The sequence below is a fragment of the Carassius auratus genome, chromosome 7 (assembly GCF_003368295.1).
Source record: "Carassius auratus strain Wakin chromosome 7, ASM336829v1, whole genome shotgun sequence".
In the NCBI taxonomy this organism is placed as follows: Eukaryota; Metazoa; Chordata; class Actinopteri; order Cypriniformes; family Cyprinidae; genus Carassius; species Carassius auratus.
In genome coordinates this window covers 8,832,244-8,904,332 of record NC_039249.1, presented here as the reverse complement: position 1 = coordinate 8,904,332, position 72,089 = coordinate 8,832,244, and the positions used below count along the sequence as shown (strand labels likewise).

The window sequence follows — 72,089 nt, the reverse complement described above, 5'->3', positions numbered from 1 at the left end:
TACTGGTGTTGCCTCAAAATAAAATGTACATGGATAAACCATCAATTCTTGTCTCTAATGTTCTTTCAACTTATTTTAAAGTCACAAAAACAGTGAGATTAGGAAAATCAGACATTTTAAGGCCAATAAAGAAAAGTTTTATTTCTCAAGGTAAAGAAAACAATATCGGATGCAAAAAGAAAAATATATATATACCATCTGCTTTGCTTTTCTCTTCACTTTCACATATGTACACTTTTCAAAATCTGTGATATTTACAGAGTGAAACATGAAGCAAGAGAGGTCTGGCTTTTGGGGATTTCCAGTCTCCCTTGCTTCACAAATAAACCAGAAAGAGGGGACAAAATTAAATCTAAACAATGGTCTCCAAACTAATTCAAAAGAAAGAGCTTGTAGCATAAATGAGTAGTCTTTACCAGTTCTCAGAGTTTAAAACTCTCAAACACGTCTTGAAAACAATAATTACAACCATTCTACTCAAGAAAAGCTTCAGCAAAGCTCCTAAATCTAGCCTTGTCATCTTATTAAACTGAAATCTTCTGAAAATTTTACATACTGAGAAAAAAAAAAACCACTATGCTGTGCATGTATTTAAAGATCAAACTGTTTTGATAGTTTCTTCGACAAAGTACATGGGTTAACATACTGTACATTATCAGTAGAATTAGAAGAAATTTTTTTATCAATAATTGCAGCAAAGGATTCCCTGCTTAAATGACTGGTATAGCGCTTTATTTTTGACAATCTAATACGTTAGCTGACTGGTCAAGTCCATTTAGGTGTGATTTCTGACATAAATTTTCAATTAAGAGGTTGTAATTCGAATGGTTTTATGATCACCTACAGGAAACGGCATTCAGACTAACACATTACATTGATTAGTCTTCAAACAAAGATCAACTGGACAGTTCACTAAGGAATAACATTTTTTGTAACAACTGTCAACACCATCTCTCACAGCAGCTCTTTGGCAAAATCAGGACAATATTTTTCTGTATTTTGAATAGTTATTTATATATGTATATTTTTTTTTTATACTTTTAAATAGACCAAAGTAACTAATATTGTATACATCTGTGAAAATGTAGTGTGGCTGTGTTCTCTAACTTTTCCAACAAAGAAATATGGTGGCACTTACTAAGTATGCAAGCTGCTAAATAAAAAAAATAAATAACAATTTGATGTGACAAGATAGCTTATGTATCTCTGGAACGGTTACAAATGAGCCAAGATCAATTACCAACTCTGGAGGTAAGAGATCAGTTCAAACGTTATTTCTCAGTGAACTCTGAAATGGAGACTACTGACTGTAAAATATGTAAAGAGTCTAGAAAAAGAGGAAAAAATGCATTTTGGATAGAAAATCTGGAGAACTGGGAACACTCAGAGCTTTGAGGGAATGATCACCCTCATCTAACTGTCTTTTTTATGACTTGACCGTCGAGAGTCTCTACATTTGTGGCAGTTAAATATGTCAGGCACGTTAGACTTCTTAATTTTGGCACAAGAGAGGTGCACCCACACGCTGCACTGACTACATTCAATCATGGGCCGTCCTGCAAACGGTTTACCGCAGTAACAGGTGATCAAATCCCACGAATCATCCCCTGCAAGGAAAAGATGCAACAAATTATATATATTTTTTAAATTAAATTGTAAAATCATTAATTAAATGTAAAAAAATAAATAAGTTGAATTTTTTTTTTTATGATAATCTCCTGTAAGGAAAAGATGCAACAAAGAAAAAAGAAGAAGAAGAAAAAAAAATTGTATTTAAATTGTAAAGTCATTAATAAAATTACTTTGTGACTAATTAAAAAAATAATAATAATAAAAAAAATAAATAAAAAAATATTATATATATATATATATATATACACACATATACATATACATATATATATATATATATATATAGGTTTTTTTATTGCTTAATATTTATTTTCTTAAGATACAATTTTTCAGAATTTTATTTTTTAGAAAGTAAAAAAAAAAACCATTTATTTGAACTAAAAATATTTTCTAACACTTTGTAAATGTCTTTTACTGTAACTTCTGGCCAATTTAATGTATCCTTGCTGAACAAAAATATTATTATTATTATTTTTTTCTTATTTACTCATGTATAATTGCTTCCAAGCAGCAAAAACTGTTTTCACTGATAAAAATAAGAAATGTTTCTTGAGCACCAAAATCAACATATTAAAATAATAACTGAAGGATCATGGGACACTAAAGACTAATGGTTGCTAAAGGTAATGGTTGCTGAAAATACAAAGATGTTGTATTTCACCACACTGATATAAAATTCAGTAAAAAAAAAATACAATGTTAAAATCCTTCAATTAATATTTACGAGCATTTCCAAACCATCTAAATCTTCCTCAGTCCCTAATAAACTCACCTGACTCAACCATTATGTCTTCATCAGCTATCCAGGTCTCTCCCTCACTGGAACTCATATCGGCCTCTCTGGTGGCTTCCTCCTTTTCTTCTTTCACTTGGGCCTGTAGTCTGCGCTCTGCCGCTGCTCCCTGGTCCAAATGCTCTTCTCCATGCCCGAGACCGTTCTCGGAGTCTGTCTCGCTTTGGGCCGAGCTCTTAAGCTTCTTAAGGGCTTTGGACTGTTTGGGGTTCTTACTGCGCTTGATCCTTGCACGCTTCTCGCCACCGCTGCTGCTGCTGTCACCAGCGCCTGAACCCAGAGAAAGGCGCTTCAGCTTCTTGTCCTTTTTGCGCTCAGCTTTGCTGGCGACCTGGCCCTCATAGAAAGGGTCTTTTAAACACATTTTGTCCATCAGGGCGCTGTCAGACGACAGCCGCCGCATGCTCTTGTTGCTCTTATTGGCACGAGCCTTGCGAACGAACGTGTGGATGGTGTTCAAGTCCGACGTGCCGTGACTCCAGTTGGGAGCCATGTTAGAACTCACTCCACCTAAAACGCTGCCTTCACCTGAAGCACCAGAGCTGTTTGGAGAACTGGAGGATGCTGGCGACCATGGCCTTTCCTGTGGACAGAGACACAAACAGAATGGTTCAAATGTTATTTTGTCATAAAACATCTTACATCTACAAATACAGGTTGAAAAAAGACCTGTACAGGACTAAAGATGTTCAATGGAGATGACTGGACACACAGAAACCACAGGCGACTGAGGTCCAAAATCCTAAAGATTTCAGCATTAACATGTCCCAAAACAGGAGTTTAATTGTGATTGGAGCTACATTCTGCCAGTCAGTGGCCTTCAAGAAGCAGGACTGGTCAGACCTGGAGTAAACCATGTAAAGCTGCGGTTCTCAATGCCGATCCTGGAATTCCCCAAACACTGCATGTTTTGGATATCTCCATAAACTGACAAACCTGATTTCACTCATTGGCACCAACAGCTAAATCTAGGAACTATCTATTATTCAGAAAAATCAGCACCAATAATTGGATTTTCTTTTAATGTTTACATTTTCACTCTCTCCATTTCTTGTTTATCATTTGTATGATAAAAATTGTGCGATGAAGCACAGGTTTAAAAAATTGTATTAACTTTAAAATGGTAAAACTTTCACAATTAAAGCATACTATTATTACATTTCAACATTTGTAAAAAAACAAAAAAACAAAAAAGATTTTACAAACTAAAGCACAATTAAACAGTTCCCAGCAAGATTTTAACTTAGTTATTATCTACAAAATCCAGTATCTGTCAGATTCTGCTCATTAGCGCATTAGTAAATGCTTGAAATGGGTGTCAAAAAGGTGCAGCACTAAGTCTTCTCTGGGAACAAGATTTGTAAGAGGGCTTTAATGCATGGAACCACACCTAAATGTGAAACAATGCTCCATTCTTACCTCCTTTGGAGAAGGGATGTAACCAGCATATGCAAGAACAAAACTGCAAAACTTGTTGAAGTCCTCCACTGTCCTCTTTCTTCTCTCTGATGGCTGGACATGAACATCATTTATTAGTAATTTGGACAAGCACTGCCATCTGTAGGATGAAAATCTTATTTTCCTTGTTTGACTTACCAGAGTCTCTGCTTTGCACTTCAGTAATGAATCTATGTAGCAAAAAGAAAGGAGAGAGAACAACGTCAATTCGTTGCTAAATAACAGATTTAACCGAGGAAACTTTGCATTTGGAATAGATTGGGGATTTTTTATTTTTAACAAACCTGGTAAAAGTGCGTTTTCGACGGTAAGCTAACGCGCTACATGTGCTATTCCTGGCGACACCCTCCTGTTGATTGAGGCGTAAAATTTAACTGCGCAAGGCACCATTTTACATCCAAACATCCACACGATTTAAGAGACTTTAATTGTGAAGAAAACTAAACTAATATAGTGACAAACACTATAAACTAAAGCGGTGAAAAATGCGAGAGGACGAAGCAGCTTGTGACGTAAACCTGGCTCTCGTCTCTCGACGTCGAAACACGCCAAGACAACTTTTCTGGTTTGGAAACTCCTATGAAAACATATATGGTTGATCTTAATACAGTTACAATGGCAAAATCTATAAGTGTTTAGAGAGAACAGACACCAACGGCAATGCATTTCGTGTTACCCCGGCACAACAAAGAGTTACAGTCAGGCGGCGAAATGCTACCACGCTAAGCAGCGACCAGCCTTAAAAAGGCAACATTTTTGTCGTAATGTCGTAAAAGTAACTTATAAGAAAAACAGCCTAACCGTGTACTAATAATAATATAAAAAAAAAATCGACTGGCACCTGGATCATCAGCGGCAACTAATTTAAGACAGATCTTGTTTTATTTGGCGAAGACAAAATGCGCAACGCTGCGTAACTGCGGTTTTGTTAAACCGGACCCTTAAATCATTTGAACAGAAAGCAGTGGTTGGATATCAGGCATGTTTTAAATCATTTATGAGTTACTGCTTAAACAAATGGCTACAATCAACTGGAGTAATTTCACTTCTTGCACAAGATAGCAGCTCGGCTAATCCCTGTATGAACCAGCTCGTCTGCGAAGTGAAATGTCCTCTGCTTCATTAACGCAATCAAACATTAGAAAGTGGCTGGCACTGAATCAGGTTAACGTTACTTGTGAAATCAGTCTGCTAAACTAAAGGGTATGCAAAGTTACTGCAGTATTAAAGGTGCTAACAGGCTAACGTAACTGACTTTGCTGAAACTGAACGATGATGGGTGTTGCCGATCACAACAGGGTTAAAGTTTGAATATTTGAAATTCAAGTTTTATGTTTTCCTTACCTTGGTGTTCGGACATTATTTCAAGCATTGTCGCCTAAGAAGCTCGATCCTCTTGAGTTGGGTGACACCGTGCAGCGTCGATCTTCGCCCGGCTTCGGGCGCAGCAAGCCCCGGAGGACTAGCTAGAGTCCAGCGAGCTGGGCATGTGAACGATTCAAACGACGATTTTACTTTATTTTACAAAATGGTCCAATGAAATATCGCTGGATCTTAAATCCCTGGAAATATCAATTAACTTTGTTTTGGCCAGCAAGCAGCATTGCAAAAATGATCCAGCTGGCGATTCGACTACCTAACGGACTATCGCGTAAGAAAAGAACCAGTGATAAAACCAGGGATCCAGCATGTTCTTGCAACGAATGTTAGTAACATAAACTCTGCGTTCGCGTTATTATGCTTTTTCGACGAAAGTTCCCCCAAAATACGTCTGCGTGTCGCCTCCAGCGCGCCTCACTAGAGTCGACGACGTCAACTGACTCCAGACCCCTTGCGGTCAAATTGCTGTTGCGGTGTAAAATTTTCTCTCCAAGGGTTCATGGGACATGTAGTTCAACATGTCAGATTTTCTGGCAGACGGCACGGAATCCAATGGCGAATAAACACCAATACCCATAATTCATTGCGCTAGTCTTTTTTCTGCAACGCTCATGGGAAATTGAGTTTATCTGTTCCAAATCCTATGGCTTGTACTTGCATAGTACACTATTTTAAAAGAATAACGGTACATTTATTTACTTTAATATTTCTATGCAGATAGTTGGATATTTCAATCAACATGTAAGATCATTCGTTTAACAGGCGGCTTTCCTGGTCATTTCGGTTGCCTGTGACGTATTTTAACCATTAAACCCAAGCCTGTGGAAAAGCCAAGCAGCTGTTTTTCACGAAATGAACATTTACTTGCGAAAGGGGGCGCTTGGCGGCTCAGGAAGAGTTGGTTCACAGGCGACACTGGTTATTATTTAAAATAATGAAAATCGAGAAAATATGTAGGCAGGCTAGTATAGTATGGGATAGGTGTTCGTGGGCCTGAAAGCTATAATTTATTGAGGATGGAGAAAAATGGGAAGTCGTGGCCTAATGGTTAGAGGGTTGGACTCCCAATCGAAGGGTTGTGGGTTCTAGTCTCGGGCCGGATGGAATTGTGGGTGGGGGGAGTGCATGAACAGCTCTCTCTCCACCTTCAATACCTCGACTTAGGTGCCCTTGAGCAAGGCATCTAACCCCCAACTGCTCCCCGGGCGCCGCAGCATAAATGGCTGCCCACTGCTCCCCGTGTGTGTGTGTGTGTTCACTGCTCTGTGTGTGTGCATTTCGGATGGGTTAAATGCAGAGCACAAATTCTGAGTATGGGTCACCATACTTGGCTGAATGTCACTTCACTAAAAAAATAGAGATCCTTCTAATAATCATAAATACATTTTCTTCTTAATTCATTGAAAAGCTAAGGAAAAGTCTTGGTTAATTTAATAATAATTTTAATGTATTTTAGTTGAATATAAAAAAATCGAATTTATTCTAGAAATCTAATATAAAATATTATGAAAATGCAAAAACAAAACAAAAAACGTGATTTTGTTTTATTTTTTACCTATATTGTCAGCCTTTATGTGGCATTTAAAATCTCACCCTCTTTTATCACTTAATCTTTCATTAATGACATGTAATTCTTTTTAATCTGTATATTTCTTAAAATGTTTTTATTTATTTATTTATTTTACTTAATTAAATATACTGAATAATACAGTTGTAAATGACAGCTAGACATGCAGTGATTCTTAATCTCTACTGTTTTTATACAGTTTATGACTGGTACTCGCCTGTCTGAGCCACCGAGCGCCCCCTTCAGGACATAAAAATAATCACATCTAAAAGTGCAAAAGCCGATTTGTTGATTTCAGTTCACTGACCAAACCTCTTAACAACGAAATCAGCTACCGCTTCAGGGGCAGTTTCCACCTTGAATACATCACACAGTACTGTACAGCCTCGACAGGGCTCTTGATCACACAAGCATAAAGAACACGGGAAGGCACGAAGAGGCTTTTGAAGAAGATATGTCTGAGAAGGACCCTAAAACATCACAGGACCTGACTATTGTGGTGAGTGCTTGATTTTTTCCGAGATACAATACTGGGTCATGCACTTACAGTCGCCTAGTATTCGGTCACGCTCACTAGCCAAAGTGAATTAATGTATAATGAGAAGTGCTGTAAGTGATTTGCCTGTTGTAAGTCTCCATTCATTAACAGCTTTGTCGTGAAGTAGTATTGAAAGATCACTCTCGTGAGTTCAATGCATTTTCAAATGGTTTCTTTGTTTATCAGTCATTAAAATGTAGATGCAATTTATTTTCAGAAGGGTTATACAACGAAAATTTCTTTATATCACTGTTAGGTATCTTGAGTGATTATACGATGTTGAGAGGTTTCCCTTGTTACTATGGTTTCGCTTCCACGCGTGGGCGGGGAGCATGCCCTTAAACTGCTGTTTTTACTCCTGTGTGGGAGGCCCACGCAAAACCCACACGATTCTAGACGGATAACATTTGTGCTCGTTGGACATAGTGTTCATTCACAATTTTTTATCAGAGTTTTAAATCTGATTGTTTGTTTTATATTGTTCTTCTTCGTTTTAGGTACAGACCTTGCTGCAGCAGATGCAGGACAAGTTCCAGACCATGTCAGACCAGATTATTGGGCGAAATATCCTTCCACATTATGCACGTGTTTATCACTGTAATTAATTTAGCACCTAATTGTAGCTTAATTGAGTGGAATCGAAACCTTAATTTATTAGAAGAGAAGTCATGCTTCCTAGATGCTTCCCTTTGTGATGGTAGCTTATTCAAAATGCGTTTTCTCTTAATTCAAATACTTGATGAGATGAGTACGCGAATCGATGACTTGGAGAAGAACATCTCTGATCTCATGAGTCAGGCAGGTGTGGAGGAGTCAGAGGAGGAGATAAAAGTCACTGAGACCTCTGGAACAGCTTGAAGGCAAAGACCAACACCATCCTAGTAAGCGTAGGTGGTGCTTATGCACCTTTGACGATGCCATTCTTTCAACGTTGTTACTATTTAGAGAGCATTTATATTCTATAAACTGCAGCAGAATATGATATGTATCTGCTTGTGACTCAGGTTCATGTTACTTCATGCCATATCTTTGTGTTTTGTTTAATTTTAGTATCTTTTCTCTTTCAGACTGCCAAGGAACACAGTGAGGACCTTCTACTGCAGTATCAGAATTTTTAAATGAAATGTGAATTAATCCTTTTTTAAGTAATTCATTAAAAATGGTGCTTGCCTATGTGTATTACATAATATATTACATAATATATTACATGCTGTTAGGTTAAAACTATATTACTGGACAGGAGATAAACAAATGAAAACTTGTTTTTGTATTTATTCATTGCATTCACAGGGGAAATCATGTGATTCCTGCATGTTTTGCTGATGATTAAAAACTCCATGAAATGGCTTTGAAGTCGCTGTTTTCTTTCCTGCGCTAACATTATTCTTTTTAAAACGTGTGTTAAAAGTGTTAAACTCCACATTTTATTTTTGTCAAGATCTGCATTTAAAGTATTTAACTGGAATACATGGCGACTTTTAAAAGGTCTTCATTAGAAAGTGTCTGCAGCCAGTGTAGTTATGACATCTACCAGCAGGGGTTAACTGGGTCATGTTAATCATGCATAACCTTGACCCATTGGATGCACCACAAGAATGTGCACAGTTCCAAAGCCTTCATTAACGACTAATGTCAAAGGAGAACCATATCAGCCAGACTGCTTGGAGATATGTGGTATTAGAAGAAGGGACATTTTAAAGCCTTATTAACGCCTTGCTGTTTTAATTGGTGCCAACAGATGATCAGACCAAGTTAGAAAACAAATCAGTGATCCACCATCATGACTTTTATGGTATTTGACAGTGTTTATATATGTATGTATTTACTCACATATATTTTATATTATTCCACACCAGACTCAAGTAAATTGTACTTAAAATTGTTGAAGTGGCATTCATATCTAATGTCATAATGTGTGTGTATGATATTATGTTAATAACACAATGTATGCGTTGTCAAGAACCAAGCTTGGCAATTTTCTGCCAAGCTAACATGGGATGTGTTTGTGAGTGAAGTAAACATAGTTTATCTCATTTTGACATTTCCGAATATTTCTGTACACCTTACACTGAGTGTTTGTGTCATTGATGAATTTAGCGGTGAATGAGTTGTTGATATTTATTTATTTTTATTTTTTAGTGCTTCCACAGCTTTCTATAGAGAGATCTCTGGTAATATAACAAAGTGCATACATACAGTATCTTAATACATTTTCTAATTATTATTCTAATATTATACTTATTCTATTATTTTACTATTATTATACTTCGAATTTCTTAATAATCCTTCAAAATATCTTAATACAAATACAAATATCTTTTTTTTAACTGTTTATTTCATATTTTCTTACCATATACAGAAAAAATGAACAAGAGTAAAAAAACATATAGTAAAAAAAAATTAAATAAAAAAAATTAAATAAAATAAATATCTTAACACATTACACAAATACCTAACTCAAATTATAAATAAATAATGCCACTTTAAGCCGCCAGGTGCTACCAGGACACAACACACCAAGGCCTAAATGAAGACAGAAAATGAAAGAGTGGCCGTGACGGAGTCGTTTTTTGTTCCTCTCCATGTCTTACTCCACGACCTGAAACAAATACACAAATCAGTGTTACTTATCTTAATACATGAAATTTAAAGCAAATTTGACTCATATGAAAAGAAAAATAAACTAGCAAACATTAGAGATTCTAATCTCAGTACCGGAAACCAGTCATGGAGCTGCATCTCCTCCAGAACAAGTCTCTGCTGGGGGTCCGGCTGCAGACAATCGCAAATCATCTGGCAGCATTCTATTCAAAAAGATGGGAGAGATTATGCACTTATTACTTGCACCTTTTTATAATTAGATTTCAAATTGTATACTTTCATATGTATAAGTTAAATTGTCCATCTTTGTTCTTTTATGAAGCTCTCACTTTGTGACAAGTCGGATTTGGACCATTCATTCTTGCTGATCATTTGCAGGTCTTTGTCGTCCGGATAATACCCGCACACCATCACGAACAGCAGGATCCCTAATGACCAAACTGTCGCTGGCTTTGCATAGTACCCACCGTCGACATAGAACTCCGGTGGACAGTACATTTCTGTACCTAGAAGGAAGAGATTTTGATATTTAATGCATTTCTGCAGCATGTACAGATATGTTTCAGTGAGCTAAATGACCTGCTAGCAAATCATAAAACCTACCACTGAAGGTCACGTAGGTAGAGTCCTTCATGAGCATGCCGCAGCCGAAGTCGATCAACTTAACCTCCAACGTGTCCGGGTTCACCAGGATGTTTTCCAGTTTTATATCTCTATGGAAGACGCCACGCTCGCAGCAAATGTTAGCGGCATGAATGACCTGCCACATTAAATGTCGTGCTATCCCCTCTTCAAGCCTTTGTCGGAGCTTCACGAAACTAAACAGGCTCATGCTTAGCATGGGCCGCTCCAAGACCATGACATAGTAGTCGGGGTCGTCCTGCCAGTCCAGGAGTTTGATTATGTGTGGAACACTGGGGCCCATATTGGCCATGAGTGTCAGGCCAATCTCCATTGGAAGGCGACTGGGATGGCCAGGCTAAAAGAAAGAACATTTGATGCTTAGATTGAAGGTGGTTTCTCAGATTAACATGAATATAAGATGTTAGAAATGGATATAACAGTGACTGAGATGCAATAATACACGTAAGTAATAAATGTAAGTAGCGCACAGACTACTTACAACTCTGATATATGGCAAATCTGGAGTCTTTTCTGCAATTTTCACAGCCACCTGTTCAATCAGACAAAGAATTGACAATTATCAGGTGCATAGAGATCATTACGGTCATGAATACCGAACAAGTATGGAAAGTTTTATAAGTAAAAAAAAAAAAAGAAACCTTGAGGCCATCCTTGCAGCGAGTCCCTGCATGCACATGGCCATAGCCTCCTCTACCCAGCTTGGGCCCAAATTCGTATCGCCAGAAAATGTGTCCTATTTAAAAGATAAACAAATGCAGTAAGCATGAAATACATTTTTATGCATTCTATAATTGAAACTAAAATTTTCTAATTGTCATATATTTATTATTCGTACTGCTGTCTGGCTCCTCCGCTTCATCATCAGTGGAACTATCTAGACTTTGGAGGTCCTCAGCAGCGGGAAGGACTTCAGAGCCTAAACCTTCTCCAAAATCATTAATCTCTGCAATTTCCTGCAGAGAAGTCTTATCTGAAGAGGGAAATAATATTAATCAAATCAGTTTAATATCATGAATTAAATATTGCATCCTCAAATTTGTGTGGCATTTTAAATAACTGAGAATGTGAGAATCTGCATGTATTATATTTTGAATTCTGGCTGTAAACTTACCCTTGTCCAGCTCTTCCCAATCATCGTATAACCCAATGAAGAAGCCCAATAATATGAATAAAATATTGCACACTCAAATTACAGTAGTTTTTCATTTAAGGGCACTTTTGTAAAAATATTAAACATTTCCAAACAATGTAAATAAATTGGTTTCTGGATTAAGATCTGACAGGTTTGGCAGTGAGACCTAATAAATCCATTCACTTGGAAATTGAGAATTGGATTATGGCAGTGAATTTACCCTTGTCCAGCTCTCCCACTTTGTCCTCTTCAGTCAGACAAGCTGGAGTGTTGACATCCTGTTGTGGTGGGACGTCCTGCTCCAGCAGTTCCTCTATAGCAGGGAGGACTTCAGAGACTGGAGGTTCTTGGTGATCATGGATATCTACAACAGGTATATGTTGTAGAGAAGTCTGACCTACAGAGGGAATATTAATAACTTAAGTAAAACAAAAAATGCTAATGAAAAATGATTGAAAAATTAATTTTTTTTTAGACAATTTAAAGCCATCTGTAAAATAACTATTCTTTTTTTATCATTGAGGTACTCAATGTTAATAAAACACATATTTCATAGAAATTTGTTATCTCGGCAAAGGAGAAGTGCCCACCAACATAGATCTAGACAGATTTATGAAGAATATTTGAGACAAATAGGCCTTTTGTGTATATAGAAAACGTCTTAGATCTTTGAGTTCAGTTCATTAAAAATGGGGTAAAAACAAAAGTGTGGCGTTTTTCATTTTGTTCAGTGTATTATACTTTTTTTTAGTGTGATAGTGATTTTTTGTTATACATAAAAAAGGCCAGTTGTACACGAGAACAACATAAGTTTCCCTAATTAAAGAATCTCCCATTAAAACTTCCATCATCGTATGTGATTTTACCATCATTAAGTCTCCGATACGATCCCGCCTCATTCTGGGACACTTCTTCAGCCTTAGCCAGGTTGTATTTTCCTGCTTTTCGGCGGAAAAAGCGAAGAAGGCGATATCTCCAAAACCTTTTGTAGTTTTCCTCTCGTCTCTCTGACTCTTTTCTCTCTATCTCATCAGCACCACCAGGCGTCTCATCAGGAGGATGAGGATGGTTTTCCGCCCTGATGGGGGAGTATTTGAGCAGCACACAGGGTTGGGGTTCATGTGTATGCCCCACTTTAAACGCTTTCTTGTGTTTTGAAAACAATCCCATTATAATAGGGGGTTTTTCACTCTGAAAACAGACTACTCCGAAACTTCAACCAACAAAATGAGCTACTTAGCTCTATAGGCTAGTGACAATGCCCCTGAATTTTCGAGATACCCCTACCGGAGGTAGAACTAAACCCAACAATGTTTTTCCTCATCTCTAAGGTCTCCCATATATGAAATGGATTCTTGGCTAAAAATATTTTACTGCTAAGATTGTTAAATTAACAGATATTGTTATACACCACAAAACCAATAAAGGACTAAAATATAGCCTGTCCGTATGGGAGTTAAGGCATATAAACTAATGCAGATCAATCACACAAGCTCTGAGAGCTTTGAAACTTGACATGTTTGTAGTCAGGAAGTTGATTTAACTACTAGAAAAGACTGGATGTGAATATCTTGATGTATGGAATAAATAGACACATGTAAACACATATCTAAAATAAGCGGACATGCACAAATTCAATATCTATGCAGAATGTTTTCATTTACTTTGTGCTTGCTTTGCCTGGCATTATCATAGAAACACATATGATGGCTTGTTGGAAAGGTGGGGTTGTGCTGAATCCAGCAATACCAAATATGTAAATATATAATAAAAGAGAAGTGTTCTGTCACTCAATGTATGAGGTGTCCAAAATGAATGAAAATTGAACACTGACATAATTGAATCCAAACCCATTCATTATCAGTGGTGAGAAGAATGTTGAGAAATTCAAATATAAGAGACATCAAAAAATATTTAATATGGCACCTTGTACTATATGGAAACAAAGATTGAAATCGAAAGATAACACCTTACCATAGCACAAACAGGAGACCAGGAGTTTTAACTTAATGAACTTTTTAATAAAACTATAACTTAACTTCACACAATACAACTTAAATTACTGTCTTAAATAAAACAAATGGCAATCTAACTAAAGAAACAAACACTCTTTGGGGAAATGAGCCCTGTCTTCTCAGGCTGTTTAGTTTATTTTCTAGCAGCAACCATTTGGAACATCAACTGCTTTTGGGAACCGTTGGAGAAGGGTCTGGCTGCAGACTTGCACTTGCACTCTCAGACACTGCTTCTGCTAGCAACGTCACTTGGAGTCTTTATTTTTTATTTTGTTCTATTTATTGATAACTTTTTGTTTGAATTTCCCAACATTTTATAACAGTTGCCATGTGGCAAAGACAAGAAAAAATAAACTAAATTACAATGTCAATTGCAATCGCTACTTGCACTCTGGTACCTGTGACTTCACTTGCAATCAACACAAATCGTGCGTGTTGCCAATGGAGACGAGACGCTGTGGTTGTGATTAAACGATTAAAACTAATTTAGTACTATAACGTACAGGGTCCTGCAAGAAAAAGACAAGCACAGACCTTGGCCACAGAACAGCAGAATATGAACGCAATGCACAAAGTCTTTCGTTAAGCGTTTTCCTCCTGTAGAAAAAAACTAACACTTAATATGGCATAATGTATTCAGACACATTAAGTTCAATTAAAAGATCAAATTCGATATATAGTTATTATTCAATGTACTGCAAGTCAAGCAGATGGCTATGAACACAATGTGCAAACTTTTTCCTCCCATACAATAACGCTTAATGTGGCCTAATAACAGACTAAGATGATAAAGACAATTTAGTAGGCCTAGCCTAGCCTATATGTCTTGTTGTTGACTCTAAGTATATACAGACCAGCAAATATGAACGGGCATTATGCATTAAGTGATTTTAAAGGATCAACTCCGTACAGGCAAGCAGACGAGTACAGAACGCAGTGCGTTAAATTGTACATTAAACGTTTTCCTCCTATAGAAAATCATTATAAATAAAACACATAATGTAGGTTAATGGACAAAGACAGTGATATAAACAAGTTGTAGACAGTTTATTCTATATGGAAAAATGCTTAATGTGAAACTTTACGTGTTTTGTTTATTCTGGGCTCACATGCTTGCCTGTACATATTAGTTATGTATTTTAATAAAGTAGAGAAGCATGAGTTTGGCCTTTCTCATCTATGTCCATTATGCCACATTTTGCGGTATGTGAGAAAAATACTATATACATATTCCTTATATTAATGAACTGTACATTTAATTTGATATTTTAATAGCATCTTAATATATTAAGCCATGTTAAGTGTTTTTTTTTCTATGCTTAGCTAGAGACTTTATGCAAATGTTCATATTCTGGTGTTCTGGCCATGGATTTGCCGATCTTGTCTTTTTCTTGCAGGACCCTGTACGTTATAGTACTAAATTAGTTTTAATAATTTAATCACCACCACAGCGTCTTGTCTCTATTGGCAACATGTACGATTTGTGTTGATTGCAAGTGATGTCACAGGTAGCGGAGAGTTCAAGTAGCAATTGCAAGTGACATTGTAATTTAGTTTCTTTTTTCTTGTCTTCACAACCTGGCTTTATAAAATGTTGGGAAATTCAAACGAAAAGTAATAAAAAAAATAAACAAAATAAAAAATAAAGACTGCAAGTGATGTCACTAGCGGAAGTGCAAATGTCTGAGTGTGCAAGTCTGAGAGTGCAAGTGAAAGCCTGCAGCCAGACCCTCTTGAAACATTTTGGGGTCAACCCCCCATGATGTTACAACTGCAACACACCACTCATCCAAATTGTCATCAGTGACAAAGTGGGTCATATTTGGACAGTCAGGGCAAGAGCAAAACCCTGTGCAGGTCAAGCCCACAGAAAGACACTGGCATTTGGTGGCATTGGTGCAGTTTCCATCTTTACAGTAGAGGTGGGTGAGGTCTCTAACTCCTTTAGGTGCTGGTGCCTTCTGGAACATCACAGATTAAATGCAGCCACCTTCTCTGAGCCTCCATCCTCTACCAACTGGGTTCCAGAGAAGAGGTTTGGCCAGGTGGCTGTGACGCCACACTACTGTTTGGTACACGGCTCTCAGCACATGTTGCTGGAAGCCATCTTCTGTTGGGGGTAGATTTGCTGCTGACACCTCAGCTCATCCAGGTTGGTGCTAGGATGCCCATCTTGGTGCCTCTTCTTTGTCTTTCAAGATCTTTGATTGAGTGTTGGTGGTAATATCTATCAAAAACTATAACCACACAGCTGTGACCTTCCTTTCCCATTAAAATTGCGATCTTTTTCCAGACACACTCACCCAGGTTATTGAACGTTTGAAAGGCTGAATCATTGAGCATTTGAAGAATATCCATGCCATCAATGATATATGCTGATGGTTCTTTTACACTTGGCAGCTGCTGTTGTCTTCTTTATGCTTCCATCATCAAAAAACAAAGAGGGTGGGACAAAATCATGTTTAATCTGAGATACGAGATTTTTATAATATAATACAATATTTGAAAAATGCTGAAAAGTGGGCAGAGCACAGCGGAGATAGAGGGGACAAACCAAGGGCAGGGCTGAGCCGGTGGGGTGTGAACCTGAGACCCTCAGTGACAGATTAATTGACAGCTGCTGTTAGAGTCGCTAAAATGGAGAGTGACTCTAGTGACGCAAGTAGTTTTGCTACAGAGCGTTCATTTGAAGTAGAGGACTTTTCTCCCCCACCTTCACCTGAAGTGGAGGATGTCGAGGTGTCTGAGGACACAGGGCCAGGGCCTGAGCCATATCAATTCAAGCCACTGGCTCAAACTGCGGTCTTAACTCCCGGATTCTGATAGGCATCCGATGATGCTAGCGAAGCAGCCGTGCAAGAGAGAATGGGGCCAGTCTCCGAGTAAGGCACTGCGTCGCTTTTCAGCGTGAGCTGTGTGGAGCATTACAGCTGTGTGGACCATTACCGAAGCATTACAGCTATGGATTTTTAACAAAACAAGCCTACTCAAATGTATCTAACCTAACGATTTTCATTCGTTATTGTAAGAAATGAAAAAGAGTTATGCAAAGATAGGCTTACTTGGCGCCAGTAGACAGACCTTTTTTCTCCCATAAATAAAACCTGTTAGCCTACTTGGGGCATTTTACATGCACAGTGCCAACTTTGAGTCAGTAAAATAATAATAAAAACAATAATTTAATGCTGGTATCCAAAACATTTAATTCAATACAAGTAGAATTAGAAATTAGATACATTTTAAAACTTCAATGCACATGTATAATAAGCCTAGTAATAATAACCCTAGTACTATCGATCATAACATACTTCTACAGAGACTGGAAAACTGGGTTGGGCTTTCTGGGATGGTACTCAAATGGTTCAGGTCATACTTAGAAGGGAGAGGCTATTATGTGAGTCTATTAGAGCATAAGTCTAAGTGGACGTCCATGACATGTGGAGTGCCACAAGGGTCAATTCTTGCACCGCTCTTGTTTAGCCTGTGTATGCTTCCACTAAGTCAAATAATGAGAAAGAACCAAATTGCCTATCACAGATATGCTGATGATACCCAGATTTACCTAGCCATATCTCCAAATGACTACAGCCCAATAGGAGGATCTTTGATGACATCTTTGTACGCATACGCGAGTGGTTGTGTGGCAACAAAACAAACAGTATGGCAGGCTGTAAAGACGCAACGAGCACTTTCAAGTGAGTTAAGGCCCGTTCACACCAAGCACGATAACTATAAAGATAACTATAAAGATAACGATATTAGCGTCCACACCAGCGAACGATATTGTCTGTGTATTTGAAGCGGACGCGGCACGTCTGCTGCTTTAAATTCTCGAGCTCATTACAGCAGGATTGATTCTGATTGGTTGGCAATGTTTTATCGTTCATCAGGTGGAAAAATCGTTCTGAAAGTGATTCCAACGATATCGTTTCTTTATCGTTATAGTTATGGTGTGGACTCTGCTATTCTTTAATATTGAGAACGATTTTTAGAACTATATCTTTATCGTTATCTTTATAGTTATCGTGCTTGGTGTGAACGGGCCTTTAGCGGGCAAAATCCTCAATATATAAGCACTTTAACATCTGAAGACCGGAGGAGGTTTGGAGAGAAGCTCAAAATTTGTATTGGTGACAAAATCGAAGCTATTCAAAGCCCATATGAGATCTGGGATGACAAAAAACGTTGGTCCGACTCGCCCGTGTCTTGGCCACGAATCTGCTGGGGAGACATTTATTCTTATTTAATAGAAACCCCTGGACCCTTTACTCATGAGAGATTAAAAGCTTTCAAAAGTCTGAAGGCCTATGATTATTTTGTTTCTTGAACAGTTGGGCCAGTCTTTTCTGCCAAACAGAAAGCAGTGATCGTGCTAAAAGCAGAGGTTAGACCTGGCCAAGCAGAGTAACAGCATGATTCGCATCTCCCGTGGGTGTTCAACAAAGAGAACGGCGAAATAATCACTGCTCACTGCGACTGCAAATCCGGGTAAGTCTTCATTGATCAGTGTTCTTATTTACTTATTTATTTACTGAAAATGTAGTGACTGTTGTACCAATTCAATTGTTTTCAGTGTGAGACTTTCAATGGCGTCTGTACTAATGGTGAAAAATTGTATATCACAGCTTACACATTTCTCCTTCTTTCAAATCCAGTCTTGGAGAAACATGCAGTCGTGTAGCAGCTTTAATGTTTAAAGTAGAAGCAGCTGTCAGGATAGGACTTACAAATGCTGCATGTACTAGTGAGGCTTGCAGCAAAGCACAGCTACAGAATGATGTGAGGAACATAGTCTGGGTGCTGTGGATTGCGGTTTGGGACACCTGAATCAGAAAGCGAAAACATATGACTCGGTTGATTTGACTCAGTTTTATTTATTTTTATTCAATCTTCTATAAAAACATAGTCACTAAGACTTACCATGAACAAAATGTGCCTCACAAACTCGTTCAGAAGCTGCAGGCTTTCTTCGGGACGTCCAGGTTCAATCGCCTAATTGCACGCAACCATTTCTTTCATTTTTCGCTATCCTTTTCGGAGGGAATTCGAAAAAACTTTTTATCAGGCCCCCAACTAACCGTACAATCGACCACACAGCAAGAGTGAACCATCCTCTTCTCTAAATCCTCCTCCAAACGTGCAAAACAATCAAATTACAGGTATCTAGCGGTGTTTCCTGCCACATGATTCCCATGATGCAACGCGACAAACATAAACAATGACGTCACAAAAGATCCGCCTATTGACTCCCTCTGCCAATGCATTGATAAAATTAATAGTTGGATGTGCCAGAGCTTTCTTCAGCTAAACAAGGAAAAAACTGAAGTCATTGCATTTGGAAACAAACATGAAGTGTTCAAGGTGAATGCATACCTTGACTCTAGGGGTCAAACAACTAAAAATCATGTCAGGAATCTTGGTGTGATTCTGGAGACCGGTCTGAGTTTCAGTTTTCATGTCAAAGCAGTAGCTAAATCAGCATACTATCATCTCAAAAACATTGCAAGAATTAGAGGTTTTGTTTCCAGCCAAGACATGGAGAAACTTGTTCATGCCTTTATCACCAGCAGGGTGGACTATTGTAATGGGCTCCTCACCGGCCTTCCCAAAAAGACCATTAGAGAGCTGCAGCTCATCGAGAACACTGCTGCCAGGATTCTGACTAGAACCAGAAAATCTGAGCATATCACACCAGTCCTCAGGTCCTTACACTGGCTTCCAGTTAAATATAGGATTGATTTTAAAGTACTTTTACTCGTATATAAGTCACTAAATGGCCTAGGACTGAAATATATTGCAGATATGTTCACTGAATATAAACCTAACAGAGCACTCAGATCACTAGGATCGAGTCAGTTAGAAATACCAAGGGTTCACACAAAACAAGGGGAGTCCGCCTTTAGTTACTATGCTGCCTGCAGTTGGAATCAGCTTCCAGAAGAGATCAGATGTGCTAAAACACTAGTCACATTTAAATCCAGACTCAAAACTCATCTGTTTAGCTGTGCATTTACTGAATGAACACTGTGCAATGTCCGAACTGATTGCACTATATTTTAACTTTTTTTTTATGTAAAATCATTTTCTAACTGTTTTTAAATTCATTTTAGTTAAGTAGTTTTTTTCATAATTTTAAAAGTTTTAAAATTGCTTGTCTTTATTTTTATTATTTTTCTTCATGATTATTTTACTTTATTTTATGTAAAGCACTTTGAATTACCATTGTGTATGAAATGTGCTATATAAATAAACTTGCCTTGCCTAGTAATAAGTAGACATTTAAAATACATCAATAACTGATATCATAGTTTAAAATAGATAAAATCTGAGTTAAGGCTTGCTTTATGTGTTGCTCGATGAGGATTTCTCAATCGTTGCGACTTTAAATCCTGAGGACACAAAATGCCGTGGAACCTCCTGCCGCGGAGTGAAGAAGAGGTGGCGTTACGAGGATTCTCAGACAGTTGAAGTGTCCAATGGAGTTAAGAGATTTGCTCTCAATCTATTTTCAACACTTTAGATTGTTTACCACGTGGGGTTTGACCAATAGCATTGAATTGTGAAAAAATATGAAATAGACAAAATTTGGACATGCGAGGATTCTGCCCGTCAGTGACGATATTTTAATAAAGGTGTTCCATTCCAATGTTAACCTGATTCAATTGGATCTGTGGTTCATATGAATTGTATAGTATACTGTGCCTTATGAAATGTATTATTAGTAAATGTATCATAAATATAGATCAGCACTTACCTAATGTAAGTTACTTTGCAGTAACCATGAATTTGTCAACATTCTTCTCACCACTGATAATGTGATTTGGACTTGAGGCTATTTTGTCCAGTGTTCTTTCATTTTGGCCACCTCATACATTGAGTGACAGAACACTTCTCTATTATTATATATTTACATATTAATAATTTAAGTTGTGTTGTGTGAAGTTAAGTTATAGTTTTATTAAAAAGTTCAAACTCCTGGTCTCCTGTTTGTGCTATGGTAAGGTGTTATCTTTCGATTTCCATATAGTACAAGGTGCCATATTAAATATTTTTTGATGTCTCTTATATTTGAATTTCTCAACATTCTTCTCACCACTGATAATGAATGGGTTTGGACTCAATTATGTCAGTGTTCCATTTTCATTCATTTTGGACACATCATACATTGAGTGACAGAACACTTCTCTTTTATCATATATTTACATATTTGGTATTGCTGGATTCCAGTCTTTTCTAGTAGTTAAATCAACTTCCTGACTACAAACATGTCAAGTTTCAAAGCTCTCAGAGCTTGTGTGATTGATCTGCATTAGTTTATATGCCTTAACTCCCATACGGACAGGCTATATTTTAGTCCTTTATTGGTTTTGTGGTGTATAACAATATCTGTTAATTTAACAATCTTAGCAGTAAAATATTTTTAGCCAAGAATCCATTTCATATATGGGAGACCTTAGAGATGAAGAAAAACATTGTTGGGTTTAGTTCTACCTCCGGTAGGGGTATCTCGAAAACTAAAGCACTTTTTGACCATTTGTCACTAGCCTACTAAGCCTTTATATAGTCGAAACGTTCCAATTGTTCCGTGACGTCACAGAAGGCTCATACAGATGTGTCCAGCTGGAATGACAGAAGTGCGTGCCCTGTTCCTTTTGAATAATAACATGTATGTGCACGTGCACAGATAGACCCGAAGTGATGCTCAAGCACCTGATCTTTTGGCTAGATAATTGACCTTTTGCAAGTGCAAAGGACGAAAATGACTCGCGATTTTAATTTGCGTGCGTGTGTGTGTGTGCGCGCGCTCATAATATATTTCATAGGCCTATTCAAGCTTTTGCTCTATTTTTCAGATTGAAATAGTTCCAAACAAAACAGTTGCATGTTTCCTGTTTGAACGATTCCTCGTTTCTGAACGAATTGAATGATGTAGTCATTTAATAAAAATTTCATAACATTCGTAACATAAAAAAACATTAACGAACTAAACATTAAATAACATTCAAGAACGAAATATTTTCAACAGTATGGAGCTTTTTTTTTTTATATATAAGTAATTATGAGAGGGGTGCCCTCATTGGCCAACCCCCCCCCCCCCCCCCCCCCCTAAAAATAATTAAAAATAAATAAATTTTGCATGGCCAAGGTTAAATGGGAGTTTTGTGATTGTTTTACTTGCTTACAGTACTGTAACTGTACAAGAAGACCAGTCAAAGACTGTTGTAAGAACAGCAAAACATCCTTATGTCCAGATTTTTCTTGACAAGAATACATCTGGGTGATTTCAGAAGTCTTTGAATCAGAAAAAATATTCAGGTCTATTGCTTTGTTTTACTGTTACAGCAAAACTCTTGGTATATTATAAGTTAATTCAACATGTGACATTTTTTATTTGTTCATAATGAAAGGTGCTGAGTTGACAAGTAACAACACATAATTTTTTGTTTTATTTATTTTTCTTATAGTTTTTATATACTCCTCTTGGTATATAATTGACCTTTGGCATTTGCTGATGTAAACTCTAATAAGTTAAGAACAACAATAAACTTTGGTCCCCTTCCCTGAAATGTAATTAGGTTCTATCCATTTAAAGGAATTAAGGCAAGAAGAACTGTGATAGAGTGTTTAAAGAAGCACAAGAGGAAATTGTGGCCTAGTGGTTAGTGAATATGACTCCTAACCCTAGGGTACTGGGTTCAAGTCCTGGGCTGGCAATACTACGACTTAGGTGCACTTGAGCAAGGCACCAAATCCCCACCTGCTTCTGGGGGCCACAGCATAAATAACTACACACTACTGTGTTTGTGTGTGTTTTCTGTACTTTGGATGGGTTAAATGCAGAGCACGAGTTGTGAGTATGGGTCTATATAGAGTATATTCAATATTTGCATAAAGTGTACTCAAAGCACCATTTAATGAAGGTTTTCATGGTCAGCAGGTATTTGCTTATTGACGGACGTTCACTTCTGAAAGTGGGTTTGAGATATTACCAAACTCATCAGAACAAAAATGGTTGCTTCAAAAGAATTGTAAGAACTAACAAAATACCTGCATCTTCTTGGAAATATCAAATCAATTTTCTTAGGTAATTGTTGCTACTGCCTTTTGTATAGGAAATGAAATGACAGAATTGAATGCCTGGTTGATGTATTGCTGAACTTTCAGTGGGTTAGGAGGACGTGTTGTTAAAGCATGGGGAAAAAGACTTCGGATGTACTCAATCTGAAAAAAACTGTGCTCAGTTATGGCCGGGACATGCTGCTTTTGTTAATCATGCATCTTACAACTATAGTAGCACTAGCTACATGAAGTTTCGGTGTAATGTAACCCAATCATTACATTTTAATTTCATTTAGTGCTTTTAAAATTCCCCAATTAATTTTTGATGCCGCTTCTTCCTTTCAGATTGTAGTCTTATTTTTGATTTATTGTACAGATTAAATATTTCCTGAAATAAAGCGTAAGAAATATAAAGCACAGTAAAATGCTTCGTGTCTGCTGTTCGACATTCGGCCTGTGTGAAAGTGCTCAGAGACACTGAGACAATTTCTTGTTAGTACAATGGTTTCTTTGGGGTATAAGCTATTAATTTTGTGAATGCTACACTTGTGAAAGGTACAGCTTTCTGTGTTTCTATTTTACCAATATCATTTTTATTATACCTGCATCATTTAATCATGTTTGGCTCCTATTCCAAAGACGTGGCACTGGTGCTTTCAAATCTAAAGCAGCAATTTAATAAGATGAAGAATGTCAGAGAGCTGAGCCAAACTCAGCTGGCCCCAATACAGAAGGAAAAACTCTAGAATCACCTTTAACTGAATTACCAATATATAGAAAAACTTATTGAATATTGGCGTCACAGAGGAGTATATCAATTTTATGTTTAATAAGTGGTAATAATATTTCTAAAAACAGGTAAACCACGCAAATATGCATTTACCTCACCTTCAAGCAGTGTCCAGCAAATAATACAACTGTACCAAAAAGACTTTGGTACAGTCTAAATCCTCAGTCAGAAGTCACAGGCTCTACAGGTCCCGGGATTCATTGCATGGACTTTTCACTGCTAATAAAAGATTCACTGCAAGCATTTCCATCATAGAACATCCTGCAAAGGAAAGCAATCACCTAGAATGTTCCTTAGCATTTGATGCTAATAAAACTCTAATTCTCTTATGTTTTTTCAGCATTTTTGTGTGTGTGTTACTTGGCCAGTACACACAGCAACATATAATTGCACCGGCCTGTTATTATGAACCAAGGTCAGTTTTAATGAAGTCTGCATATTACAAAAACATGGTATAAATTATGGGATTAAAGGCTTGAGAGAGAAGATAAGTGTCATCCAGAGTAAAAAAACAAAAACAGAATGCTTAAACTGTTCATTTGAGCATCTTAACAAATCATAATAAATGTGTCATTGATATTTGCATTACACCGAAATGTTATTTTACACCAAATCATGGAAAATAAAAGATAAATACACAAAAACAATATTGACCGTTTTAATGATAACATTATTCTTCATTCAAATAGCATATGGTGCTAATCATTTGCAGTGTATTTTTTTCTGAATAGTGGGGCAGAAATTATACATTTCATTATTAGTCTAATAAGAAGTTGAGGGCTTTATGCATGGGTACCACAGAAATCTCAAATTAGAAAATTACAAATAGAAATTTTAAATGTTCATTTATACGATCCACCGTTGTCCAAACACATGCCCTGGTCTTATTTAAAAGTTCTGACTTTTAAAATGACTTAATTTTAGGAGACTGTTTATTGTAAGTTTTTTTTTAAATCATATTTATGGCTATACTGACAGTTCAATACAAGAACATCACACAGTTAAGACTGAGATGATATGAAAAAGTCCTAAATAAAAATAATTATCAATACTGTCCACGTGGTGGAGCTATTTCATTAGTGAACATTTAGATTACAATCCTATTCAAAATCATACAATAATCATACAGTCATTTCGCTTTGAAAGCTTGTTCAAGATGCCTCATTATTTTTAGGACTGACCAATTAGTTGTCAAGATATGGTCACATCAAAGTCAAAATTGCAAGATTTTGTCAGATGCTTTTGGAAAGTAGTATACAATGTATTAATTTTTCTTACAGAATTTGTTTTAGAAAGAAAATGGGGGGGGGGGGGGTCAATCCTTCTGATGTCTTGTGTCTTGCAGATAGAGACATCTGAGACAAACTGTCAAGGTGTTAATATGTTTATGTGAATCTTTGTGGTACTACATTTGTGTTTGCTCAACCTCAGGGCAAGGGTAATAGGTGTATATTTGTTTTTTCAAGGGTTGGAAATTAGATTCCCTTCTTTGTTGCAAGCTCAAAGTCTCAGAACACTGCAAGGTGGTAATTTTATATCGCAGCTGGGGGTACACTTTCCCTCTGGACTGTAACATGAAGTGGACCGTTTTCTCTCACATTCTTTCTGAGCAAGATTTCGGCTTTCCTTGTGTACATTTATCACAACCCATAAGGCAAACATCTTTAGCCTTTCATAGTTTTTACACAGTATTCCTTAGATTTGAAGACAATCTCTTTTTATTATTATTATTATTATTTTTTACATTTGCCATTTAATGTCTATCTGCTTGAGTGTTGCTGTAATGGTTTAAATGTTGCTATGGAAAAGAGCACCATGCATTATGACCACACATTGGGTTAAATAAGATCTTTTAAAAACCTGGAAGGGGACATTGATAATTGTGAGGTACATTAGGTACAGTGAGCAAAGCTAAGAGATGACTTCTTTGGCTTAATCATGTGTTAAATATGTTTTGGTCATACATTGTAAAATACTACTATTTTCGATGCCAAAATCAACAGCACAAAATCAGCTAGTGATCTATTTATGGGCTGTTCTGAGATCTTCATTAGAGATGGACAATATGACTAGCAGGAAATGTAGTGTTTTGATGAGGTTTATAATGACAGTAAATGAAACAATCACATTAAATTCTGCATTTATTGGTTTGTTGTTGGTTCATATGATGGTAGTTCCAGACCCTCTGCCATCCCATCTCCTCACAACTGTATAGCAAGAGTTTCTGTTGCCATGGTGAGGCCTTTACTTTTATATGACCGCTACACTTAAATACATTAAAATGAACCCATTAAATTGTCCACAAGTACAGGAAAGTCACAATATATATGCACTTTTGATCAGTACTTTTAATACTGCTTGATCGGTAAATTCTAAAAATGTGAAAATGTTAATGCAATACGATGGGTTATACTGTAGTCTTTATAAAACCGCTGGATCTAAACCCTGTTTTGCTTGGATTGCAATAATCCTGTTTCACAGTGTCTTGTTTTTCACAGAATTTTAATCTAATTTAATTTAATCTAGACGAATCTGTAAAATGAATAATAGATATCATAACATATTCTTATCATGTGTTTTTGTAAATTTTCCAGTACTGAAAAAATAAAAACAAATATTTTCTTAATTATTATTTTATTAATCATGTTTAATGGATTTCTTTTTATTTTTTATACGAAATAAAGAAACCAAACCAAAGCTCAGAACCTCATAAATATCCTGTCTTCACATCTGTATGAGTCAAGACTCCATTTAAAAGTATTTATTTGTTTATTCTGGCCATTTCTTCTTTGCTCTCTTTACATCTTATCTATTCATGCTTTGCACTTTAACTAACTGCTGTTACTTATAAACTGCGGTTTTCTTTCCTCTTCTGTGGCAGGATGTTTCTTTTCTGCTGTTCACTTTCACATCTTAAGTCATCATCATGATCCATTAGAAGTGTCATGGGAAGCATAGAATAACAGGGGAGTGGCTCAGTATTTTCCTCTTTGGGAATCCATTCTATTACATGGTTAGAATTTAACTGATGTCATATGCAATGCAAACAGTCATATTACTTTTCAAGGTATTTGAGATTTTCTATAATAGATTAACCATTAACCCGATTCAGGCATATCATATCACTCATCATTCGGGAGTTATCATTAAAATAATTCCTGTTTTCGTTAGAGCAAGTAGGCCAGGCACGTTCTAATGCACAAAGACTGATTGCATAGAGCCCGCATTGATGAGGGTCAGATGTAATCTGGAGCGTGTCCAAAATATTTCTGTTTGAGTGCATGTGAAGGGCCTTTCAGGGACCCTTCAGAGGTTCAGTATTGGAGAAGATTTGATTCAAGCTGTGGACTGCATGACAAGACACACCTAGCCTCAGTATTAAATAGCTGTTGTGGTCAGCTATTTAATACTGAGTTTTCACTATTGAGAGCATGGCATAGTGAGGTTTACTTTGGATATTCCACAGTATTTAAGGAATAGATGGAGGATCAAGCATTAAGCGATATGATAAGCTTCTGGATATACAAATATATTACATATAGGACAGGAATTGACTGAGGAAGCAAGTAATCCATAAGTGAGAATATGATTGTCTCTAGTTCAACACCATGGGAGAGATTTTTGGCGTATATTTTTATTGACCTTTCTGTGAAATCAAAGCATGTTATTTCAGTTTTTACTTCATTTTCCTATCTGCATACAGCATTCATGCATATGAATGAGTTTAAAATACTCTATGTTTAGGCTTTTGTCCTCTTTTTGGCTTATAATGTAATCAATATAGCCTGCCATCGATGATATCAGGTCATCCAGCCTGTCTGTGCTTATACATTTCTCCATCCTGTTTTTCTCATTTGTGGAATGACAGCTTTTTGGAAAAATCCAAAAAATTTAAACACCCTCCCTTACAAGATGTAGATGAGTTTGTTTCTTTATGGATGCCGTCAGAATGAGAGTCCAAAAAGCAGATTAGAAAACATCCAATAATCCAGTAATTCACACAACTCAAAACAGTTCTAAACAAATATGTATGTTTGTTGTGAGAGGACAACAGAGGGCTGACTTTTTTTTCCCTGAAGGAAGCGTTATTATGAATTATTTATTTGTATTTTAGTCGGAAAAAATTGTATAGTCATAAATACCTTAATGATGGATTTGATGGATGGACTGGAGTTGTGTGGGTTGCTTGTGGATTATTGTGATGTTTTTATCAACTGCTTAATCACTCATTCTGTTGGCACCCATTCACTGCAGAGGATCCACTGGTAAGCAAGTAATGTAATGCTCAATATCTCCAAATCTGTTTCTGATAGGGAATTTATCACCTTCATTTCTGGGTGTTCCAACTGTTCCTTTAATTTATGCATACTATATGTTCTGGACCTGCCTTGCACTACATCTTCACTTCAAAAACAAATTTTGTACTGTTTTGAAACTGAAAATGTATATACATAAAAAGTGTAAGAACAAATAACCACAACAGTTAAAGCATACACCCTGCCTAGTCTGCATCTATATTAACTTTGTTTTAATTAAATCATAAATAAAAATGTCTTTAACCTGAGGGAATTTTTTTTCTTTTTTATTACTTAATAAATGGATTTGTAAATAAATGTCTGTCTTGGGGATGAATGCTTACGGGGCAGAAAAAAATAATTAGGCACTGAGAAATTTCCAAGTTCTGATCAATCCGCAATTTAATTTAGCACAGTCTGCATTGATGAATGGCTTCTACTGAGGCACTCAGGCAAAAAAGTCTTAGATTTGATTTCATGAGAGAGATTAAAGCACCTTTCATCATATTACATGAATTCATTGAGTGATTCAGTTTATACATTCACAATAAAATAGATGCTCACAACAAACTACAGATACCCAACAGTGGTTTCTGATTCATGCTGAAGACAGCATGATCACCAGTTCACACTAAATTGTCTGCCTTCTTGTCTTTAATAATAAAGAACATTCTGTCGGGTCAAATGGGCTATATCTCATTAACTCAGACATTTTGAGTCCACTGTCCAATTACACAAGTTAAAATTCCAATATCATCATATTTTTGTAATAGCTTTCGGGTAAAACAGATCATAAGCTAACATGAATCATATATACTGGCAGAGCACTTTAGACCAGAAACTCATGTTCTAAAAAATAGCAGGGAAAATACACACACAAAATAAAAAATAAAAAACTCATTACTCATTACATTTGCTTGTTTCATTCTCAGTGTTCTGTTTGGAATATGATCAAAGAATTTTCTTTTTTTGAGGAAACTCTCCCTTTATTATTATTTATTTATTTATTTCTTGTTTTTATTTTCTTCCTCAGCAAGGACATAGACTACTAAACAACATTTGAACGTTTGTTATTTTTCATATAAGAAATATTGCACTAAATACTGTATGTTTTCTCTATTCGAACTACAGCAAATATATTTGCTGTGAGCCCTAATATCTCTGCCCTAAATTCTTGCTTATGATCCCAGCTAAAAAAAAGTGTGCAATGCAGTGCCTAAATGTGTCTATGAATATCACACAGACATATATATATATTTTTTTACTTTCATGTACATGGTGTCATCAATCTCAAAGGCATACTCTGACACATATTGACTGCTTTATTGGCAAAAAAAAGTCTATATGGCACCTTCAGCTTCATATGAGGACGAAAACCCTTTCGAAACATGCATGATGTCTGAGACACAAACCTATAATTTACAGTGAAGCTGACGAGACTGTTTAGTCAGCTACATTCCTTACGGTAGTTTCCCGCCGCAGCGCGCGAATTCTCTTCTATTCCTTACGGTAAGTGCGTGCTGCTTGTGTTGGTTTTGCGATTGTTACAACTGTAGCACGCGAGCGGCGCACTACATCAAGGTAGCAAACAACAGCCTGTCTGCGAGAAAAGGTAAAAATGGATTTAAGGTATCTCTTTCTAATGAAGTGCTGCTGCGATTTAAAGTCAAACGTTATTGCTGTTGGTTTTGTTCAAAGAGAGCAAAAGTGTTACCAGGACAATTTTCTTTTTGAAGGAAGGGAGTGTACACAGTCACCTTCTCTCTGTTCGGTCCGATTAATAAAACCCTGTAAACAACATCTACGGTAATAACATACTTACCATTTACAGTATTATTCTGTTTTAGCTTTAGAATAAAGAGAACAACTGGCTGGTCACTCGACGTGTTGTCTGTCATTTGGTTTCTTCTTCTTCTTTTTTTCTTTTTCTTTTTTTTTTACAAAAAAAGGTCCTCTAACTCTATTCTCTATTCTTCAAGTCTTCAAGTAGGCTGCTGCGTTTGGCGAACCGAGACTTGTCATAGCGCTTGAATATTGTTGCTCTTTTGTTTTGGCTCTTTGCTTTGGATAACAGCAACTTCTAAATGACTAAATGTAATGTTACAGTTATTATGAAACTCTGTTCGCTACTCTTGTAATTGGCTGTTGATGTAGAAGTTTTCATTATGCAGTGGATGAAAATCGAAAACCAGTTTTGTATACTGTTACACTTTCTTTTATGATACAGAAACCAGTGTTAACAGCCTTCTCTATTTTTCAGAAGCAAGAATCGTTTCTAAAGCACTTAATGCATTAGTGGTGTTAGGGACAGGGTTTAAGAGGGTAAGCAAAACAACTGGCCACAAGATCTTAGTTTGCTTGCTTTTAAAGTGGTTTAAAAATGTGAAGTTATGATTATTTGGACTTTACTTGATCCAGATTCACTCTACACTGCACAGATATAATTTTGTCTAATGACAATCATCTAGACATGTCTTGGTTTGTAACTTAAGTTTGATAGTGACCCGAGTCACTTTTCAAGAAAACAACAAGTGTAAACCATCCACGCTGCATGATGATGCATCTAATGACACATCAATCAGTTTTACGCAGAGGATAATGGGCCGGCCACAAGCTGAGCAAATAACAACGTATTTTAATTAATAGCTGTTTAACAGTATTGTAAGTGGGATTTTAAATGATAAATAGAAAAGGTTCCTGTTCTCATTTGGAAAGGATATTTATTAAATTAATTAATTAAAATATAATCCATTTTGCACCACAGTGCCGTCTAATGGGTTTCATAGTCTCAGCCTCAGACGTCACGCCCACTGATTGTTGGCTAAACATCTGATGCATATGGCATACAAAAGTGGAAACATTTCAGGAGTTTGAAAGTCGTCACCAGATTGGTTGAATTATACAGGATTTCGGGGAGACATGTGTAACAAAGATGCTGTGGCGCCAAACCCCCTCACGAAAGAAGAAAGTCGTCGTGTTTACAACTGTGACGACGTGCTCTTATCAGGATCAACTAAACACTGGATTCTTAAATGTTTGAGAAAAAATTTACGTTTTCTGCATAGAATCTTTAAAATACATCAGAGAGTTTAACACTGTTAATCTGTTATTGTGGCGACATTTCCACACCCTGAAACGTGATGATGAATGAAACTAACTGTGATTGGTTGTTTGACATGTCAGTCAATGGCCTCATGGGTGAGCTTTGGGCAATGAAAGCTGCCATGGATTCCAGAGAAGACTACGCGAGACTATGGGTTTCGGCACCTAGATACTGTAGTTTTTCTTATTTTTCATGTCAAGAAAGCAAAGTCATTGAGAAGAACAAAGAACAAATTTTGCTATATATAGATGAAATATTTGAAAACTATACCGTATATATGTTTCTGATAAAACAAACATTGATTGATAAAGTCATACCCTAGAACCCGAAGGCTTAATGTGTTGCAGTAAAGACTTAAAGGGATGGTTCCCCCGAAAATGAAAATTCTGTTATTAAATAATCACCTTCAAGTCGTTCCAAACCCGTAGACCTTCGTTCATCTTCGGAAAAAAAATTGAGATATTTCTGATGCATTCTGAGAGCTCTTTGACCCTTCCATAGACAGCAAGGGTACTACCACGATCAAGGTCCAGAAACATAGAAAGGGCATCAGTGAAATAGTCTATGTGACATCAGTAGTTCATTATAATTTTACAAAGCTACAAGAATAGCCTGGATGAGGAGAAGAATTGTTGAACAAAAAGCATTCTTGTAGCTTCGTATAATTATGATCGAACTACTGGGTTTGGAATGGGTTTGGGTTTGGAATGACTCGAGGGTGAGTAATTAATGATAGAATTATACATTTTGGTTGAACTATCCCTTTTATTGAAATTAGGGGTGGGCGATATAGACTCAAAATCATATCATGATATTTCAAGAATATTTGCGATAATGATGGCAGGCAGCAGCAATTATTAGTGCAAAACAGAATGAACGGTGTTTTCCATCCTTTTCCAATGATCTACTGTCATCGATGACAGTCTACCTAATTTGATCATAAGGTGGCAGCAGCAGCTGTGTGTTCAACTTTAAGCAGACCGATCAGTGTATGATGTCAAAATACAGCGAGAGTGGCTTACCTCTTATTTACCCCTAATTTATACTGCACGCGTCTGCAGTGTGTTCCGGCTCCGTCCCGAAAAATGTCTTTCCGCACTGCTTTGCTAAAAATATGCACCCTTGTATATTTTTCACAGTAAGAGTGTGCACTTGAATATGCTATAGAACCACTTTCGCGATACTTTGATGTCATACAAAATATAAGTCTGTGCTGCTTCAAGTCGAACACACATATTGGGTTTATGCTAGGGAACATATATCTGCCATACGTCATTGGATCGCTATTGATATTGGCGATATGATGCTTTTATCATGTAAAAATGTATACCAGTGTTATCGTGAACAGTATCATATGGCACACCCCTAGTAGAAATAGCAAGTTGGTTTTCAGTGCCTTTAACAGATTTACTGTAGCTTCTAAATGAAATGGGCACCAAATGTGATGCTTCTCACCATAAGGATGTACAGGAAAACACTCTTAATTGGGTCAGTCCCCTCCCCTGTGCTCTGTCTGACTTCTGTAACCTGCTTTACATTAATTAATAATTTTCTCTGTTCCTCAGCTCTCTGTAGATGCGTGGTGGAATGTGTATCTGAGATTTTACTAGAAGACGCTGGACCATATGTTCAGAGAGCCTTCATCTTAATCAACTAAAAGTAAGTAGTTTACATCTTTACATAATGTTAAATGTTTACATAATGTTTTTAAAACAATGGCATGTTTATAATCTGTAATATTATTAGATTTTTTTTCAGAGAATCTCGGTTGTATACTTTTACCACTTAGTATTCTTCTAAATCTAAGAAAAATATTCAAAACAAGGTGAAGAAAGCAAAATATGGTGTAAGGTGGTACTCCAGGCTTCAAATGTTCTGATGGAAAATACCTTTTTTTTTGAATGATCACACTGGGGCCAGATTAATTGTTCTAACTGTTTTATTGCATTAATTTCATTATAATTAATTGAGTCACATGAGTCAATACAATCAGGACACTTAAGATTAATGAAATTCTTCCTAAAGCCTATTTAGATGTTGTGTCCTTTTGTGTAGAAAAGCGGTTTTGTGAGGCCTTGGACTGAATCATTGAGTAAGATGGATTCTGTGCTTCATGAAGTGAAACATTAACAGTTCAGATTGAGGTAATGTCTCGGAGCTTAGTCAAATCACCGGGTCATCAGTTACCCCAGGCCAGAAGGAAACGTTGTTCTTATTCAGTGGTAAATTTGCAGGTATAAGGTTAGGAGTGTGAAGGCTGTCTAAGGAATTATTTTACAGTAGAGGAGGCACATTTTTTGGTTTCACCTGTAGTATGTCAAGACTGGTGAAGTGTGTATGTATATGTATGTATGTATATATGTGTGTGTGTGTTTTTTTTTTTTTGGGTGTATTAAACAATATGCATCCAAAGTTGCAAATAACAAGTGTCTGTTTTTGTTCCTGTTACTGCTAGAATTAGATTTTGAAAAAGTTTAAAGCCAATAATTTTAGTCTTATCATCTTAACCACCAAACACCCCACCCATCCTAGCCATGGCATTTAGCAGACAAACACTCCCATCTTTCCACATAAAAGCCCTCATCTGTCTTAATCTATAATTTTTTTTTAGTCCTTGCACTTGACGTCATCATCATATTACATGACCTTTTTAAAAGATCATTTGGCATAAAAACGGAAAATTGGAAAAAATAGTGAAAAGCATCCAAGCTTGTCCAGATAATATGCATCTTGTGTATTGAACATGTTTTAAGAATAATCCTTACATCATCTGTTTAAATTTGGTTTTTGACCAATATTGTAAAGGAATAGATAAACAGAAGTAAGGTTGATTAGGTTAATGATGAGTGATGGTTTTATGTGAAGCTTGGTTTCTAATGTTTTCATTTATTTGGCCAATGTTTACTCTGTTTTTTAAAGGATTTTAGAGTCTTCAAAGAAAAGCTTTAGAGGTTTTGGAGGTTAACTTCCTGTTTTTGCAGATCATTTTGACTTTGATGTGGCAGATGCCATGTTTTCAATTCAAAGAGCACAGTGAAGTTCTTCTCACAATATCGGCTGATTGCCTGTTACATATTAGATTAACATTATTTGATTAACTTAATTCCCCTTCTGATCAATAATGTATTTATCTTTTTGTATTGACCCGATGCATACTCTGTTGTCTAAGATATGAAGATTCCCATGGCATGAGAGGCTTCATTCCACTTAACCATGTGAAATGAGATGCAAAGGGTCTTTTGCGAAGCAAAGTGCAGAATGGCTGTAGCTTTTAAATATAAAGCAAATTGATTTTTCCCCACACATGGCCATGGAAAGAACATCCTCAATCCTTTAACTGTCCGACATGGATGACTGCACAGCAGCAAAAAGGGCTTTTCATCCTCCAACCTAATTAGCTTTGAGGGTCTTTGTCATTAACCTCTTTGGCAAGAGCATTTAAATATTTAGCTATACTAATTATTATTTTTTTTAACCATAGACTGTCTACATTTTTGCAGATTTGGCTAAATGCTCAGCATTTTTGTACAGCTGCAAGTGCATTGAAATATTATGTCTTTTCCCCACAACAGTGTTAGTCAATTAGAAATGACTGCAGATGTTATTCTTTATTTTACTAAACTTTATAACAATAAACACTTTTAGAGAAAAAGTGGAATCAGGCTGAACTGTTTACCCAGAACCAATTTTAAGATTATAAATACATTATGGTATTGTTTTCTTGTCACCACTGAATAATTGTTAAATAGGCTATAATTTGATACTGATTTGATGCTGTCAAAGTTTGATAGAGAGGCAGGCTTCTAATTTAATGGTTGAACAGTTTCTTTTGTTAACTTGGTGTTCATGTTCAGAGATTGCTTATTGCAGCTAAAGTTATCCAGCTAGTGTAAGCAAATGGCTTAGTTTATTATTGCTCTGAGCCATCGGCGAGGAAGAGTGTGGGAGACAAATTCACTGAGTGAATCAAGTTATTGCTGTGATAACTGAAAAAAACTAAACTGATAACTGAAAATTCAGCATTTTTACAAATATCATGAGATGTTATTCAATGTTCTTAGATTTTAATGGCATGGGTCATTAATCTCAAATTATAGCTGTTGTATTCCTATATTTTGTGATGTTTCATGAATGTTGTTAGCTTGGACCAGAATAATATCTTACGCTTTCTTGTCTTGTAGGCAACTTTGCTGATTAGATTTAGTTGGTCATGCTACTTTGTGCAGCCTGCTTAGGGTGCAGATACAGTTTTTACTACGTTTTTTGCATTTGAAGTTTATTAAAATCTATATAAATATTACATTACAAGATTTTTCAGCATGTTATATTCGTATCATTGATATGCTATCCTAATTTTTGTTACTATATTGAATTATATGATTTCGTATCTTTTTCATTTTAAGCTTTATTAATTCTGTTTTTGTAATATTTATGCGTTTTTTATGTCCATATAGATTTTAGATAATTTAGTGTATTTTATATTTTAATATTTAAATTTTATAATTGTATATTTTCTGTTAACATTTTATTATATATTTTGTAATTTTAGTATTATGAAAAAACTTTTTATGGTTTTAGTTAATGATAATCTCCTTGATCAATACTAGGGATGCACGATAAATATTGGCTGATATTTAATGTGCATCTCGTTTTAAATTGAAATTTTTAAACAAACAACAGAGATAAAATAAATCCCTTCATATAAACAACATAAGGCTTTGTCTGTGCTATTTCCATTTAAAATGAGACGCAACAATTGCATTTTAATCAAAATCCAAACAAAGATGCTGCATACATGCAACATGAACAGTTTTTAATTTAAATTAGACATAATAATTTCAAAATTTGAAGCAAAAACAGAATGGTTTGACTTCAGTATTGTGAAACTATACATAAAAATATAAGCATGAAACAAAAACAGCGGACAAGCTGAACAGGATTCAGATTCACTCTCTGCCAGCAGGTGGCACTTAAAGCGTTTCCTTGGTTTCTGCTGTAAACAAAGCAGTGCTGCTTTTATGAACTTTAATATGCATTATACAGAGGCAAGATGAGCGATATGTGCAATATGATGATTTTTGATCGTGGTTGTTAAAATGTCTCCACAATCTGTTTTTGAAGAAGTATCATGCTCATGGACCAGCAACTGTTTGGTTTTCCACGTTCCTCAAAATAACATTTATGTTCAGAAGAAGAAAAGAAACTTATTCAGGTTTAAAACCACTTTTGAGTGAGTACAATAAAAAATTAAAGACTGTGACCGAATTGACAGACAGCTGACAGATTATTTTTATTTTTGGGTGAACTGTTCCTTTAACATTAATAAAACATTAAAATGATAAAAATCACTCACTGCTCTTGACTGAAGAAATTTAATACAGTTGCCTTAGGAATCAGCTTATATAGCATAGTGTTTTATTTTTATATTTGTTAATTCAATTTCTTGAATGCTCCTGCTAAATACACCTATAAGAAAACTTTGATTTATATTTTTTCCATATCACCTATCCCTACTCCTACCCCTAATTGAACCCTTAGAAATACTTATATATTTGTTAGAGCTTTGTACATGGACATTTCAAACAAATTTTGCATTTGTTCTTGTTTAAACTAACTTGTACAATGTGGAACATAACACATTATTTTTCTAGTGTAGTAGTATGAAATACAACCTTATGACTACTGATTGAGTTTTGTGCAACAGTGTTTCTTCCTGTTGCCCTTTTCTTTTTTTTTCTGGTGGAAAAATAGAAGGGTTTGTTGTTTCTGCTGATGAATCACCTCATAGGTTTGAATATGAGCATTATGCCAACTCCGTTTTACTTCACCGGGACAGTGCTGCTTGTTCAAATTATTTCCACTGAGGTGACTGAGAGCAGCTCCTGGACTTAAACACAGCAGGCAGAGCTTTCCTTCACATGCCAGCTGCCAGAAAACACAATTCACAGAAATTATGATTTTTTTTTTTTCTGAAATTACAGAAAGGTAGCAATGGATGTTTTAATACACATTAGGCGATAAATTATAAATGGCAGTGCCAACTTAATTTTGAGCACTGATTGTGGGAACTGTTTGTGCTCCACTAATATGGAATAATGAAAATGCTGTCAGCTTAAAACAGCCCGTTTCAGTGTTCAGAGTTAAACTTTATACTGGAGGTGTTTCTTGTAGATATCATGTAGCTGCTTGCAGAGGCAGTTCTAAATATCATATGACAATTTGATCAGCCTGACAGCTTAAAGCATCAGACTAGACCTGTGCCGATATTCGGTAATGCGATATATCTCGGTAATGAATATGAACAATATTGTTATCGTGGGCACTCCCAAATACCGTGAATAATTATATATTACAAATTATTCAGAATTTGGGATGCATTTTAAGAATAATTTTCCCATCAACTGGTCAGAATGCACAACACAACTGTACACTGCTTGAAAGACGCATGTGCTCTGATGTAAACAAGCTCGCATGGGAAGCAAATTGGGGAACACGTGAGCGACCTGCTGAATGAAAGCACATTCACTTTCTGACAGCAGATGGCGCTAAACTGCAGAAAATGCAGCCTTTACCCTGGAAACCCCATAAATAAAGCAGCTGCACTACTTTCTAAAAAACATATTTAAATAATTTTAAATAGCCATTCAGATTTTGTGGATTTGCTATGGTGTTCATCACGGCGCCAGATACTTAAATATTTAAACTTAAATATATAGGCTATTTATTTTCAAACTTTTTTCTCCATTTTAATCTGGACTACAGCATGCCCTAGATATTGTTTGAGAGTGTTTTGATTTATTTATTGTTCATTCACACTTTACATTAGGGCTTCATTAGTTAACATTAGTTAATTCATTAGTTAACATAAATTACCATTGAAAAATTCTGCTGAACATTTATTAATCTTAGTTATTTCTAATGTTTAATAACACGTTGTTAAAATCGAAAGTTGGAACTGTGTTAATGAGCTAACATGAACTAAGACTTGTATTTTTTAACAAAGATTAATAACTTCTGTAACAAATATAGCTGTTGCTCTTTATTATTAATGCATTAACTAAGTTTAACTAATGAGGTCTTATTGTAAAGTGATACCTTTGGGTCTTTATAGTTCTTTTGCACTTTAATCTGTGTAAAACTTATATATTTTTCTGTATTGCTTTATTGTATTTAAATGTTCAGTTATTTTTGTTATAAGAAAAAAGAGATTTAACCTGTTATACTGTGTTATGGCCATTTTAATACCGTGATAATACTGTATACCGTGATAAAAGCATTAGCAATTAACCGCAACAGGAAAATTTGATAGCAGCATATCTCTAGATCACACTTAGAGGTGCTCTCAGATTCTCTCAGAGGTGTTGGTCCTGCTTGCAGCTAATGACTCTTAGCTGAAGGCATTGTATTGTAATAATGTTTAAAATTTGCTTTCCCTGACAACCGAAATGGAACCTACTTAACATAGCACAGTTAAGTAACACATTGATTAGATATTCAACACAGCATCACCTCCATCTCATTGTTTAGTTTCTGTGAGCAATGGATGCCTTGTTTTAAGGAACCTTTGCACTCCATATTTGTGCTAGGGGTGAAATGTTTAATCTGTTAGATCCCAATTCATGTAATATGCATGACTGTAAATCCCACCCTGATCTGCATTGACCTTTCTTCTATGCGGAGTATGAGAGTGTTGTCATGGCGAAAGCTTGACTGATGTGTACATAAGATCAGGAAGTTCATCTCTGCTGTTCAGACTTTGAAATGTCTGTGTTGTGAAGGGTTCTCCACATTCAAAGCCTGCTATTTTCGCAAACCTCTTTTACCTCACACAGATGCAATGTTTTCTTAAGCAGCAGGAAGCACTTAATGATTAGATTACTGCCAAACAGTTTGTTTAGGGTCAAGAGGGCTCAGTCACAAAAAGGTTACCGAGCAACAGGCCAAAAAACGTTTTGTCATCTCTGGGTGCATGCATGTAAAATCTACTTAAATGAATCGAGTTATTGAGAAATGAGGTATTGTTGTAGGTATTGTAGGTATTGAGGTTAATTATAGCCAAAGGTACAGTGTAAATAAGTACACCATAAGTGAAATGCCTCTGGACCTTTACTCTATGTATAATGTTAAATTACACAATTGTCCAGACTTTTTGTACTTTATATATATATAATGTACTTAATGGTATTATGTCTATGAACACATTTATTTTCTGTTCCTTTAGGTTTGTTCAAACCCATAAATCTCATGAGAGCCCTGTCCCAAAAATGTATCTTTTATTGTGTCATACAGAAGAAAGTAAACAAAGGAATACACACATATTGTGTTCATTTGTCATGTGTCTTCCTGCAACAAATAGCATTTTTCTGTGAGAGTTTGTTGTGTTTGGAACAAGCCTGAAAATCTGTTAGGGCTCCAGACTGGGACTAAAATTGTCACATTTGTGACCAAAAATATTAATTTGCAAGTGAAGTTTTTCCTAAGGTCGCCACAAGAGACTATGTTCATTTATATATTGAACCTGATTTGCGTATAATGCCTTTTTTCCTGATTGTTTTGCGATCACATCTTTTGTTATGTTCACATATTAATCTGAGATGATGCACATCAAGTTTTAGTCGAAAAAAGATTTTTAAACAGTCCTCTTCTCTGCCAAATGCGCCAGCACTGACGGCACACCTGCTAAGCCCAGCTCAGTTGTGCGGCACGAGAGATAAAAAAATATATCGAAAAGCAGTGTCTATTTCGTGTACAACTTGAACAAACAGGTAAAACAGGTAAAGCTGTCAGTCAGCTGTATGAATATTGGCAAAATTGTTAACATTTCCTCTCTACAATCATTACCAATATGGCTTCTTCTTATCACAAGCTAAGTCTATTTGCTGTTTTGTTAATGCTTGAACTTCATATTATTCGAAGCACACTTGCCGTCCAGTAATTGCAAACAATGTGTTTTGTGCTGTGTTACTTTTTAATAAACAAAGTATCAGATTTAAAATGATGATCAGTTTAGTGCCTCAGTTTAAGCGCCAAGTGAGCACATTATATCTTTCACTTAACTACTATAGTACATAATGATGATATATTATATAGTAGCCTATAGTACAACTTACTGAAATGTCTCAAGTTAAAGCTAATTCTGTGTTTCAAATTGTGGAAAATGTGTAAAGATTGTAAGCATTGCAACATAATAATACATTTACCTCAGAATAACCATTAGGTGTCCATAAGCTCATCAGTCAGCTAGAAAAATAACTTTATAAGTTCCGAAGATGAACAAAATCATACAGGTTTGGAATGTCACGAGGGTGAGGAATTTATGACATTTTTGGGTGAACAATCCCTTTAAATGTCTCTTAACATTTATGTACATGTTATGTTATTTACTGAATACTTACCCTTAAAGGAGAAGTAGACTGAATCATTTTTCTGACTTCATCTCCGTGATAACCCCAGAATTTAGATGTAATTTAATTTAAATAGAAAAACAATAAATAGAGGTGAATTTATATTTTGCTAGGGTAACACTTTAAAATAAGGTTCCATTAGTTAATGTTAGTTAATGTATTAATTAACATGAACAAACAATGAATAATACATTTATTACTGTATTTATTCATCTTCGTTAATGTTAGTTAATGAAAATACAGTTATTCATTGTTAGTTCATGGTAATTCACAGTGCATTAACTAATGTTAACAAGCACAACTTATGATTTAAATAATGCATTAGTAAATGTTGAAATTAACATGAACTAAGATTTATAAATGCTGTAGAAGGATTGTTCTTGCTTAGTTCATGTTAACGAAAGTAGTTAACTAACATTAACTAATGGAACCTTATTCTAAAGTGTTACCTTTGCTAGACTATGAATTTCTTTTGTGCACACTACTGTAATAAAACTCTTACCAATGCTGCATTTATTTGTTAAAAATACAGTAAAATTCATATTTCAGTTAATTTAGTTTATCTTCATCTTCAGGGAGAGGTTGTTGTTCCTGCACCAAATTACCAGGTCAGCCAGTTTCTTCCTTCAGGCTGATTCATCATATTTTTTTAGTTATTCTGGTGCTGTCAGCAAAATAGATAATTAAATAGTTTGTTGTGGGTACATTTAGTGTTTATGGCCCCCTCGTTCAGATCTCTTCTAAGCAATTATCTTCCAAATCTAACTATTTTCCCAAATGATTAGTGGGTACATATTGTACAAGTAAACAAAATAAAAAATACCTGTCATCTCTCAATGTAAATTGAAGAACTGATAACCTGATAGGGTTGGGCCGATAGACGATCGCGATGGCTGTTAGACATTACAATGTTGAGCCAGCATCGTGACCCCCCCCCCCCCAGCAATCCCAATAGCCTACCGTGTTCAAAAAGAAAATGACATGTACTATGGAACCCCTAAAGAGAATAAATATGAGATATAAGAAACATTTTATCTCGCAGTTATTTCATTGGGCAATTATATTATATATAAATTATGGGCATCAGGGAGTCGCTTATGCCTGGCATTGAAACTGCTTTTGAAACCATGATCGCTTTTTAGTTTCACTTTCACTTTTGAGATTCACGATCACAGGTACTTACCACACATTTTACAAAATTATATGTTTGTCAGAGGTGCTCAGGATCTGCAAATCATTCGCCATCATCTTCAGTCATCTCCCCTTACTCTGTTTATGTGGTAAGTGAACTTCTATGTACTGTAATGTAACAGGCAAGGACTAACAAACGTTATTTGTTTTCCATGCCTTTCTGACTATGGATTTATTCTTCAGGAACACCCCCTAAAACCCCAATCCCTACCCCTGACGATGACATCTTCCAATGCCAATTTTGTAGACATCGACCTACAACCTGATGTAAAATCATTTTTTAATCGTCAGTTTAAATGTGTTTGCAAACACTGGGATGAATAAGCGACACATTGTAAGCATGCACCTAATCTAGAATAAAGATGTTTGGCCCCTGTGTGCTTCATAAAACTGTCTTTGAACTAAAAAAATTAGATGATCAACATTTGAATAGAGGGCACATCATTAATAACAGCCAACCTCAAATAGCTGATAAATGATTAGAGAGGCATGGTCCATTAATATCTTTATGATCATATGAAAGGCACAAAGTTCATACAATTTGTGTTACTAGGCAACTGAAGCAACTTCACGTTTGCTATGAAAATAATGATATGAGATTGAAGAACAATTGAATGAGCTGTCATGGATGGCAGATGTTAATAAAAGGGATAAAGCAGACTGTTTACGGTTTGCATTTATAATGGGGTTGTATTGTATAGCCTGTATGGCGTTATATGTGTGCCTCAATCCTGAGCGAGTACCGAGAAGTTTATTTTGCAAGCACATTACATCATATTTTGAACAGAAATTAACAATTGCAATAAAAAAAAAAACTATTAGTTTGAGCATAGAAAAAAAACGATTCAGTGCTCAATAAATGTATTTGCTTGTTTGTTATTATCCATATTAAGGTGCAGTAATAACCAATCTCATGCAGTTTACTCAGGTGCTCTCTCACAAACATAATCTCTGCATTCCTATCAAGTCTTAATACTCTTTACACTTGCTCGCTCAACTTACAACAGCGTTAGAAGTTTGCCACAAAATCAGCCATTCGGAAAATTAAAGGTAAATTGTGATTGGCTGTTGTTCTCCAATCAAATCACTAGTAGAACCATAGCCCTATCATTTCCTATTTAGAATTCAATAACGAGAAATGGTAAAATGGCTCGTTTATTGAATTTTTGATTCTCTCATTTTGTCGTCTGGGGTTTGCAAATCGGTTTATGGCTTCAATATTTCATGCGCACTTGTGGGCGCCGCCGAAACACTGCTTTCCTTATGATTGGTCGAATCGCTCTGTCTCCTTGGATAAAAATGAAGTTGAAATAAAAATCAATAATAGACTAAACAGTTCCATGATAATATGTCTGTAACATTTAACACTCTCGTCTTTTAAGTATAAAGGCACTATGTACAGTACAGACCATAAGTTTGGACACACCTTCTCATTCAAAGAGTTTTCTTTATTTTCATGACTATGAAAATTGTAGAGTCACACTGAAGGCATCAAGGGTTATTTGACCAAGAAGGAGAGTGATGGGGTGCTGTGCCAGATGACCTGGCCTCCACAGTCACCGGACCTGAACCCAATCGAGATGGTTCAGGGGTGAGCTGGACCGCAGAGTGAAGGCAAAAGGGCCAACAAGTGCTAAGCATCTCTCAGGGAACTCCTTCAAGACTGTTGGAAGACCATTTCAGGTGACTACCTCTTGAAGCTCATCAAGAGAATGCCAAGAGTGTGCAAAGCAGTAATCAAAGCAAAAGGTGGCTACTTTGAAGAACTTACAATATGACATATTTTTCACACTTTTTTGTTATGTATATAATTCCATATGTAAGTCCACATGTGTTAATTCATCGTTTTGATGCCTTCAAGGTGAATCTGCAATTTTAATAGTCATGAAAATAAAGAAAACTCTTTGAATGAGAAGGTGTGTCCAAACTTTTGGTCTGTACTGTATGTGTGTGTGACATAAATAAATAATTAGTTACAAAATGAATAGTTACATTTATTAAATTAGTAATATTAGTTTTATTACATACTAAATTAAATGATGTTTCTCTTCTTAGTCTTCTTTGTTGGGCTTGAGAAAGCCAACATATATTTGAACATTTATTATTATTTATTATGAGAGTAATTGACACTGACTAGAACTTTAATGTTTCACCAAATTCAGCTCAGATCTTCAGACTTGTCTGACTCGTTGCTGTATAACTGGTCAGACTTAACTTCCCCAAAAATCCTAGTGACTTTTGTTACCCGAGCAATGAAGGCCTTAACACTTAATGTCCACTAGATGGGAGACAGGATTTCTGTTTACATTAGTTTAAATGACAAATAAATACATTTCATGTGTACTGCCATGAATATGCCATACCTTTCTACAAGAATAAACTTCACATTTCAAGCTGTACAACTACTTAAAACTTCCCAATCTGGCTTTTTCAACCTACCTCCAAATTTATTTTAAGATATAGTTTATTCACACTGGTTTATGCATTTAATGTTTGTCCATCTGGAACTTACATTTATTCATTTAGCTGACGCTTTTATCCAAAGCTACTTACAATTGCTATATATGTCAGAGGTCGCACGCCTCTGGAGCAACTAGGGCTTAAGTGTCTTGCTCAGTGGATTCGAACCCAGTTCTCTCACACCAAAGGCATGTATGTTATCCACTGTGCAAACACCACCAGAGGTGAAGTGACATTCAGCCAAGTATGGTGACCCATACTCAGAATTCGTGCACTGCATTTAACCCATCCAAAGTGCACACACACAGCAGTGAACACACACACACACACACACACACACACACACGCACTGTGAACACACACCCGGAGCAGTGGGCAGCCATTTATGCTGCAGTGCCCGGGGAGCAGTTTGGGGTTCGATGCCTTGGTCAAGGGCACCTAAGTCGTGATATTGCCAGCCCGAAATTTGAACCCAGAACCCTAGGGTTAGGAGTCAAACTCTAACCACTAGGCCACGACTTCCCTTTTATTTTTAATGAGCTGTATATTTTAAGATGTACTAGGTGCTGATAAATCACATGCAAAGAATGTAAAGAGCTTTTGAATTTTTTTACTTTAATTCGTTATTGAATTCTAAATAGGAAATAAAATGATCAAAACGTACACAGACCAGACGGGCTTTAGTTCTACTAGGGATTTGATTGGAGACCTGAGTAAACTGCGTGAGAGGGGTTATTACTGCACATTAATATGGATAATAGCAAACAAGCAAATACATTTATTGAGCAAGGAATCGTTTTTTCTTTGCTCAAACGAATTTTTGTTTTTGCGATTTTTGTTAATTTCTGTTCAAAATATAATGTAATGTGCTTGCAAAATATAGTTCTCGGTGCTCAAAATATACAATTACTCAGGATCGACTGAGGCACACATATAACGCCATAAGCCTGAGGGGTTTTATTTTATTTTTTCAGCTTGGGGTTCTCAGGCTGAAGGGTGCTGTAAAGACCAGTTTGTATTAGCAGCTGGGACTGTGATGTACACCTATTCAAAAAAGGATACTGATAAAAGTTATTGCTCAATGTTAATTTTTTTTTATTTTATTTTGTATATTAAGATGCTTAATGACAGTTAGCGCAATGTATATGGATTTGTATAGTTTCTATTTCAGTATAGATTTGTGACAGTCTTTTGGTGAATTGATTTCTGCATTGGAAATTTTTTTATTTTGAATTAAAAATGCTGTATAAAAGGTTTAAGATTAAGCCTGCTAGATTTTTGTTGTTTTTGGGGGGTTACTTTTATTTTTACTGTTATTGCATCAACCAGCTTTGCTATAGGGCTACACTGAAAAATGCTTATGATTCAGTCACGTTTGCAGTCTTCCCAGCATAAACTGGAGCATGAATAATTGATATGGTTAAATGTATCTCACTGAATTAATATTTGAGAGTTGTATGATGACTTATTGTTACGGTGTTGTATCGTTTTGTATTAACACACTGTCCTGGAATATTGCAGAGGATTCATTGTAAAAGACTGTAACAGACTTAGTTTTACTAGAGGTGTTAAAATTGAAGTATGAATCCCATAAGGTTACTGCCAAAAGCCTGCTTAACTTTCATTATGTCTGTGGGATTATTCCTCTTTAGAGACCATGTTAATACCATTTAGAAATGCATTAATATTCTGTTTAGACTTGCTTCTTTATTTAAAAAAAAAAAAAAAAACTCTTAAGTACTGGCAGCTGTTGGTTAAATGCCTCGTAAAGGAAATTTGTGCTCTATTTTGGCAAGTGGCTGCAGTTTTTCCTCATTCTTTTTTATTAGCTGCCTTGCTCAGTTGTCTAATGGGAATGTGTTGAGTAATGGAACAGAACAAGAGTTTTAACCCTGCAGTTCTCCTTTCGGCAACATCAGTAAATCTTCTAGCAGTAAGCAGCATCTAGTTTCTCACAGTAAGCTGAGCAGCCTCAGTCTGTGCTTTTTGTCCTCATTAGATTGAGGGCTGAAGAGCTGAGATCAACATGGGGCAGCTGCTGTCATGAATCAAGCTCTATTCATTAACACCAAACCTAATCAATTAGATTAGACAGGCTTTGGGTTGTTCAATAAGCAGTCTGCACAAGATATCAGACAAACATGTTCTCTTCCCCTCTGTGCTGCAGAAATCTGAAGTCTTTGAACCTCTGTGAAAGTGTGTTCTGTATACAGGATAACCTTCCCTACTGATGAGACATAATGTGTATAGTTATTCCTACCTAAAAATGAAATTGTCCAAGCTGTTCAAAGATTATTGAGGCTAAAGTGTAATGCTTGATCGAGTCATCATTGCCTACATTTTTCTGAAAATAACCAAATATTTATGTAAATTTTTTTTTTTTTGGAATATCAAATTAAGTTTGGTTATATGCACTCTTCTATATTGATACCTACATAAAAAAAGTATAATTCAGTTTTTTTTACTATCTATGCTGATTTTGGAGTTTAGCATGTTAAAATGTTTAGTAGAATTTTTACTTTTATTCAGGGTCAAAGAATTTGAGAGTTAAGAGATTTACTTTTCCAATAGATGTTCTTTTTTTTCTTTTTTTTTTTTACTTTATTCATCACAGTCTTTAATTTATTATGGTTTCTACAAAATATATTTTTTGTTAACAGTTTTTAACATTAATAATAATAATAAAAAAATTGAGAATCCTAACAGCATATTTTAATGATTTGTGAAGAATTATGTGACATTTAAAAAGTGAAGTAATGGCCGTTGAAATATTAAAATATATTAAATATTTTAAATTGTAAAAATAATTTTACAGGTTTAAAGAATTGAATGATCTAATAAATGCAGCCTTTGTTAAATATTATATACTTTTTTGTGGAATTTTTATCTTTTATTTAGATGGGACAGGGTAGTGACAGGAAGCTATGTGGAAGAGAGAGAGAGGAGGTGAGATCGGGAAAGGGCCACAAGCTGAGATTCGAACTCAGGACGCCTGCAGTGCAACATTGCTATATATTTTTCGCACTGCTCACAGGGCTATTGGTGCTGACTAAAAAAAATATTTGTAAAAACATTTTACAATCCCAAAATTTTTAAGAGTATAGTGTAGAGCTGGTCCGAATATAATTTTTTGAGCTTTCGAAGCTTCGGTAGTAATCAGCACAGAATAATCAAAGCTTCGGAGGGAGGGGGGTGAACATATTCTTCTCTCTAACACCGTGTCTACACCGAACTCACACGGGCAGGATATTCTCAGAGAACAGACACTGCTCTAGTGGGCTACTGTACGTTTTTTTTTTTTTTTTATGACTGCCGTATTCACAAGTATTTTCCAAACAAATTAAGTGCATGTTTTTTATCATGTGTATAATTACTCATTAACATGTCAGATAAAATTAGTTCAGAATATTATTGTTATTTTTTTACACCAACAATATACTATAGGTGTACTACTTTACAGAAATTAGGTGAATTTTCAAACTTGATGTGCTGCTGTGGTAGGCCAGTTTCAAATTGCATATCTGGCACACTGCCTTTGTCTTGTCCTCTCCCTATTTAAAGCTTCCCACACAGCTGAGGTCTTCGGCATTTTTGTCTTCTCTTCCAGATGAACTGAATCATGAAGTTCATTCATGGGCGATTCATAAGATGCTTTTCCACTATCTGGCCCAATCATTCCATTCCGTGCCATTCAGCAGGGATACGGTTTCATTTTCCACTGTGGTGCTTAATGGAGCTCTTTGGAATTCAATATAAATGTGTCAGTCGTTGCCTTGGTTTTGTAATATAACAGCAATATGGAAGATCATCAGATATTTCTGTTTTTGGGACTCCTTTTTTTTTTTTTAATCTGATACTTACTTCGTCCAGTAACAGAAAAAAGACACAACTTGACCTGAAAAATAAAATAAACCAAAGGTGACAATAGGTATAATATCAATAAGAGCAAATGTTTCCTCCACAGACCAAACTGTCTAAGACATTTCTTTTCCTTTTTATGTTCAACGTTAGCGTAGCTGTTTCATTTGGCTATTTGATCAAATAACGCGCTTCCGTTTAGCCAGCTATGGAGAATCTGGTAGCCAGGCAACGACGTCACGCATACGCACTCAGCATGGCTGAGAATTCTGGGCTGAGAACGATTGTAATCGTGTCGCACCGTTCCAGGCTCACATGGAAATGCAACTGTTACAATACCTGACAGTCCTTCGAACCATTCGGCCCGATAGTGAAAATGCTATATTCAAGCGCAAATAAAGACAGTCTCACGGTGGATGCCAGGTGTAAAAAAAAAATATATATATATATTATTGCCAGCGCACCGAGGGAATATTCGAATAATCAAATATTCTGGTCCAGCCCTAAAACCCACCGAATGAATATTCGAATAATTGAATATTCTGGTCCAGCCCTATATAGTGTGTTACAAAGATGCAAGAGACATAGGTAATATATAGAATTTTGTGAATGAAGGGCATTGTAAGGGAAATCTACACACACATTCATTCCCTGTGTCTGGTTATAATCTTTTTTGCAGTTTAAAAAAAAAAATTGTATATTCAGCCAACACATCCTACTCTGGGTCTTTGTGTGTACGTCTGTGTGAAAAAGTGTGGGCTTGTTTCAATAGGTCACACTACAATTTTTATATGTTTTTCTATTGCTGTCTTTTGTTTTGGCTATAGAAAATCCTTACTGATAGCAATTATTTTTCTTAGTCATAGATGTGAAACAAAATGGCATGCTGTTGCTATATTTCACAAAACCTGCATATTACTTATTGTGTATATTTATTTTCTCTGTTACTGGAATACTAGAAACAAACCGCTCTGTGAAAGTGCTCCTGCTGATATATTATCGTTTCCTCAGTCCCTCTGACAGCTCATTGAAGTGCCTGCTTTCCTCCGCTGCCATGGCTTCCACACCTCCACCTCTCATGAAGAAGCATAGTCAGACTGATCTTGTGAGTCGCCTCAAGTCCCGCAAGGTCCTGGGTGTCGGCGGTGAGGATGATGACGGGGAGGTGCACAGGTCCAAGGTAACTTCTCACTTGCCTCCATCTTCATATTTGACCTCAGTAGCAGCTATTCATGAAAGAGAATATTTTATTCATATTCATTATAACACTATAGTATGAGAAAAGGAAAAATCTAAAACAATTATATGTAAATTTGTGTAATATATTTTATCATTCATATAAATTCTTCATTCAGCAGTTACTACATTTATTTATCTGCCATTTATTTATTTGAAAGATTTTTGTGCATTATTATTAAAAACATTGTTTGATATATGAAATGGCTTTTTTCAGTCATTTAAATTATGCAATTATGCATTATGCACAAAATTCAATAATGAATTCAAAAGTAGCCTATTGTGCCTTTTTTCATTTAAAAGTAATATATATGAACAAAAGTGCTATAGCATTTGATTTGCAGACACTTTAAACAAACAAGGTGCTTTTTTCCGCAGTATTCCTTTTACATAGCAGTTGTATTTTTTGTAAATCTCAACTTATTATAACTAACATCAATGTAATCAAATTAAATAAAATAATAGCCATAGCTATTTGCCACTACCAGGGCTTTAGAGTTAGTTCAGACAAAAATGAATATTATCCCATAGATTACTCACCCTCAAGTCATCCTAGGTGTATGTGACTTTCTTCTTTCAGATGAATCCCTGTTATGTCAAAAATTGTCTTTGAATTTTCAAACTGTTTGATACCATTCAGCAGGTGTTGCATGCATCAGTCCAAAAGAAGTTAAATAAAAATCGCCTATCCATTTAAAAAAGTCTCACACAGCTCCAGGGGTTGAACAAAGGCCTTCTGTAGTGAATCGATGTGTTTTTGTAAGAAAAATATCCATATTCAAAACGTAATAATCACTTTAATGTAGCTTGCGCTCACTGTTGTACATGAAGGTCAGCTTTGTGCATGAGCTGCTCTGATGTGACAAACGCGGAAGCGCAGGGGAGAAATCCCTGTTCTTTTTTAATTAAACTTCTAATTAAACCGATGCATGCAAAACTGCATAAAATGGCTTGAAAGATCAAAGACAGTTTTTAATATGTCTTAGACTGCATTTGTCTGAAAGAAGAAAGTCATATACACCTAGGATGACTAAAAGGTAAGTAATTTATGGGCTTATTTTCACGAACTTTTTTTACAGAAAATATTTTTAGTTTGTTATAGAAAATAGGTATGCAACGATACCATTTTTTCAGATCCGATCCAATACCGAAAATTATGAGTACCCGCCAAAACCGATCCAGTCCAATACTAGCACAGTTTTTTTTTTTTTCAATATAGAATTTCTATACTTCTCTATGTTGAGCATCATTCTTTTATGTTAATCACAATCTACTATATATACACAACTTCATTTTAATGAAAAATAATTTTTCATTAAATTATTAAATTTAAACAAAAATATTATTATAAACTAAAAGATGCAAAATTCTAGAAAAATCACGGGAGCATGATAGTTTTATAAAATATATTGAAATATTTTATTTACAAATAAAATTGAATAAGTCTCAAATCTGGTTGCGCGAGACAACACTTGTTTTGAGAATATATTGCAATATATTGTGAGAGGGCCATGTGTTACCACGTCCCAAACGACTCAAAATAATAAACCACAAAGTTAACAAAACGATGCACTCCATAGTGCTGAGCGAGTGCACTTTGCTGTCTTTACATGTAATCAGAAACTTCCTATTTCACAGTTTTGAAGTCATGAGCGCTTCATGTAAGTGCTGTTGTAAGTGCTGCTGCAGTCTTAGGCCCACCCCAAATGCTCCCATTTGTTACATCGCGCCATGACGCCTATCCCAAGCCAGTACTGATCAACATCCCACCTCTGTTGTGACCCATGGCTTGTCTGTTTATGTATATATATATATATATGTATATGTATATATATATATATATATATATATATATATATATATATATATATATATATATATATATATATATATATATATATATATATATATATATATATATATATATATATATACAGTATTGTTCAAAATAATAGCAGTACAATGTGACTAACCAGAATAATCAAGGTTTTTCGTATATTTTTTTATTGCTACGTGGCAAACAAGTTACCAGTAGGTTCAGTAGATTCTCAGAAAACAAATGAGACCCAGCATTCATGATATGCACGCTCTTAAGGCTGTGCAATTGGGCAATTAGTTGAAAGGGGTGTGTTCAAAAAAATAGCAGTGTGGCATTCAATCACTGAGGTCATCAATTTTGTGAAGAAACAGGTGTGAATCAGGTAGCCCCTATTTAAGGATGAAGCCAAAACTTGTTGAACATGCATTTGAAAGCTGAGGAAAATGGGTCGTTCAAGACATTGTTCAGAAGAACAGCGTACTTTGATTAAAAAGTTGATTAGAGAGGGGAAAACCTATAAAGAGGTGCAAAAAATGATAGGCTGTTCAGCTAAAATGATCTCCAATGCCTTAAAATGGAGAGCAAAACCAGAGAGACGTGGAAGAAAACGGAAGACAACCATCAAAATGGATAGAAGAATAACCAGAATGGCAAAGGCTCAGCCAATGATCACCTCCAGGATGATCAAAGACAGTCTGGAGTTACCTGTAAGTACTGTGACAGTTAGAAGACGTCTGTGTGAAGCTAATCTATTTTCAAGAATCCCCCGCAAAGTCCCTCTGATAAAAAAAAGGCATGTGCAGAAGTGGTTACAATTTGCCAAAGAACACATCAACTGGCCTAAAGAGAAATGGAGGAACATTTTGTGGACTGATGAGAGTAAAATTGTTCTTTTTGGGTCCAAGGGCCACAGGCAGTTTGTGAGACGACCCCCAAACTCTGAATTCAAGCCACAGTACACAGTGAAGACAGTGAAGCATGGAGGTGCAAGCATCATGATATGGGCATGTTTCTCCTACTATGGTGTTGGGCCTATTTATCGCATACCAGGGATCATGGATCAGTTTGCATATGTTAAAATACTTGAAGAGGTCATGTTGCCCTATGCTGAAGAGGACATGCCCTTGAAATGGTTGTTTCAACAAGACAATGACCCAAAACACACTAGTAAACGGGCAAAGTCTTGGTTCCAAACCAACAAAATTAATGTTATGGAGTGGCCAGCCCAATCTCCAGACCTTAATCCAATTGAGAACTTGTGGGGTGATATCAAAAATGCTGTTTCTGAAGCAAAACCAAGAAATGTGAATGAATTGTGGAATGTTGTTAAAGAATCATGGAGTGGAATAACAGCTGAGAGGTGCCACAAGTTGGTTGACTCCATGCCACACAGATGTCAAGCAGTTTTAAAAAACTGTGGTCATACAACTAAATATTAGTTTAGTGATTCACAGGATTGCTAAATCCCAGAAAAAAAAAATGTTTGTACAAAATAGTTTTGAGTTTTTATAGTCAAAGGTAGACACTGCTATTTTTTTGAACACACCCCTTTCAACTAATTGCCCAATTGCACAGCCTTAAGAGCGTGCATATCATGAATGCTGGGTCTTGTTTGTTTTCTGACAATCTACTGAACCTACTGGTAACTTGTTTGCCACGTAGCAATAAAAAATATACTAAAAACCTTGATTATTCTGGTTAGTCACATTGTACTGCTATTATTTTGAACAATACTGTATATATATCATTCATTTTTTACAAGTTTATATAAAAATAAAAAAAATATTGGTTTTGGAATATATTTTATCATTCATACAATTTTTTCATTCAGCTGTAACCAAATTAATTTATTTGCTTATTTAATAATAACTATATGTTAAAGATTTTTTTGTGCATTATTAAAAAGATCCTGTTCAATAGACTAATGTTTAATATTGTTTGTATTATTATTTAAAATATATAAATATAATTTTATAATTTATATATATTATTATTATTAATATATATTATTTATTAAATTATTTTTGGGTTGTGAATTCCAGTTGCCTGTTTTTCCTGAGCATCACATTAAGCTGTTATTTATCATTCAGATATTACTGTTGAACGCAATTTATAAATAATAGAATACACTTCATACAGAGCTATTTTCCTTCATGGGAGGTGGGGTTACTTCACATGAACCACACATTTATTGTGCATTAGAGACACACCTGCTATGGGAGAGGTGGCTGACTAGATGAGTTGTGGCACAGTGTGACACCCAGCTCGGCTGTAGGACACTAATTGGCCCCTCACACTCATCCTGAAGCCAGCATGGAGTCACGTTACACCACCATGATTAACCCAAAATGAGAGCTTATGGCACAACTGCCCACCTCACAGTCAGGGCTATTAAAACGCATGGGGCTTTGAGGTAGACCACGTGAAACATGGGTGCCACTCAGACATGGTCACCCCTCTCCACCCCTTCATTGTGTATCAAACTCTGGGTAGAGTCACAGAGAAAGATCAAAGACAACATCCATTAAGGTGCCGTCACCCATCACCCATTTCAAAATAGATGGTTCAGACAGCACAGTGGCTGGAGGTAAATTTAACCCTTCACACTTCAACTCAATAGTTATTTAAAAAATGAATAGTTCATAATAAAGGAATAGTAAAATGTATCATTATATAAATGTTCACCATTGGATTCACTGCAGTGAATGGGTACCGCCACAATGGGAGTTCAAACAGCTGATAAAAACATCCACATGTAATCCACTTAACGTCTTATGACTTGAAAAGCTTTGCTTATAAGCGCAAATCCATCAAGATTTTTACTGTAAAACTGTTCTTTGTCTTTGCATATTTTTCTTCTGATTCAGATGAGACAACCTTTTCACTAGAGAAAGCAATATTATGGAGGACTCATTCGAAATAAAAATCTTAATGCTAAATTTGTTTATTGCAAACATGCAGCTTTTCACTTCACAAGATGTTAATTGATGTATTAGAGTCTTGAGGATTACTTGTAATGTTTTATCAGCTTTTTTAACTCTCATTCTGATGGCACCCATTCACTACAGAGGATCCACTTGTGAGCAAGTGATATAATGCTTAATAGCTCCAAATCTGTTCAGATGAGTGAAGAAACTCATCTTGAATGGCCTCAGGGTGAGTACATTTTCAGCAAATGTTAATTTTTGGGTGAACTATTCCTTTAATAATTGAACAGTTTCACCATTTAAAATAGATTTTATCCATTACTTGAAGACTTGAGCTTTTACAATATAGATTTTTCTGTCCACCAATTAACATGATAATGTGCACCATGATGTGTTTGAGGCACTCAGTTTAATTTCCACATTAGCTTGTCACTAAAACAAGCTATCAGCCCAGTTGCTGCAATACTGCGGTCAGACGAATGTACTGCGTAGCTTCCACCATTACAGGTCTTACGAGAAAACAGAGTACTCCCTGTTCCCAGCAGTTGTCGAGATGTGTTAACCCCCCCCCCCCCCCCAGAAACAACCAGAGAGAGGTGTCGATTGAGTGATGGTCTCCATAGCACATGACATGCTCTTATTTCTCAGTGCGACATGCTTTCTGAACACTTTATCTCTGCAATCACTTTCCTCCTGAGAATAGTCAATGGCACGCCATATTAGCTACTGCTGTTTACTGGGTTAATACAGCAGCATTTGTTCATCAAGTCTCAACAAATTTCACTGGCAACATCAGTTGAATGAATGTTCCAAGTCTAGATATTACAATAAGCAAAACCTGTAGAACTGAATATTAACTAAACAGAAATGGCTGATATAATCTTGTCTATGACATCAGTTTTAATGTTAGCCATTACTGTTTCTGTGCTCCTGAGAGGCTAAAACAGTTGCTGTGATACACGCCCCCATACAAACACACTAGAGCCCTGCATTTCAGTCCAAGCCTGATGGGCTGCTGACTTTTTACGCCCCTCGGGCTGGACTTCGAGCCAATTTTCACGTCATAGTTGTGGTCTGTTTCAGACTTCTCCTTATTTTTATATTTTAGACATCCATCAATTAGTGATGAAAAAAATTGCCACGCTGGTGGAAATAACACGAGACGGTGCGATTATGACTATCGAGCGGCTCGACAGTGTTTAGTGTCCTGCAGCAGCAGCATGTATGGTGCGTGCCGTCAGCACACCTGAACAATTCTGCTGTCAAATACACACATTAGGCTTAAGCTTGCTGCAAAGCATCGGCAAAAGCAATTTGAATTATATACTAATAAATGGTGTTTTATGAGTCACTGGTGCAAGGATGAAGTTGCCGACCCTGACTCGCCACCTATACATGCGCCTTTAGAGAGAAATACATCTTTGGGGATTAAAGGGCTGCAACAAAAAATTATTTTGATATTGATTAATCAACTAATCGTCGATTATTTCACTGATTAATCAATAGACTTTGATTTATTTAGCTTTTGTAATTAGCTAAATATTGACAATTTTTTTTTATAACTTATAGGGATATGATAATCAGAACAGTCCTGAGCTAGATCAAGTTTTGATCTCTGCTAGCCGAACTATCACTTTAATTATTTTTTTTCCCCACTAATATTTTTTTTTAAAATCATTAGCTAGCTTCACATTGGAAAGCTGCTTAATAACAGAAAATCAGTTTTTTTTTGTCTCTGTGGTGTTGTCTCTGTGCACTGGAAGCTTATGTCACTTAAACAAATTCCTTGTATGCACAAGCAGACTTGTCAATAAAGCTCTTTATTATTCTGATAATTCTAACTGAAAGCTCTGTTTTTCGTTTAATACTGTAAAGCTGCTTGACTTAAGACCATTGCATAAAATACTAATGTTATACAGTATAAATAAACTTGGCATTACTTCACTGGAGTATGTAACCGAACTGCAAGAGCTTGAGCAAACATCCACATCACTTTAGTCAGATAAGTTTTAGACTGCTGCTTTCACACTGCGGTCAGTTTTTGTTGTTTATTTCGTTATTGATATGAAAGCTTGCAGCATATGTTCACATAATCATCCAAATGACACTCAGCAGCCTCAAGTTCGGTTCTTGCTGCGCTTCTTCTCTTGAATTGCATCCGGGAGGGCTGAACTACAGTCTTGTGCTACAACGCCACACTGGTCAAACCGTGTTATTACAGGCTCTTAGATCGAAACATATGAGATAAAACGACTACTGGACAACAAAAATATTTGTTGCCAATATTTTTTGTTGGTTGTCGATAATGTCGACTAATTGCTTTAGCCCTAACGGATTATGATTATAATGAGAGAATTTTGTTTTGATTTGTTTTAAGTAGTAATTTAAAGCTTTCTAGATATATTTATCATGTCTGTGAGGCATGTATTTGCTGAGTTTCAGTTCATTTTTGTGAAACACTCCTGCTTAAGATGAGACGGCAGACAGTGCATCATGTTTGTTTTCTTTATTTTATAAAAGCACAACATTTTGTTGATATTGTGAGTACGCACAAACAAAAGTAGACCCTTTACAGTTCCGAATTATGTATTCCTCTTACCTTAATGAGCAAAAATGTCACCATATCCAGTGAAAAAAATGCAAGTGATCATGCTGGTGCCTCCATGTCCTGCAAAGCGCACTTTAGCTCCAAATATTTTTTTAAAATTAACTAAAAAAACTAATCGAAATTTAATCACTTTGCCATTACATACAAAACCACATCAAAGAAAATGTATTCAGGTTAAAAAAAGTGCAACTATTGGCCACAACAGTCACCTTCCATCACTGTCTTGATTCCCTTATAAAATGGCCTTTAGCCAGGATTTCAGCACCACAGCTTCCCATCAGAAACGGATCGGGTTCTCATCAACTCTTAATTACCCATGCTGCGGAGGCTTTTAGTGGAGCGTGGTGGAGTAGGGAGATGGATAGTCTTCTCTTTTAGGGTAGGAGAAGGAGTAAGCCTGCATGTTTAATGGCTATTAGGGCTTGTTGAAAGCCACATACATTATTTTGAGCTAGAAAAGGAAAAGAGTGAAGTAACATTGTGATCATTTCTTATAGAGCACATCGAAGTAAAGATGATGTCTGTTTATGCATTTCAAAAATATGTAAAATGTACATTGCTACTGTATAGTTTCCTACTGATTTCCTTAATTACTTTTGTCCCATCTCTAAGCCTGCAACTGATGGTTACTATTGCTAGGTCTGACTTGCTTTCTTGTTAAGAGTTTTAAGGTAGACAAAAAAAATAATGAATTGAGTCAATTATCTCTGGGATTATTCAAGAACATCTAGAACAACCATGAATTTTAATTATAAATTGAAAAGGTTTTAAGTATATTTTCAGGTATTATTATTTGGTTTAAAGAACACTAGACAAAAGACATGTTGTTCACCCGAAAATGGAAATTCTGCCATTAATTACCCTCATATTGTTCCAAACCCATAAGACCTTTGTTCATCTTTGGAACACAAATTAAGATATTTTGGGGGAAATCTTAAGAGCATTCTGACCCCCCTTAGTCAGCAATGGAACCATACACATTAAAGACTGACACAGAAGAGAGTAAATTGTTTAATAAAATTTTTTTTGTATCCTTTGATCACAAAGTATTCTCGAAGCGTTATCAGATTTTAGCATAAATATCTTAATTTGTATTCCAAAGATGAACGAAAGTCTTAAGGGTTTGGAACGACATGAGGGTGAGTAATTAGTGACAGAATTTTCTTTTTAGAGTGAACTGTCCCTTTAAGGCTGTGCTTAGCGAAAAGTTCGTTGACCTTCTTATATCAACTACCTGTTTGTTTACACACAAAATGTACACTAGCTTTCAAAAGATTGAGGTCAGTGTATATTTTTTGAAGGAATTAATAATTTTATTCAGAAAGGATGCAAATAATTGATATTTAAGACATTTAGGATGTTATAAAATATTTAAATTTAAAACATATATTTTTTTACTTTTGAAGAATCCCAATGTTTTTTTTTTTTTAAAGAATCATCATATCATGACATCATATCATAAACAAATTATGCAAAACTCTTTTCAAAATGGATTAAAAAAAACATAATTGTTTGAACACCTAGTATGTTGAGCACCAAATCAGCAAAATTCAGCTTTGTCATAAAAAGAATAAATTACAATTTAAATTATTAAAACAGAAAACAGTTATTTTAAATAAAAATATTTCTCAAAATTACTGAATTTACTGTATTTCTTATCAAATAAACACAGCCTTGGTGAGCATTAGACTCCTTATGAAATTACATTTCTTTAAATCATATTTTAAAGCTTTCATAATGTCTTCATAATTTTCTTAGATGCAAATTGCTTACTTGTATGCTCTTTTAAACAGAGCATTTTCTTGCAGTATTCCATGTCACCTATGGAATCACGAGAGTTAGGCTACCCAAAGAAAGCATTATATTGTACTACCTTTAAAGGAACACTCCACCGTTTTTTGAAATAGGGCTTATTCACATTATTTCCTACATTTAGATAAGTGGGCAAATGCATTTTTGTGTCAGTGCATGCATTGTTTTAGTTTGACTGGGTCGGCGTTAGCTTAGCTTAGCACAATGAATGGAATCCTTTGTTGCCAGCTAGCATGGCCTGAGTAAAAGTGATCAAAAAAAAAAAAAACGCACCTAATTACTTCTTGTGGCCTGCGTATTCACAACGAGTACAAATAGCGATCCAGATTAACACTAGGCGATTTCCTAGGCAGATATTGACTTGGGACTATATTATGGGGAAGCACAGAAGAAAGCACTGCTACTTCGGCGCAGAGATATCACGCAACACATGAAAACATCAACTCTATGTGAATACAGGTATAATATGGGTCGATCTATACATGCGTCATGATTAAAATAATCACTTACTCTGTGGACAGCTGTCCATTTGGTAGGGTGACCACCTGGCTATTGCTCTGTTGCAGGTCAGCAGACCTGATTTTGCGGGACAATGCGGGACACGAGGCAGAGAAATTACTATTATTATACTAGGTGAATAAATATTGATTTTTTTTATTAGATATCTTTTTGCAGTGATGTTAACATGTTTTAATTGCTAAAAGGGTTTATAAAAATGTTAATGACGGTGCTGACCGGCGCTGTGAACGTCACTAATAATATTTAATAGCAATATCAGTAAAATAAATATCAACATAAATAGCACGTTAACAGCACGTTAACAGAACGTGTGTATTCAATCCAAATAATTAAGTGAAAATAATAATCCAATCGCTACAAAGCACATTTCCAAATAAGCATATAAATTCCATTAGGAAAGACTAGAAAGATTAAATGCGTTCTTACCGGATTCAGTGCATCTTGAATTTATATTTTTTGTCTGATCTGGCAGCTTAGAGTAGGGCCTTCTCATTCATTATGTGTCATTAGAACTCCTGGCAGGTGTAGCTGTAGTTCACTTTCACCAGGAGTGGTTTTTTTTTTTTTTTTGTGTCTGTGTGGTTTTTTTTTTCTCGGTGTTTATTTTCCTGCTCTGGCTAGCCGCTAGAACCAATAATAACGGCTGCGCTGCGCATGTTCAGTACGTGTTTTCTTATTAACATTTTTTTTATTGTAGAAATGTAATTTAAAGGACGATTAAATAAAATGACGAAGACGAAATTAAAATGCGGGACACTGCTTATGACTTGCGGGACGCGGGACAAAGCTTCAAATTTCGGGACTGTCCCGCAAAATGCGGGACAGGTGGTCACCCTACCATTTGGTCCATTCGGCGTGGGGCGTTTTTTCCAGTTCACTTTGTCACACCGGAAAAAAAATCGAGTACTGCAGAATGGATCAGCGCCATGAAATCCTCTGTAGATGTGACACAACTTCGGGCACGCTCATCTTGATCTGACGTGTTGAGCCTGGTCATCAATGGCAAAAACATATCCCACTCTCTACAGCAAAGACACTCTATTTCCGTCGGCATAGATTGGCATATTCCCCCACATTCACACCACCAGTTCATGTTGGCTCTCATCCTCACGTCCTCAGGCTGTTGAACGATCGCAACTAATACACGCGCATATAAATTTCACTCGCGGCTGGCTTGACGGTGTTTTTCTAAAGTGCGGCTGGCTTGACCGCAGTCTCCTACTGTCGTTCTATTTCCAAAGCACGCAGCTCATCTTCTGTAAACTCTGGTTCAAATAGGTATGGTTCTGGTTCTTGACTGTCTGAGAAGTCACCCTCTTCGTCTCTCTCAAAATCAGCCATGTTCATCGCCATTCGTGTACTGTAAGGAAAATAGCCAGGCAGGCAGCTACTATTCACGCCGGTATGTTGACGGAAGTCGTGGGATTTCATGTGTTGCGTGATATCTCTGCGCCGAAGTAGCAGTGCTTCGCCTAAGCAGCAGTGCTTCGCCTGTGCTTCCCCATAATATAGTCCCAAGCCAATATCTGCCTAGGAAATCGCCTAGTGTTAATCTGGATCGCTATTTGTACTCGTTGTGAATACGCAGTCCACAAGAAGTAATAAGGTGCGGTTTTTTTATTTTTTTGATTACTTTTACTCAGGCCATGCTAGCTGGCAACAAAGGATTCCATTCATTGTGCTAAGCTAAGCTAACGCCGACCCAGTCAAACTAAAACAATGCATGCACTGACACAAAAATGCATTTGCCCACCTATCTAAATGTAGGAAATAATGTGAATAAGCCCTATTTCAAAAAACGGTGGAGTGTTCCTTTAACATTCTTATCTGCATCTGTCTGATTCTGTGTGAAGGAGGTGTGCTCCACTGTGGCCCACAGCCTGGATTACTAACACAAAGCCATTGTGAAAACACCCAGCCTGATGTCAAAATAGACCTACCTATTAAATCAAAGAAAAAGTCAGACTTTCCTATCAGTCCCTTCAGATTTTACACCAAAGTTTCCAGTTCCACAAAATAAAACTGTGTCCTTCTGTATGGTCGATTTAGTGCTGACAGGCTTGTGCCATCAGCAAATCTGATAATCTTACTTTTTATGAGTCAGGCCTGTTGCCTAAATTTGACATTTTCCTACCATGGCCCTCTATTATTTCGTCCCACCTTGGTCTGTTTATAGAAAGATTGTAATGTTTTTAAAGTCATTAATGTGTCGTACATATATATAATATCTTATATATATTATAGTGTTACATGCTAATATTGACATCTCTCTCATTTTGCAGATCAGCCAGATGTTAGGTAATGAGATGAAGTTTGCTGTGCGTGAGCCCATTGGTCTCCGGTAAGACATTCTCTTCATATCAGACCTCCGACTTGGCTTGTCTCTGTCTTTGCATGTGACATCAGACACCCTACTAATTTAATTGCTCCAGTGTTCTGTGCTGGTTTTATTTTTTGCCAGTCCTTGAGGGTTTTGATTGTGGCTCATTTGTGTCTTATTAGAGGCCAGCTGGTTTGATGTGTTGTGTCTTTCCTTGTCTCATTGCAGACTCTGGCTCCTCATCTCTGCAGTGCTGTTCACATCCACATCCTTAATGGTGAGCAGTTCACACAAAATGTGTAACAGTTCATGCTCCAGAAATGAAATGATGCTCAATGTGTTTTGTTTAATCATTTGCACTACTGTTTAAAATACTATATATTAAAGTAAAAATGATTTCAAATTGTAATAATTTTTCACATTATTAAAGTTTTTGTATTTTTGATCAAATAAATGCAGCCTTGTTGAGCATAAGAAATGTTTTTGAAACCTTTTACATTTCTTGTTTTTCTACCATCTTAAAGGATTTTTTTTTTTTTGCAGTTTTGCCACATCTCCTTAGAATTCTTTTAACATTACATTGTGACCTTCTTTGTTGTAGGCCTTGGCTTTTCCCAGCCAGCTCTACGAGATAATATTTGAGATCACCACCTCAAGGATCTCCATCAGACTCTACGGAGGAGCCCTTCTATGTATGTTCGGCTTTGGGGTGATAATTAGAGCCCAACCGATATGTTTTTTTGGAGGGGCCAATACCGATATTAGGGAGTAAATAAAAGGCATATCGGCCAATAGTCTTTGTGTATAGTACAGTACTAGTGAAAAGTTGACACTTTCCCATCCGTGTGTCCAAACATTTGACTGGTACTAAATATATAATACAGTACATACATAAACAGAATGAATATATATATATATATATATATATATATATATATATATATATATATATATATATATATATATATATATATATATATATATATATATATATATATATATATATATATATATATTAGGGCCGGGACTCGATTAAAAAAATTAATCTAATTAATTAGAGGCTTTGTAATTAATTAATCGAAATTAATCGCATTTTAATCGCAGATAAACATTTGACCCGAGAACAGTGAGAAGCATTTTTTTTTTTAAATGGATTTATAGTATACCATTGAATAATGACTGAATACATAACCTTAAGCAACAAAATATTGTTTATTTTTGTTCAACCAAGTCTAGCAGACCAGTGCAATTTTTGCCATGAAGTGTAGCAATAGCATATTTAGAAACAATTTAGAAATAGTACATTTCAGAAATTCAGGAAGCTTATAGGTGCTGGAACCTTCTGTAAAGTGTTTTTTTTTTTTTTTTAAGTAAAACACAATACTGTCAATTACATTCAGAACATTGGAAACACTGACTATTAGAAAACATCTCTCTGTTGCTTCAGAGGCCATAACATACTAAGTCCAACTCTCAATAACCTTGGCCAAAACAATAAAGAGTTCAACATAAACTGTTGCACCAACAAAATAATACATAGTTCAACATAAAGTGTAAAGTTCACGCTAGCTGCTATATGTTTTGCGTTGAGGTGATACTTGAGGCTCGATGTGCTGCGGTGATATGCGAATGCTAGTTGGTGCTCCAGTATAATCTGTCCGCCGAAACTCATCCAGTGAGAAACGTTCCGTGGTGCAAAAATAAGTTATTAAAAATGCGGGAATTTTTTTTCTGTAATTAATTAATCTTAGTTAACGTGTTATTTTTTGTGTAATTGATTAATCTCAATTGACGCGTTAAATTCCCGGTCCTAAAATATATATATATATATATATATATATATATATATATATATATAAATATATATATATATATATATATATATATATATATATATATATATATATATATATATATATATATACATACATACGCACGCACGCGCGCGCACACACACACACACACACACACACAGACAGACAGACAGACAGAACTTTCTAGAGAAGTGTGGCTTAATATGCCTCTGTAAATAAATACAATTAAAATTCAAGTATTGCACACTTTAATGCCCTTTGAATGTAAAGTGTACCTTGGAACTGGATTCATGGTGGAATATCATGTGAAGTCCACTTCACGGGGCACTTAGGGTTGAATCAGACAATGCTTGAAATGCTGCTGCCTGAACAAGAAACCTCCTTACTGAAGGAAAAGAGTTGACTGGTGTCACTATCTTGCGAATGCACCAGCGGACCTCCATCAAATTCAGGGATCCCCTTAGCTCATGGAGCTCTCTCGAAACACCAACCTCCGCACGTCAGTATCCACAAGGGATTACTAGATCGGTCGGTGCTGGACCACAAATTAAACCACCTGTAACTCCCAAACCCCAGGGACTATAGACTATCCACTAGATTCAGCATTTAAAAGGGTCCCTCGAGCTGAAGGGATCCCTCCAATTTGGTATGGATCCACCGTGCCGTTTTGGAGATATGGCCGTAAAAATTTTCAGTGGTTTTCCATAGGTTTAAGCTTTTAAGCGTTTCATCCAGTAGCAAACAGTGGAGCTCGCTCTGCTGGACAAACTAAGTATTTACACCATTTCAAGCATTTTATCTGTTATATGTCCTGTAAAAAAAAAAAAAAGATAATGGTGGCATATTCGTCGATACCGATATATCGGTGACAGGCTCATATTGGCCGAGAAAATCGGCAAACCGATATATCGGTCGCACTCTAATGATATTGTCAGCAAAGTGTAAACACATACTATATTGCACTCAAAAACGAAGGAGCCCTTTATAGTGAATTTTACTATTTTACACATGCAAATAGCGTGTCCTAATTCACAAGTCATAATGAGATAAATTAATAAAAAATAGTAAATATATATAAAAAGACAACCAAAAAAGTATAGCATTTGTAAACGCATTAAATATATTGTTCAAATAAAGGTTAGGACACTTTGTAAAATGGACCACCTCCGTGTTAACCCCCATCGTTTTGAAAAGGGATTTAAAATGTGCATTTCTCCACACACCGTTGGCCATGTCACATAAACATGCACGTCTATACACTATTGCTTTTTCCACTCCATCTCAATTTATGCATAGCAAATGCATAATGTAAACACATTTGTGCAGGTCTGTCTCCCACTCACAGGAAGCATTCATGACTGGATGAGCTTTTCACTGCCAGATTAGTGTATTTCAAGTGGTATGAATATTTTATGTCTTGGTTTTAAAAATGGATGAGTCCGTACAATTCCATTTAGCCACATATAGGGCAGGGCTGGGCATGGCTTTCAGAGTGCTGGGGAGTGCTACTGTAGTGGGACTAGTAATGACCCCCTGCTGGTCCCAGGATGCTTCACAATAACAGCACATACCAGGCTCACCCCGTGCTTGAGCTTACAGTTACCGTAGGAGGTCTTGAAGTATAAAAGATTGCAGAGGTGGCTTATGGGTGTGTGAAAGAGACTGTTTTGTGGAAATAGAATCCCTTCCCTCCCTATGCCCTTATTTCATTATGAACAGCAGCTTATTTGTCTTTTCTCCATAACAGCGTATCACAGCCTCTAATTCAGAATAAATACATTTTTCCTACCCAGTTTGTATAAATTCCAGCCTTAACCAGTGGGGATGTAAAGTTGCATTACATTAAATTAGAATGTTGTGGAAAAGTTCATTTATTTCATTAATTCAACTCAAATTGTGAAAATTGTGTATTAAATAAATTTAATTAACACAGACTGAAGTAGTTTAAGTCTTTGGTTCTTTTGATTGTGTTGATTTTGGCTCACATTTAACAAAAAACCACCATCTCAACAAATTAGAATACTTAATAAGACCAAAAAAAAAAACATATTTAGTGAATTGTTCAATACTCAATACTTGGTAGAGGCTCCTTTTGCTTTAATTACTGCCTCAGTTCTGCGTGACATGTAGTTGATCAGTTTGTGTTACTGCTGAGGTGGTATGGAAGCCCAGGTTTCTGTGACAGTGGCCTTCAGCTCATCTGCATTGTTTGGTCTCTTGTTTCTCATTTTCCTCTTGACAATACCCCAAAGTTTCTCTCTGGGGTTTGGATCTGGTGAGTATGCTGGCCAATCAAGCACACCAACCTCATTGTCATTTAACCAACTTTTGTTGCTTTTGCCAGTGTGGGCAACTGGCAAATCCTGCTGTAAAATGAAATCAGCAGAAAGAAGCATTAAGTGTTCCAATATTTCCAATATTGCAGTGACTCTGGTTTTCAAAAAATACAATGGACCAACACTAGCAGATGACATTGCACCCCAAATCATCACAGACTGTGGAAACTTAATGCTTGACTTCAAGCAACTTGGGCTACAAGCTTCTCCCCTCTTCCTCCAGACTCTAGGACCTTTCTAAATGAAAAACAAAACTTGCTCTCATCTAAAAAGAGGACTTTGGACCACTGGGCAACAGTCCAGTTCTTTTTCTCCTTAGCCTAGGTGAGACGCCTCTGATGTTGTCTGTGGTTCAGGAGTGGCTTAACAAGAGGAATATGACAAATGTAGCCAGTTGTGTGGTGGCTCTTGATGCCTTGACCCCAGCTTCAGTTCATTCCTTGTGAAGTTTCCTCAAATTCTTGAATCGATTTTGTTTTACAATCCTCATAAGGCTGCGGTTTTCTTGGTTGGATGTGCATCTTTCCATCACAGCTTTTCCTTACACTCAACTTTTTGTTAACATGCTTAGATACAGCACTCAGCTTCTTTGGCAATTCATGTTTGTGGCTTACCCTTCTTGTGAAGGGTGTCAGTGATTATCTTCTGGACAACTGTCAGATCAGCAGTCTTTCCCATGATTGTGTAGCCTTGTGATCCAATCTGAGAGACCATTTTGAAGGCTCAGGAAACCTGTATGCACTGAAATTAATTCATGAGTTTATTTTTTTCACACTACATTCTAATTTATATTTATATAAATAATATTATGCTAATGTGATTACATACATTATCTGTCCGAGTGGTCGTGAGTATGATTCTGCAGCAGATCCGTGGAAGCTTTGCTGTATATACAGTATTGTTCAAAATAATAGCAGTACAATGTGACTAACCAGAATAATCAAGGTTTTTAGTATATTTTTTATTGCTACGTGGCAAACAAGTTACCAGTAGGTTCAGTAGATTGTCAGAAAACAAACAAGACCCAGCATTCATGATATGCACGCTCTTAAGGCTGTGCAATTGGGCAATTAGTTGAAAGGGGTGTGTTCAAAAAAATAGCAGTGTCTACCTTTGACTGTACAAACTCAAAACTATTTTGTACAAACATTTTTTTTTTCTGGGATTTAGCAATCCTGTGAATCACTAAACTAATATTTAGTTGTATGACCACAGTTTTTTAAAACTGCTTGACATCTGCGTGGCATGGAGTCAACCAACTTGTGGCACCTCTCAGCTGTTATTCCACTCCATGATTCTTTAACAACATTCCACAATTCATTCACATTTCTTGGTTTTGCTTCAGAAACAGCATTTTTGATATCACCCCACAAGTTCTCAATTGGATTAAGGTCTGGAGATTGGGCTGGCCACTCCATAACATTAATTTTGTTGGTTTGGAACCAAGACTTTGCCCGTTTACTAGTGTGTTTTGGGTCATTGTCTTGTTGAAACAACCATTTCAAGGGCATGTCCTCTTCAGCATAGGGCAACATGACCTCTTCAAGTATTTTAACATATGCAAACTGATCCATGATCCCTGGTATGCGATAAATAGGCCCAGCACCATAGTAGGAGAAACATGCCCATATCATGATGCTTGCACCTCCATGCTTCACTGTCTTCACTGTGTACTGTGGCTTGAATTCAGAGTTTGGGGGTCGTCTCACAAACTGCCTGTGGCCCTTGGACCCAAAAAGAACAATTTTACTCTCATCAGTCCACAAAATGTTCCTCCATTTCTCTTTAGGCCAGTTGATGTGTTCTTTGGCAAATTGTAACCTCTTCTGCACATGCCTTTTTTTTATCAGAGGGACTTTGCGGGGGATTCTTGAAAATAGATTAGCTTCACACAGACGTCTTCTAACTGTCACAGTACTTACAGGTAACTCCAGACTGTCTTTGATCATCCTGGAGGTGATCATTGGCTGAGCCTTTGCCATTCTGGTTATTCTTCTATCCATTTTGATGGTTGTCTTCCATTTTCTTCCACGTCTCTCTGGTTTTGCTCTCCATTTTAAGGCATTGGAGATCATTTTAGCTGAACAGCCTATCATTTTTTGCACCTCTTTATAGGTTTTCCCCTCTCTAATCAACTTTTTAATCAAAGTACGCTGTTCTTCTGAACAATGTCTTAAGTGACCCATTTTCCTCAGCTTTCAAATGCATGTTCAACAAGTGTTGGCTTCATCCTTAAATAGGGGCCACCTGATTCACACCTGTTTCTTCACAAAATTGATGACCTCAGTGATTGAATGCCACACTGCTATTTTTTTGAACACACCCCTTTCAACTAATTAAACTAATTGCCCAATTGCACAGCCTTAAGAGCGTGCATATCATGAATGCTGGGTCTCATTTGTTTTCTGAGAATCTACTGAACCTACTGGTAACTTGTTTGCCACGTAGCAATAAAAAAATATACGAAAAACCTTGATTATTCTGGTTAGTCACATTGTACTGCTATTATTTTGAACAATACTGTACACATGATATTAGTATGCAAATTTTAGAAGGGCTGTATTTTGCAGTCTAGACCCCTCAGTGAGCTCCAGTTGTCTTTATACGGTCTGACACCTGGTTTAGCTTACAAACAATTCATACCCCTGTGGCGAAGCAAGGTGTGAGTGTTTGTCTGTCAGATCAGTGGCCAGTTCAGTGGTGGGAATTACTCAAGCAAAACTGGAAAAATAGTGCTGGCAGATGGCACTTGGCAGGGTTGAAGAAACCGCTACTCTCCGTGTTATCTGTATCCGCAGTGTGGGAGGAGATCAGAAGGACTCTCTGCGCTTTTTCACCGAACTGAATCAGAACCCACGGCAGCATTGGTCCTCTGATCTTGAGCCAGATTTCAAGCTTTTTAATTCCGTGCCTAAGTGTTTGAGTGTTTTTGATGAGATTCTGCATTATATTTAATAGATAGGCCCCCTTTAATGTCTCTACCTGACTTGATTTCAGAATTCAGAATTGACAATTGAATTGTGTTTTGCTCTTCTCAACAGGTATATCATTAATTCTTTGGAATGGCTTGTACACAGCAGAAAAGGTCATCATTCAATGGACGCTACTTACGGAAGCGTGTTACTTCGGGGTACAATTTCTAGGTGAGAGAGGGTTTTTTTTCCCCACCTGAGATCAGTGGGCAGACAGTGCTGAGAGATGTGGGAATGGAAACTGACATTTAATCTTTATTATAAGGGACATTTGAAAATAATGTATTTAAGCCACTTCAGAATGTAAGCAGGGCTTAATAGTATGTTTTTTTAAATAGTTTATTTTAAAACCTATTTAGTTTTAAAATGTGTATATTTGTCAGTTTTTTTTTCTAGAATACTTATTGTTCTTAAGGCTGTACTGCCCTCTAATGGTAACAGGCTCTCTTTAAAATCCAATCCAAGCACAACCTTTAAAGAAGTAAATGTCAAATTAAAACAATAAACTCCTAAAATAAATATTGAAGAAAGTGATTACACTTACTATATTTACAACCGTCACATAAGAAAAGTATAGTTTTAATATTCCTGAAATATGGTACATGCATCTGTTGGTTCTTTACGATTAGATTATTACTTTTTTGGGTTTTAATATTAATTTATGTATTTATTTTTTATATATATTTTTATTCATAAGTTCAATCCGCCCTTTCCCTTACAGCATTGTTTGTTGCTATGACAATAATTTCCAAAAGAGGGCAGTATGTTGTTACCTTTAATTGTAAATATTTGTGAGTTAAGTAGGTTTGTAAATTGAGAGTAGTAGCTACATGCTGCATGGCTATGCAGTCTTTTGCTAAATGTCACTATATGTTTCAGACTACTACTTTGTCTGACTTTACAAATTAGTCTTTATACTAGTATAGTAATGGTATATTACTAATACTATATATTTATATTCTTTATTTATTTTTTTGCCTCCCCAGTGACTTCCATCACCCTCTTGGAGATGGGCACACTGTCCAACGGTGCAATTGTTCTTCTTCTTAGTGAAACCTTCTTCCTCTTCGTCACCTTGAGTTACTATCACCACCTTGGCCGGCGCTCCAAAAAAATCTGAGGGAGGCCAGCTATTTGTTAGAGGAGTAGTTGGATACAGTAGCACCACTGTATGGACCAAATTAATTTACACTTGACTGAAAATCAATCAGGGCAATTTCCCGTTTATATAAGTACAATAACTGGGTATATACTCTCATTAGATATACAGGGCCACAGATCATCAATATTGTTTTTGTTACATTAAGTTCACCACAGTGGGTATAATTATTCGACTGCTGACTTTTTTGTAAATGCATTTTCTGAGAATTTATTGTATGGAGGGTAGATTTCTGACACAATTATAAATGTCAGAGAAACCCAAATGTGTCAGATTAGTTTGCAAAGATGCCTGCAATTCATGTCATATTAAGTAAGAGTTTCGTGAATTTCCTCTAAGAAGGCATATCATGACACAACATGCAACAAATAATACAGGACAAAGGATAAAACAAGAAATAGCATACATACAAAATTAATAAATACAAATTTGAATGATATTACAGAAATACAGTTGTTACATTCACTTGTAGTTACTACCATTTCTAATAGAATTATTTCATTAATATTACCACCTCTGTAATTCAGGTAAATTGCAATTAAAATTCCAAAGTGATGAACATTGCAAAGTGAAGACTTTGCAAATACATTCCTTTTTTAATTTAGGATCCCAATAGTGCATTTTGTGATATGGTGAGAATAATGGATGTAGTATTAAATGGTATTTAACGTGTGTATTTCAGAAAGTAACTTATTAACTGTAGTTAATATATATTACTGTCAAATGCAGCTCTGTGTCACTTCAAACAAAGAAATTCTACCCCTACCTATTCAGATGTACATTTTTTGTTTTACATACCCAATGGACATTTGCACAACTGTTATTTAAGTAAATAGTGCAATCATAAACTTGGTAAACTCCCCTTTAAAGAGAATAAGTCGAATGAAAAATCTTTTGAGGATTCAGTTGATTTTTCCATGTTCTGATCTCCATGTTTTATAGACATTCAAGCCGCATGTTAATAATGGTTTTACTCTTACACATTTATCTGTATATATTAAAGGGACAGTAGTGCAACAGTTTTTTTTTATTTTGGTTGAAAACTTCTGTGGAACAAAAAAGGAGTATCATAAAGATAGTTCATACAACTGAATTCAATTGATGGTTTCTTTGTGTCTCATTGACAGTGAACTTAAGAGAATTTTCTGTATTTGCTCACTTATTATTTTAACAACTACCATTATGCACAACAATTGTACATTTTAGAAGTGTATGTAGTAAGATATGCTTTGCGTTGCATGAATTCAACAATGCAGATCGACAATAGCGATAAAATGTAGCACTTTTATAAATCTTAAATGCCAGATTATATCAGTAAAAGATATAATCAATGAATAATACTTGTTCAAATTCCACAGAGTGTTTATTAAAAATTAACTTGGCACGTTTATTCAGCTTTTATTGTCACTTTGATGTAACCATAAGCTAATTTTGCATTTCTTTTATCATACTATCAACATCTGGCCCAACATTAGCACAAGTTAATTGTGAATAATTTTATAAATGATTATTGTACTAGCAGGTGTTATTCCTAATAAATATATGCTTCCATCACTGAACTGTCATTTGAGATGTGGATAGTAACACTGCCCTTCCAGAGATCACAGATACTGCTTCCAGTAAAACACAAATTGCTTTATTCCAAAGGGAATTCAGAGGATCTTATGAATACGTGATTTGGAAAGGGCAAGTTAGACAGCATTTCAGACAGAGGAGGTGTGATGAACCCATTTCATAATTCTATATTAACTGCAGTACTTCTCTCTTGAGTTTATTGGCAAAACAATGGAGCGTGATTTAATTGTGAAGTCAAAGCACAGTTTACTAGACTCAGTATCTTTTTAGGTCACTTTTTGCTTTGTAAATATTTGAATGATTCAGGAATGTGTAACACTTCTTAAACATTGTAAATTTGCAACTGTTTTTGTATTTGTTTGAGAAAGATGATTGCAATGTTAGTTTTTAGAATGTTTGTTCAAACGCTCATGACCGGTATGTATCTCGATTTTGTAGGAAAATAGTGAATGTGCTTAATAAATCTAAAAAGTTTTTCAAATGGAAAAAGTATTCTTGAATCATTGATGGATTTCTACCAACAGGAGCTCTGATTTTGATCTCAAAGTGAATGGTGCTTTCTCTTTTAATATTTAATGTTATGATGACTTGGAGTGAGAAGCAGGTTTGTTTGGTACAGACTGGCACAGCTTGTGTTTGGCTCAGATAACTGTGGGCTTCCCCTTGTTAGGACTTGCACTTTTGTTTTGTGTACATGCTGTTATCTTTACATGCAAGAAAGTTTGTACCCACAGCATTTTAGTAGATGATATTTCTCAGAGCAAATGCTGCTTTTACTTTCTCATTGACAAAAAAAAACAAAACTTTGTTCATTGGAAAGGAAATATTGAAGCACATATATATCTGTTAGATATATTGTCCTATATCATATTAATGAATATATTGCCAAAATTGTACTAGTCAAAAGCCTATATAATTTTCTCATACATACTCTGGGTAGATGAAAATATAAGTTTATAACGTGTAAATAATATGTATATGAAGATTTTATGTTTAGTATGTCAACAATATATATTTTATATATGCAATTTAATTAAAACAACATTTATACAAAAATCTGTTTTTTTTCT

At 36.0% G+C, this 72,089-nt stretch overlaps 4 protein-coding genes and 1 long non-coding RNA gene across 6 annotated transcripts in view; 3 read left to right on the top strand and 2 right to left on the bottom strand.

The window, feature by feature from the left end:
* Positions 1–45, top strand: part of LOC113105769 (uncharacterized) — a 492-nt gene extending 447 nt beyond the window's left edge. Inside the window, exon 2 of the long non-coding RNA XR_003292398.1 lies at positions 1–45. This exon is cut by the window's left edge and continues 280 nt beyond it. This is a non-coding gene — a long non-coding RNA (uncharacterized LOC113105769).
* Positions 1–5,874, bottom strand: part of phf23b (PHD finger protein 23b) — a 7,063-nt gene extending 1,189 nt beyond the window's left edge. The window contains exons 1-5 of one of the 2 annotated variants that reach the window (XM_026267042.1): positions 5,228–5,765; positions 4,022–4,053; positions 3,845–3,937; positions 2,405–3,008; positions 122–1,607 (exon numbers count right to left, since the gene is read on the bottom strand). In XM_026267042.1, the coding sequence (XP_026122827.1) occupies positions 1,414–1,607; positions 2,405–3,008; positions 3,845–3,937; positions 4,022–4,053; positions 5,228–5,255 (951 nt within the window). In that variant the 5' untranslated portion in view covers positions 5,256–5,765 and the 3' untranslated portion in view covers positions 122–1,413. Of the gene's footprint in view, positions 1–121; positions 1,608–2,404; positions 3,009–3,844; positions 3,938–4,021; positions 4,054–5,227 lie in introns of those variants that run through there. The other variant, XM_026267043.1, reaches the window with a different exon arrangement.
* hsbp1a (heat shock factor binding protein 1a) lies at positions 4,012–8,715 on the top strand. The gene is made up of 5 exons (XM_026267045.1): positions 4,012–4,190; positions 7,030–7,329; positions 7,866–7,932; positions 8,105–8,249; positions 8,436–8,715. Exons 2-4 carry the CDS (start codon positions 7,285–7,287, stop codon positions 8,224–8,226), a joined length of 234 nt encoding a protein of 77 aa, XP_026122830.1. The 5' UTR covers positions 4,012–4,190; positions 7,030–7,284; the 3' UTR covers positions 8,227–8,249; positions 8,436–8,715.
* A 1,297-nt stretch (positions 8,716–10,012) lies between these two features.
* LOC113105287 (serine/threonine-protein kinase pim-1-like) lies at positions 10,013–10,924 on the bottom strand. Its single transcript, XM_026266341.1, has 3 exons — positions 10,573–10,924; positions 10,299–10,475; positions 10,013–10,172 (listed from the first exon to the last, which is right to left on the bottom strand). Exons 1-3 carry the CDS (start codon positions 10,922–10,924, stop codon positions 10,015–10,017), a joined length of 687 nt encoding a protein of 228 aa, XP_026122126.1. The 3' UTR covers positions 10,013–10,014.
* An 18,498-nt stretch (positions 10,925–29,422) lies between these two features.
* Positions 29,423–70,998, top strand: tp53i11a (tumor protein p53 inducible protein 11a). Its single transcript, XM_026267040.1, has 8 exons — positions 29,423–29,518; positions 32,575–32,668; positions 48,934–49,102; positions 61,126–61,184; positions 61,392–61,440; positions 61,765–61,855; positions 68,355–68,456; positions 69,272–70,998. The coding sequence occupies exons 3-8, from the start codon at positions 48,977–48,979 to the stop codon at positions 69,403–69,405; spliced, it is 561 nt and encodes a 186-aa protein (XP_026122825.1). The 5' UTR covers positions 29,423–29,518; positions 32,575–32,668; positions 48,934–48,976; the 3' UTR covers positions 69,406–70,998.
* The last annotated feature ends 1,091 nt before the right edge of the window (positions 70,999–72,089 follow it).

Coding starts and splice junctions, on each gene's coding strand:
- tp53i11a (XM_026267040.1), top strand. CDS start 48,977: ATGGCTTCCACACCTCCACCTCTCATGAAGAAGCATAGTCAGACTGAT. Junction 49,103..61,125: donor GGGAGGTGCACAGGTCCAAG/GTAACTTCTCAC, acceptor CTCATTTTGCAG/ATCAGCCAGATGTTAGGTAA. Junction 61,441..61,764: donor TCACATCCACATCCTTAATG/GTGAGCAGTTCA, acceptor TCTTTGTTGTAG/GCCTTGGCTTTTCCCAGCCA.
- LOC113105287 (XM_026266341.1), bottom strand. CDS start 10,924: ATGGAGATTGGCCTGACACTCATGGCCAATATGGGCCCCAGTGTTCCA. Junction 10,476..10,572: donor TACCTACGTGACCTTCAGTG/GTAGGTTTTATG, acceptor TCTTCCTTCTAG/GTACAGAAATGTACTGTCCA. Junction 10,173..10,298: donor CAAATCCGACTTGTCACAAA/GTGAGAGCTTCA, acceptor CTTTTTGAATAG/AATGCTGCCAGATGATTTGC.
- hsbp1a (XM_026267045.1), top strand. CDS start 7,285: ATGTCTGAGAAGGACCCTAAAACATCACAGGACCTGACTATTGTG. Junction 7,330..7,865: donor CACAGGACCTGACTATTGTG/GTGAGTGCTTGA, acceptor TCTTCGTTTTAG/GTACAGACCTTGCTGCAGCA. Junction 7,933..8,104: donor AGACCAGATTATTGGGCGAA/ATATCCTTCCAC, acceptor TAATTCAAATAC/TTGATGAGATGAGTACGCGA.